This window comes from Arachis stenosperma, chromosome 10, assembly GCF_014773155.1.
Source record: "Arachis stenosperma cultivar V10309 chromosome 10, arast.V10309.gnm1.PFL2, whole genome shotgun sequence".
In the NCBI taxonomy this organism is placed as follows: domain Eukaryota; kingdom Viridiplantae; phylum Streptophyta; class Magnoliopsida; order Fabales; family Fabaceae; genus Arachis; species Arachis stenosperma.
The window spans coordinates 56,721,398-56,789,526 of NC_080386.1; the positions used below are offsets into that span (position 1 = coordinate 56,721,398).

Consider the following 68,129-nt stretch of genomic DNA (forward strand, 5'->3'; position numbering starts at 1 on the left):
AATTTCCTTGTTCTTTATTTTCCTGTTTTTCGAAAATTATGCTTATGTTTATCTATGTTTGTGTCTCATGATCATTAGTGTCTTAGTGTCTATGCCTTAAAGTTATGAATGTCCTATGAATCCATCACCTTTCTTAAATGAAAAATGTTCTTAATTGAAAAAGAGAAGAATTTCATGAATTTTGAATTTTATAACAGATTAATTATTTTGATGTGGTGGCAATACTTTTGTTTTCTGAATGTATGCTTAAACAGTGCATATGTCTTTTGAATTTGTTGTTCATGAATGGTTGGCTCTTGAAAGAATGATGAAAAAGGAGACATGTTACTGAGGATCTGAAAAATCATAAAAATGATTCTTGAAGTAAGAAAAAGCAGTGAATATTCAAAAAAAAAAAAAGAGAAAAGAGAAAACGAAAAAAAAGAGAGAGAAAAAAAGAAAAAAAACAATGAAGTTGTGATCCAAGGCAAAAAGAGTGTGCTTAAGAACCCTGGACACCTCTAATTGGGGACTCTAGCAAAGCTGAGTCACAATTTGAAAAGGTTCACCCAATTATGTGTCTGTGGCATGTATGTATCCAGTGGTAATACTGGAAGACAGAGTGCTTTGGGCCACGGCCAAGACTCATAAAGTAGCTGTGTTCAAGAATCATCATACTTAACTAGGAGAATCAATGACACTATCTGGATTCTGAGTTCCTATAGAAGCCAATCATTCTGAATTTCAAAGGATAGAGTGAGATGCCAAAACTATTCAGAGGCAAAAAGCTAAAAGCCCCGCTCATCTAATTAATACTGATCTTCATAGATGTTTTTGGAACTCATTGCATATTCTCTTCTTTTTATCTTATTTGGTTTTCAGTTGCTTGGGGACAAGCAACAATTTAAGTTATGTGTTGTGATGAGCGAATAATTTGTACGCTTTTTGGCATTGTTTTTAGTATGTTTCTAGTAGGATTTAGTTAGTTTTGAGTATATTTTTATTAGTTTTTAGTTAAAATTCACTTTTCTGGACTTTACTATGAGTTTGTGTGTTTTTCTGTGATTTCAGGTATTTTATGGCTGAAATTGAGGGACCTGAGCAAAAATCTGATTTAGAGGCTGAAAAGAACTGCAGATGCTGTTGGATTCTGACCTCCCTTCACTCGAAGTGGATTTTCTGGAGCTACAGAAGCCCAATTGGCGTGCTCTCAACGGCGTTGGAAAGTAGACATCCTGGGCTTTCCAGCAATGTCCATACTTTACCCGAGATTTGATGGCCGAAATCGGCATTCCAAATCAACTCAAAACTGCCCGGCGTTAAACGCCGGAACTGGCACAAGAATGGGAGTTAAACGCCCAAACTGGCACAAAAGCTGGCGTTTAACTCCAAGAAAAGTCTCTAAACGAAAATGCTTCAATGCTCAGCCCAAGCACACACCAAGTGGGCCCGGAAGTGGATTTTTATGTCATTTACTCATTTCTGTAAACCCTAGGCTACTAGTTCTCTACAAATAGGACCTTGTACTATTGTATTTTCATCTTTGGACATATAGTTCTTAGATCAGATCTTTAGATCTTTGAATCTTTTGATCACGTTTTGGGGGCTGGCCTCACGGCCATGCCTAGACCTTGTTCTTACGTATTTTCAACGGTGGAGTTTCTACACACCATAGATTAAGGTGTGGAGCTCTGCTGTACCTCGAGTATTAATGCAATTACTATTATTCTTCTATTCAATTCAGCTTATTCTTGTTCTAAGATATTCATTTGCACTCAAGAACTTGATGAATGTGATGATTATGTGACGCTCATCATCATTCTCACTTATGAACGCGTGCCTGACAACCACTCCCGTTCTACAAGCAAACAAGGCTTGAATGTTTATCTCTTGGATTCCTTAATCATAATGTTCGTGGTATAAGCTAGAATTGATGGCGGCATTCAAGAGAATCCGGAAGGTCTAAACCTTGTCTGTGGTATTCTGAGTAGGATTCAATGATTGAATGACTGTGACGAGCTTCAAACTCCTGAAGGCTGGGCGTTAGTGACAGACGCAAAAGAATCACTGGATTCTATTCCAACCTGATTGAGAACCGACAGATGATTAGCCGTGCCATGACAGGGTGCGTTGAACATTTTTACTGAGAGGACGAGACTGTAGCCACTGACAACGGTGATGCCCAACATACAGCTTGCCATGGAAAGGAGTAAGAAGGATTGGATGAAGACAGTAGGAAAGCAGAGAGACGGAAGGGACAAAGCATCTCCATACGCTTATCTGAAATTCTCACCAATGAATTACATAAGTATCTCTATCTTTACTTTACGCTTTATTCATATATCATTCATAACCATTTGAATCTGCCTGACTGAGATTTACAAGGTGACCATAGCTTGCTTCATACCAACAATCTCCGTGGGATCGACCCTTACTCGCGTAAGGTTTATTACTTGGACGACCCAGTGCACTTGCTGGTTAGTTGTGTGAAGTTGTGAAATTATGTTTAGACCATGGTATTGAGCACCAAGTTTTTGGAGCCATTACCGGGGACTATTTGTGTTGTGAACAGTAGAGATCACAATTTCGTGCACCATAGAGCACTCTCAAGAAAATGGACAGGCTGAGGTTGCGAATAAGGTAATTCTGAAGGGATTAAAGAAACAGTTAGACGACGCTCTGAGGTCATAAGCTAACAAGTTGTGGTCAGTGATATGGTCCTACCATTCTATAACTCAATCCTCTACTAGAGAAACGCCATTCAGACTTACTTATGGAGAGAAAACAGTAATCCCAATGAAAATTGGATAGCCTAGCCTAAGTAAAATTCTCGGGAGCTCAAAAATTCATGAGGGCTTATACCTATTTGATGAGGTAAGGGCGGCGGCCAACTTAGCCGAACATGTATTGAAGCAAAGGGTCGCCAAAAGGTATAATACCGTGGTCAGATCCAGGAACTTCCAAACAGGAGACCTGGTGTTGAAGCAAGCTAATGTCGAGACCTCGGTATGCCAGGGAAAGTTAGCTCCGACTTGGAAAGGTCATTTAGGGTTAAAGAGAATCTGGGCAAATGAGCATACAAATCCGAGAACTTGGAATGTTGTTCACTTAAAAATTTATTATTCTTAGGAGCATCTTATGATTAAAGGCACTTTTTTCCTATGCACTTAGTTTTTTTAATGAGGCCTTATTATTTTAGAATTTTGTACTTGACTTCATCAATAATACAATGTGATCTGATTTTTGATTGATTGTCATTTAATTGCATTCGTTATGTCATTATTTTCCTTTTGAATGTTAACATGATTAAATGGTGAAGCCGGATAAACGGCCAAATAAATAATAAAATGCATTCTCTAACAAGCAGCAATGATCAAGCATGTTAAATGCTAGTATGAGAAAAACGGTAAAAGTGTAATCACGAAATTTAAAAGGCAATAAAGGTTATAATGACATCCATCAAAGGTAATACGAATTGCCTAGTTCAAAACACTTAGAAAATTCAAAAAAAAATATTATAGAATTTCTACAATCTTCCCATCCACCATTTTCTTGAAAGTATTGACTGTGGAGACGTCCAAGTCGGGAGCTAAGAGTTTGATTTGGTCAAGGATGTTTTGCTCGGCATCAAATACCCCGTCCACAGCCACACGCTCAGCTCGTTTAACTGATGTGTCGAGGATTTCAATCTGTGTCATGAGCTTGGAAATTTGCTTCTTTAAATGCTCCACCTTCAAATCTAAGGAAGACTTTGCCTCTTTTAAGTTTGTCACTTCACCTCGAAGGGTGGTCTGCTCCTCTTGAAGGACAGCAAGTGAGGCATTCAGGGTCTTAACTTGAGAGTTAGCATTGGTAATTTCTTTATCCTTCGTTGCAAACTCGGCACGAAGGTTTGAGATCTCTACCTTGACGTCTCGGACATAGGCAGTTGTATGAAGGAGCATCCTCTAAACTCGAGGCAAGGTGTCCTCTAAGGGCATATTGGCAAGTCTCAATCTGGTGTCCTTAATCAAAAGAAATGAATCCACAAAGTAGAGACCCCTAAAATTCCTTCTCCACATGCAACAAAATGAAGTCGGAGATAGAACATCCAAAGGCTACTTACCTTTGTTCTTCAGTCTCTACTTTTCTCGAGAGTTGGTGGGATAATCCTCTTCCAAATTATGGACCTCGGGACTTTGCCTTTCTCTACTTCCTTCAAAACTCGGAGGAGGGGGCAAATTGCTCATTGTGGCTGATGAAGATACTCTATCATCACTAGGGTTGATCGGAAGGTTGGATTGAGTTCGTAACCTCTTCTTCATAGTAGCAATAGCTAAAATTCCTCCAGCTATGGTAACTGTAAAAAGAACAGATTTTTTTAAATTCATAAGGTTCTGAGAAAAGGAGAGAATTCAAAATATAAAATTAGGAAGTCAAAAGCTGAAATTCTAAAGGATTTACTAATGACATTTCGAGTAGCATGCTCGTCAACTCTAATGTCTCTCAAGCTTAGGAGGCGCTCGTTCCACAGACCCATGAGCATGTTAATGCTCACGAGTTTGGAAGCATTGACACCTTGAACTCGGATCTTTGAGGATGAAACATTAAAATTCCAGTAAAGGTTAAACTTTTTTTCATCTCCTAAAGTCATAAAAAAAGGTGTTGTACCCTCTACCCTTTCAATTTTGAAGAATTTTTCCTTAAAACCATGGTAAGATTCTTCAAAAGGATTAAAAACTCTTCTATTCGGGTTACCTTAAAAAGAGATAAATCCACGACCTTGGGAATTAAAAGGCATGGTAAGAGTGAAAAAATAAAAGAAAACTCTAATGGAGAGCTCTAGATTTAAAAAAGAGAACAAAAGTTCAAAACAGCAGATGATAGCCCAACTATTGGGATGAAGTTGTGAAGGAGCACATCCAATGTGCTTTAAAACGTTCATTTGAAAGCCGAAAAATGGAAGTCAGACTCCAAGTCGGGAAAATAAAGTTTCGTACATCCATAACCTGTCCAGGACATTTCCAATTTTTAGCATGTTCATTTATATGGCATAAACGATCGTTAGGACCCAGAACTGACAACACGTATAAATTACCTAAGTTGGTGTTAAAAATGATCTCGAACTTCTCATAAGTGATCTAGTTTCTCTTGGGTTCCGGAAGAAGGAGTCGACCTTAATTCTTCAAAAACCCAAGAATTAATATCTACCTCGAGCTCACTGCCTGGATTGATTGGAGGCACAAGGGCAGGTCGGGGTCTTGGGCATTTGGAAGTGCTAGCATGCTTGCGAATTGTGACAACTCTTTTCTTCGACATCTCGGAGAACCTACAGAGGTACTACCACTATGTTACAAAGATTCAAAATCCACCCAGGAAACTTAAATAATATCCATCAAACTTTGAAAAACCCAGAAAAGGTGCAAGAAAAATAAAAAAATTGGGCAAAATAAAACCTAAGTCAACACTACCAGAATTAGAAAAAACTAATATAGTGGTACTCCTACTATGCTAACCTAATCAAGACTGCGAATGTGAAATGAGGACTAGAATCATGGAAGAAATACATGGGACAATGAAGAAAAATGAAGGTTGCAGAAACATCTCAAGCAAAATGCACATACCAACATATTACAGGAAAAAAAAGAAAAGAAAAGAAGAGAGAAGTTGAAAAACCTTACGTGATTTGTTGAATAATCTGCTTGATGGTGGTTGCAGAAAACTGGCCTTCTTTCATTGGAATGGAAGCAGTGAAGAAGGAACGAGAAGGAAGATGAGGGAAACCTCAGGTTTGGAGAGAGAAAATGTTTTGATGAAATTTTAAAATAGAAGTTAAAGTGAGTTATTAAATTGTGAAGTAATATGATATTGACTGCTGGATAGAGAAGTTGTAGTTAATGGTCCTGACGGTTCGTAAACCGAAGCGACTTAGAACCGAAACCAAAGAAAGTGAAAAGTTTCTCAAAAGATTTTTTGGCGCTTTAAATGCGCCAAAGTAAAAATTATTTAAAGCATTGATTTACTAAACCCGAGTACTCTTGACAAGGTCGTTAAAGTCAAGAAACTCGAATTGGGACACTATTTTAGACATAATACCTAGGACCACCGATAAATGAGTGTATCATGTTACTAATTAGATGATATATGACATCAATGCTAATCCAAGTCATAAACTCATAAAACTGGCAAATCATGGTATTACAAGCAGTACATGCTCAGGAAATGGTTATCTTGAAAAAAGAGAATAAAAGAAAATTGAGAACTCAAAGGTAAATTCTAACAAACACTAACACCTGTAAATACCACTGATTTAAGCATCGGAGTATCTTGTAAGTAGTTCTTCCGGCTTGGTTTTGACGTCGCTCAATTTAGGATTTTCAATCTCCTAATTTTATAAGCTCGTAACCACACTAAAAGGTACGAACGTGTTTGATCCTCTTTAATCAAATCCAGAAACAACCCAAGCCGAGGAGAAGCCTATCCAAACTCTGACTAATAAAGAGAATAATACATGCATTGGCAAGAAACTGAAGAGGTGGAGGAAGGTACTCCACACGAACCACCACCAATGAGCAACAAAGATGGGTAACAAATAGTTTTGGAGACAATTAAAGAAGTAGAAGATGAAGAAGAAGAGAAGCAAAAAGAAAGGAAGAAGAAGAAGTTTTATGGTTTATAAATTGGGGTTGGGACTAACTTGGATAATTATCAAGGTTTTGAAAACTAGACCGGTCATCGAATCACTATAGTCATTGGTTCACTGGTCTAACTGGTATGCGAAATTGTGATCACTACTTTTCACAACTCAAATAATCCCTAGTAATGGCCCCAAAGACTTGGTGCTCAATACCATGGCATAAACACAACTTCGCACAACTAACCAGCAAGTGCACTGGGTCGTCCAAGTAATAAACCTTACGCGAGTAAGGGTCGATCCCACAGAGATTGTTGGTATGAAGCAAGCTATGGTCACCTTGTAAATCTTAGTCAGGCAGACTCAAATGGTTATGGATGATATATGAATAAAACATAAAGATAAAGATAGAGATACTTATGTATTTCATTGGTGAGAACTTCAGATAAGCGTATGAAGATGCTTTGTCCCTTCCGTCTCTCTGCTTTCCTACTGTCTTCATCCAATCCTTCTTACTCCTTTCCATGGCAAGCTGTATGCAAGGATTTCACCGTTGTCAGTGGCTACCTCCCATCCTCTCAGTGGAAATGTTCAACGCACCCTGTCACGGCACGGCTATCCAGTTGTCGGTTCTCGATCATGTCGGAATAGAATCCAGTGATTCTTTTGCGTTTGTCACTAATGCCCCACAATCGCGAGTTTGAAGCACGTCACAGTCATTCAATCATTGAATCCTACTCAGAATACCACAGACAAGGTTTAGACCTTCCGGATTCTCTTGAATGCCGCCATCAATTCTAGCTTATACCATGAAGACTCTGATCTCACGGAATGGCTGGCTCGGTTGTCAGGCGAGCGCTCGGTTGTCAGGCGATCAACCATGCGTCGTGTATCAGGAATCCAAGAGATATTCACCCAATCTAAGGTAGAACGGAGGTGGTTGTCAGTCACACGTTCATAGGTGAGAATGATGATGAGTGTCACGGATCATCACATTCATCAAGTTGAAGAACAAGTGATATCTTGGAATAAGAACAAGCTGAATTGAATGGAAGAACAATAGTAATTGCATTAATACTCGAGGTACAGCAGAGCTCCACACCTTAATCTATGGTGTGTAGAAACTCCACCGTTGAAAATACATAAGAACAAGGTCTAGGCATAGCCGTGAGGCCAGCCTCTCAAAGAGGGTTCAATCATAAAAACATGATCAAAAGATGAAAATACAATAGTAAAAGGTCCTATTTATAGGGAACTAGTAGCTTAAGAATTACAAAGATGAGTAAAAGACATAAAAATCCACTTCTGGGCCCACTTGGTGTGTGCTTGGGCTGAGCATTGAAGCATTTTCGTGTAGAGACTCTTCTTGGAGTTAAACGCCAGCTTTTATGCCAGTTTGGGCGTTTAACTCCCACTTTGGTGCCAGTTCCGGCGTTTAACGCTGGGAATTCTGAAGGTGAATTTGAACGCCGGTTTGAGCCATCAAATCTTGGGCAAAATATGGACTATCATATATTGCTGGAAAGCCTAGGATGTCTATTTTCCAACGCCGTTGAGAGCGCACCAATTGGGCTTCTATAGCTCCAGAAAATCCACTTCGAGTGCAGGGAGGTCAGAATCCAACAGCATCTGCAGTCCTTTTCAGTCTCTGAATTAGATTTTTGCTCAGGTCCCTCAATTTCAGCCAGAAAATACCTGAAATCACAGAAAAACACACAAACTCATAGTAAAGTCCAAAAAAGTGAATTTTAACTAAAAACTAATAAAAATATACTAAAAACTAACTAAATCCTACTAAAAGTATACTAAAAACAATGCCAAAAAGCGTATAAATTATCCGCTCATCACAACACCAAACTTAAATTGTTGCTTGTCCCCAAGCAACTGAAAATCAAATAAGATAAAAAGAAGAGAATATGCAATGAATTCCAAAAACATCTATGAAGATCAGTATTAATTAGATGAGCGGGGCTTTTAGCTTTTTGCCTCTGAACAGTTTTGGCATCTCACTCTATCCTTTGAAATTCAGAATGATTGGCCTCTTTAGGAACTCAGAATCCAGATAGTGTTATTGATTCTCCTAGTTAAGTATGATGATTCTTGAACACAGCTACTTTATGAGTCTTGGCCGTGGCCCAAAGCACTCTGTCTTCCAGTATTACCACCGGATACATACATGCCACAGACACATAATTGGGTGAACCTTTTCAGATTGTGACTCAGCTTTGCTAGAGTCCCCAATTAGAGGTGTCCAGGGTTCTTAAGCACACTCTTTTTGCCTTGGATCACAACTTTTTTTCTTTCTTTTTCTTTCTTTTTCTCTTTCTCCCTTTTTTTTCGTTTTTTTTTCTTTTTTTTTTCGCTTCTCTCTTTTTTTTGTATTCACTGCTTTTTCTTACTTCAAGAATCATTTTTATGATTTTTCAGATCCTCAGTAACATGTCTCCTTTTTCATCATTCTTTCAAGAGCCAACAATTTTAACATTCATGAACAACAAATTCAAAAGACATATGCACTGTTCAAGCATACATTCAGAAAACAAAAGTGTTGCCACCACATCAAAATAATTAATCTATTATAAAATTCAAAATTCATGCAATTCTTCTCTTTTTCAATTAAGAACATTGTTTATTTAAGAGAGTTGATGGATTCATAGGACATTCATAACTTTAAGGCATAGATACTAAGACACTAATGATCATAAGACACAAACATGGATAAACATAAGCATGAAAATTCGAAAAACAAGAAAATAAAGAACAAAGAGATTATAGAACGGGTCCACCTCAGTGATGGCGGCTTGTTCTTCCTCTTGAAGGTCTTATGGAGTGCTTGAGCTCCTCAATGTCTCTTCCTTGTCTTTGTTGCTCCTCTCTCATAATTCTTTGATCTTCTCTAATTTCATGGAGGAGGATGGAATGTTCTTGGTGCTCCACCCTTAGTTGTCCCATGTTGGAACTCAATTCTCCTAGGGAGGTGTTGATTTGCTCCCAATAGTTTTGTGGAGGAAGGTACATCCCTTGAGGCATCTCAGGGACTTCATGATGAGTGGGGTCTCTTGTTTGCTCCATCCTTTTCTTAGTGATGGGCTTGTCCTCATCAATGAGGATGTCTCCTTCTATGTCCACTTCAACTGAATAACAGAGGTGAAAAATGAGATGAGGAAAGGCTAACATTGCCAAGGTAGAGGACTTGTCCGCCACCTTATAAAGTTCTTGGGCTATAACCTCATGAACTTCTACTTCTTCTCCAATCATGATACTATGAATCATGATGGCCCGGTCTATAGTAACTTCAGACCGGTTGCTAGTGGGAATGATTGAGCGTTGGATAAACTTCAACCATCCTCTAGCTATGGGCTTGAGGTCATGCCTTCTCAATTGAACCGGCTTCCCTCTTGAATCTCTCTTCCATTGGGCGCCCTCTTCACAGATGTTTATGAGGACTTGGTCCAACCTTTGATCAAAGTTGACCCTTCTAGTGTGAGGATGTTCATCTCCTTGCATCATGGGCAAGTTGAATGCCAACCTTACATTTTCAGGACTAAAATCTAAGTATTTCCCCCGAACCATTGTAAGCCAATTCTTTGGGTCCGGGTTCACACTTTGATCATGGTTCTTGGTGATCCATGCATTGGCATAGAACTCTTGAACCATTAAGATTCTGACTTGTTGAATGGGGTTGGTAAGAACTTCCCAACCTCTTCTTCGAATCTCATGTCGGATCTCCGGATATTCACTCTTTTTGAGTTTGAAAGGGACCTCGGGGATCACCTTCTTCAAGGCCACAACTTCATAGAAGTGGTCTTGATGCACCCTTGAGATGAATCTCTCTATCTCACATGACTCGGAGGTGAAAGCTTTTGCCTTCCCTTTCCTCTTTCTAGAGGTTTCTCCGGCCTTGGATGCCATAAATGGTTATGGAAAAACAAAAAGCAATGCTTTTGCCACACCAAACTTAAAAGGTTTGCTCGTCCTCGAGCAAAAGAAGAAAGAAGAGAGTAGAAGAAGAAGAAATAGAGGAGATGGAGGTGGCTTTGTGGTTCGGCCAAAGGGTAGAAGTAGTGTTTAGGTTGTGTGAAAATGAGGGAGTGAAGATGTGTTTATATAGGGGTGGAGAGAGGGGTAGGGTTCGGTCATGTAGGGGTGGGTTTGGGAGGGAAAGTGGTTTGAATTTGAATGGTGAGGTAGGTGGGGTTTTATGAAGGATGGATGTAAGTGGTGAAGAGAATAGTGGGATTTGATAGGTGAGGGGTTTTTGGGGAAGAGTGGTAGAGGTGATTGGTGAATGGGTGAAGAAGAAGAGAGAGGGTGGTGGGGTAGGTGGGGATCCTGTAGGGTCCACAGATCCTGAGGTGTCAAGGAAAAGTCATCCCTGCACCAAGTGGCGTGTAAAAATGCACTTCATGCTAATTCTGGCGTTAAACGCCGGGCTGGTGCCCATTTCTGGCGTTTAACGCCAGCTTCTTGCCCTTTTCTGGAGTTTAACGCCAGTCTGGTGCCCCTTTCTGGCGTTAAACGCCCAGAATGGTGCTAGACTGGGCGTTAAACGCCCAACTGCTACCCTTACTGGCGTTTAAACGCCAGCAAGACCTTCCTCCAGGGTGTGTTATTTTTCTTTCTGTTTTTCATTCTGTTTTTGCTTTTTCAATTGATTTTGTGACTTCTCATGATCATCAACCTACAGAAAACATAAAATAACAAAGGAAAATTAGATAAAATATAACATTGGGTTGTCTCCCAACAAGCGCTTCTTTATTGTCAGTAGCTTAACAGTGGGCTCTCATGGAGCCTTACAGATACTCAGAGCAATGTTGGAACCTCCCAACACCAAACTTAGAGTTTGAATGTGGGGGTTCAACACCAAACTTAGAGTTTGGTTGTGGCCTCCCAACACCAAACTTAGAGTTTGACTGTGGGGGCTCTGTTTGGCTCTGTTTTGAGAGAAGCTCTTCATGCTTTCTCTCCATGGTGGCAGAGGGATATCCTTGAGCCTTAAACACAAAGGATTCTTCGTTCACTTGAATGATCAATTCTTCTCTGTCCACATCAATCACAGCCTTTGCTGTGGCTAGGAAGGGTCTGCCAAGGATGATGGATTCATCCATGCACTTCCCAATCTCTAGGACTATGAAATCAGCAGGGATGTAATGGTCTTCAATCTTCACCAAAACATCCTCTACAAGTCCATAAGCTTGTTTTCTTGAATTGTCTGCCATCTCTAGTGAGATTCTTGCAGCTTGTACCTCAAAGATCCCTAGCTTCTCCATTACAGAGAGAGGCATGAGGTTTACACTTGACCCTAAGTCACACAGAGCCTTCTTGAAGGTCATGGTGCCTATGGTACAAGGTATTGAAAACTTCCCAGGATCTTGTCTCTTTTGAGGTAATTTCTGCCTAGACAAGCCATCCAGTTCTTTGGTGAGCAAAGGGGGTTCATCTTCCCAAGTCTCATTACCAAATAACTTGTCATTTAGCTTCATGATTGCTCCAAGGTATTTAGCAACTTGCTCTTCAGTGACATACTCATCCTCTTCAGAGGAAGAATACTCATCAGAGCTCATGAATGGCAGAAGTAAATCCAATGGAATCTCTATGGTCTCAGTGTGAGCCTCAGATTCCCATGGTTCCTTATTAGGGAACTCATTGGAGGCCAGTGGACGTCCATTGAGGTCTTCCTCAGTGGCGTTCACTGCCTCTCCTTCCTCTCCAAATTCGGCCATGTTGATGGCCTTGCACTCTCCTTTTGGATTTTCTTCTGTATTGCTTAGAAGAGTACTAGGAGGGAGTTCAGTAATTTTCTTGCTCAACTGTCCCACTTGTGCTTCCAAGTTTCTAATGGAGGACTTTGTTTCAGTCATGAAACTTTGAGTGGTTTTGATCAGATCAGAGACCATGGTTGCTAAGTCAGAGTGGCCCTGCTTAGAACTCTCTGTCTGTTGCTGAGAAGATGATGGAAAAGGCTTGCCATTGCTAAACCTGTTTCTTCCACCATTATTGTTGTTGAAACCTTGTTGAGGTCTCTGTTGATCCTTCCATGAAAGATTTGGATGATTTCTCCATGAAGAATTATAGGTGTTTCCATAGGGTTCTCCCATGTAATTCACCTCTTCCATTGAAGGGTTCTCAGGATCATAAGCTTCTTCTTCAGATGAAGCATCCTTAGTACTGCTTGGTGCATTTTGCATTCCAGACAGACTTTGAGAAATCAAATTGACTTGTTGAGTCAATATCTTGTTCTGAGCCAGAATGGCATTCAGAGTATCAATCTCAAGAACTCCTTTCTTCTTATTTGTTCCATTGTTCACAGGATTCCTTTCAGAAGTGTACATGAATTGGTTATTTGTAACCATTTCAATTAGTTCTTGAGCTTCTGCAGGCGTCTTCTTCAGATGAAGAGATCCTCCAGCAGAGCTATCCAAAGACATCTTGGATAGTTCAGAGAGACCATAATAGAAAATACATATGATGCTCCATTCAGAAAGCATGTCAGAAAGACATTTTCTGATCAATTGTTTGTATCTTTCCCAAGCTTCATAGAGGGATTCTCCTTCCTTCTGTCTGAAGGTTTGGACTTCCACTCTAAGCTTACTCAATTTTTGAGGTGGAAAGAACTTTGCCAAGAAGGCATTGACTAGCTTTTCCCAAGAGTTCAGGCTTTCTTTAGGTTGTGAATCCAACATATTCTAGCTCTGTCTCTTACAGCAAAAGGGAATAGCATAAGTCTGTAGACCTCAGGGTCAACCCCATTAGTCTTGACAGTGTCACAGATTTGCAAGAATTCAGCTAAAAACTGATGAGGATCTTCCAATGGAAGTCCATGGAACTTGCAATTCTGTTGCATTAGAGAAACTAATTGAGGCTTAAGCTCAAAGTTGTTTGCTCCAATGGCAGGGATAGAGATGCTTCTCCCATAGAAGTCGGGAGTAGGTGCAGTAAAGTCACCCAGCACCTTCTTTGCATTGTTGGCATTGTTGTTATTTTCGGCTGCCATGGGTTCTTCTTCTTTGAAGATTTCTGTTAGGTCCTCTACAGAGAGTTGTGCCTTAGCTTCTCTTAGCTTTCGCTTCAAGGTCCTTTCAGGTTCAGGGTCAGCCTCAACAAGAATGCTTTTGTCTTTGCTCCTGCTCATATAAAAGAGAAGAGAACAAGAAAATATGGAATCCTCTATGTCACAGTATAGAGATTCCTTGAGGTGTCAGAGGAACAGAAAAATAGAAGGAAGAGGTAGAAGAATTCGAACTTAGTGAGATAGAGTTCGAATTGTGCATTGAGGAGGAGTGTTACTCCATAAATAGAAGGATGTGAGAAGAGAGGAAGAGTTTTTTTTTTCGAAAATTAAGTAAAAGATTTAAAAACATTTTGAAAAACACTAATTGATTTTCGAAAACCAAGAATGGAAAAGAAATCAAGTGATTTTTTGAAAAAGATTTGAAATTAGAAATCAAAAAGATATGATTGAAAAGATATGATTTGAAAAATAATTTAAAAAGATTTGATTTTAAAAATTAATGACTTGCCTAACAAGAAAAGATATGATTCAAACATTAAACCTTTCTCAACAGAAAAGGCAACATACTTGAAATGTTCAATCAAATCATTAATTGTTTAGCAAGTATCTTTGAAAAAGGAAAGAAATTGATTTTGAAAACATTTGATTACTTGGAAAAAAATTGCATTAAAAACAAAATTTTCCCTCTTGTGCCATCCTGGCGTTAAACGCCCAGAATGGTGCACATTCTGGCGTTTAACGCCCAAAGCTCTACCCTTTTGGGCGTTAAACGCCCAACCAGGCACCCTGGCTGGCGTTTAAACGCCAGTCTGCCCTTTTTCACTGGGCGTTTTGAACGCCCAGCTTTTTCTGTGTAATTCTTCTGCTGCATGTACTGAATCTTCAGTTCCCTGTACTATTGACTTGAAAATAGAACCAAGATAAAATAAACAATGCATGCAAGACACCAAACTTAAAATGAGACACTGGACTCAAACAAGAAACATAAAAATATTTTTGGTTTTTATGATTTTGTAATTTTTTTTGGATTTTTCGAAAATTATATGGAAAAAGAAAATAAAGGTATCAAAATTCTTAATGAGAATTCCAGGAATCATGCAATGTTAGTCTAAAGCTTTAGTCTAAAGGAATTAGACATGGATAGCCAAGCTTCAGCAGGACATTGCATTCAAGAGCTAAATTGATGAGAATCAATCAGCTTTGGTGATGATAAGAACATCACCTTGAAACACTAGAATTCATTCTTAAGAACTCTAAAAAATACCTAATCTAAGCAACAAGATGAACTGTCAGTTGTCCATACTCGAAACAATCCCCGGCAATGGCGCCAAAAACTTGGTATGCGAAATTGTGATCACTACTTTTCACAACTCAAATAATCCCTAGTAATGGCCCCAAAGACTTGGTGCTCAATACCATGGCATAAACACAACTTCACACAACTAACCAGCAAGTGCACTGGGTCGTCCAAGTAATAAACCTTATGCGAGTAAGGGTCGATCCCACGGAGATTGTTGGTATGAAGCAAGCTATGGTCACCTTGTAAATCTTAGTCAGGCAGACTCAAATGGTTATGGATGATATATGAATAAAACATAAAGATAAAGATAGAGATACTTATGTATTTCATTGGTGAGAACTTCAGATAAGCGTATGAAGATGCTTTGTCCCTTCCGTCTCTCTGCTTTCCTACTGTCTTCATCCAATCCTTCTTACTCCTTTCCATGGCAAGCTGTATGCAAGGATTTCACCGTTGTCAGTGGCTACCTCCCATCCTCTCAGTGGAAATGTTCAACGCACCCTGTCACGGCACGGCTATCCAGCTGTCGGTTCTCGATCATGTCGGAATAGAATCCAGTGATTCTTTTGCGTCTGTCACTAACGCCCCACAATCGCGAGTTTGAAGCACGTCACAGTCATTCAATCATTGAATCCTACTCAGAATACCACAGACAAGGTTTAGACCTTCCGGATTCTCTTGAATGCCGCCATCAATTCTAGCTTATACCACGAAGACTCTGATCTCACGAAATGGCTGGCTCGGTTGTCAGGCGAGCGCTCGGTTGTCAGGCGATCAACCATGCGTCGTGTATCAGGAATCCAAGAGATATTCACCCAATCTAAGGTAGAATAGAGGTGGTTGTCAGTCACACGTTCATAGGTGAGAATGATGATGAGTGTCACGGATCATCACATTCATCAAGTTGAAGAACAAGTGATATCTTGGAATAAGAACAAGCTGAATTGAATAGAAGAACAATAGTAATTGCATTAATACTCGAGGTACAGCAGAGCTCCACACCTTAATCTATGGTGTGTAGAAACTCCACCGTTGAAAATACATAAGAACAAGGTCTAGGCATAGCCGTGAGGCCAGCCTCCCAAAGAGGGTTCAATCATAAAAACATGATCAAAAGATGAAAATACAATAGTAAAAGGTCCTATTTATAGGGAACTAGTAACTTAAGAATTACAAAGATGAGTAAAAGACATAAAAATCCACTTCTGGGCCCACTTGGTGTGTGCTTGGGCTGAGCATTGAAGCATTTTCGTGTAGAGACTCTTCTTGGAGTTAAACGCCAGCTTTTATGCCAGTTTGGGCGTTTAACTCCCACTTTGGTGCCAGTTCCGGCGTTTAACGCTGGGAATTCTGAAGGTGAATTTGAACGCCGGTTTGAGCCATCAAATCTTGGGCAAAATATGGACCATCATATATTGCTGGAAAGCCCAAGATGTCTATTTTCCAACGCCGTTGAGAGCGCGCCAATTGGGCGTCTATAGCTCCAGAAAATCCACTTCGAGTGCAGGGAGGTCAGAATCCAACAGCATCTGCAGTCCTTTTCAGTCTCTGAATCAGATTTTTGCTCAGGTCCCTCAATTTCAACCAGAAAATACCTGAAATCACAGAAAAACACACAAACTCATAGTAAAGTCCAGAAAAGTAAATTTTAACTAAAAACTAATAAAAATATACTAAAAACTAACTAAATCCTACTAAAAGTATACTAAAAACAATGCCAAAAAGCGTATAAATTATCCGCTCATCACTAACCTGTTCAACTGTAGTCCATTCGAAAAAACTGTTTTATAATAAAATAATAAATAAATTATAAATAAACACTCTAAAATATAATTATAGTCTAATATAAACTATAAAATATCTTCTAAATTTAAAACAATACATGAAATGTCATCAACCAAAGTCTTAAAATTTTACAAAAAGTACAAGCTTAAATCCAAATATGAAATGCCAACATAAAAGTGTCATCAATCATCAAAATCTGCAAAAATTTGCTGCAAATTTGCATATGAAATGATATGAAATGAAACATATATGAAGTGAAAGTAAAAGCTCAATTTAGTTCTCCAAAGATTTTAGCACCATCAAGTTGGTCCTTTATACTCTACACATTTTTCACATCAATCTGGTCTCTCTATTTAAAATGGTATCAATTCAATCCTTCAGTCTAATCTATATTTAAATACTAGTTGGTCCTTAAATTGATGATTATTTTATTCTACAAAAAACTAACTCAATGTTAAAAATCTTGAAAGAAATTAATTTGATATCCTACATGTTTTAAACCAATTTGAAAATTTACTCTATCAGTTAACATATATAAAGGGATAAACAAGATGAACTAGAAAAGAATTCTATAGAAGTTGATAGAGTTCCAGTAGAATAGAAAAGTGTAATTACAGAGAAGAAAAAATTCTAAATTGTGTGAATTATTATTATTGTTCTGCTTGACTTTATTAAAGTTACAATATTTATACTAATGCATTAATACACTAGGAAGAGTTGGTTAAACAAGAATGGAGCAAGATTCTGAATAGAAGAGTGAGACAAATATCCTAACTAACTGATTGATTTTTTCTCTCTTTATCTAACTCAGCATTATCACTAACAGAAGCATACCGGTTTTTGGTTCTATAGGAAAGGGAACAAAAACCATTTTTTCTGGCTCCTGGGAAGGATAGTTGACAAAATCATATAGTTTCTCTGCCAATGTAGTGTACAAACACAAAAGTTAAAGCACTTACAAGGCAGGGGTTATATGCCACAAACATTTAATCAATAATCAATAATCAATAAATTAAAATAATAAAATCACAACACAAAACAACAGCATAACAAAATCAGAGCTAATCAATAGTGAAATAATCGTTCAACAAAAATTTAAAACATAACCACAAAACTTCCAAAGATTGAAACAGAGCATTAAAAAAAAGCGAAGAACAAGTGAGCACAGAGCCACAGACCTTCGAAGACGATGCCACCAGACTATTAATTGATGGACGATGTTGACCAGTAGGTATTCAAAACCGATCCTAGCCGAACAAAAGTGACCAACCGAACTGAAAAAATAAAAAACCGAAAGAATTTTATTTATTTTTTCTGCGGTTCGATTTGGTTTTGATTCTAACACTGAAAACATAACCGAAACGGTCACCTAAACAACCTAACAAAACCACTAGCCCAACCCCATTACCCCGCCCCCAAATCAGATAACCTTTCCCTAACCCTAACCTAGTGCGTTCAAAGGAACCCCTCCTACTCTCCCAGCAGCGTCGAACCCAAGTCCTCCCAGCAGCACCGAACCCACCCCTCCTAGCCCCTCCTAGCAGCACTGAACCCAGCCTCTCCCAGCATCATTGAACTCCCTCCCTCCTAGCACCTCTTACCAGTGCCGAACAGCACCCTTGCAGAAACTCTATACTTGGCTTATCTTCTATCTTTCTGGTGCACGAATTTGCAATCCGTACAACTAACCAGCAAGTGCACTAGGTCGTCCAAGTAATACCTTACGTGAGTAAGGGTCGATCCCACGGAGATTATTGGTTTGAAGCAAGCTATGTTTATTTTATTAATCTTAGTCAGGATGCCAACAAGGTTATTTGGATTTAATTGTAAGAAGTAAAAGTGTTTGGAATAAGTAATTGTTACTTTATTAATGGAGAATATGTTGGAGTTTTGGAGATGCTTTGTCCTCTGAATTTCTGCAATGTAATATTCAACTCAATTGTTTGTAAAGTTCCATCCATGGCAAGCTGTATGTAGGGTGTCACCATTGTCAGTGGCTACTTCCCATCCTCTCAGTGAAAACGGTCCAGATGCTCTGTCACAGCACGGCTAATCAGCTGTTGGTTCTCGATCATATTGGAATAGGATCCATTGATCCTTTTGCGTTTGTCATCACGCCCAGCAATCGCGAGTTTGAAGCGCGTCACAGCCATTCAATCCTTGAATCCTACTCGGAATACCACAGACAAGGTTTAGACTTTCCGGATCCTCAAGAGTGGCCGCCATCAGTTCTAGCTTATACCATGAAGATTCTGATTAAGGAAGCTAAGAGATGCTCATTCAATCTGATGTAAAACGGAGGTGTTTATCAGGCACACGTTCATGGATTGAGGAAGGTGATGAGTGTCACGGATCATCACCTCCTTCACAATTAAGCGCGAATGAACATCTTAGATAGGAACACACACACGTTTGAATGGAGAAATAGAAACAATTGCATTAATTCATTGAGACGCTGCAGAGCTCCTCACCCCCAACAATGGAGTTTAGAGACTCATGCCGTCAAAGTGTATAAAATTCAGATCTGAAAATGTCATGAGATGCAAATATGTCTCTAAAAGTTGTTTAAATAGTAAACTAATAACCTAGGTTTACAGAAAATGAGTAAACTACGATAGATAGTGCAGAAATCCACTTCTAGGGCCCACTTGGTGTGTGCTGGGGCTGAGACTTAAGCTTCTCACGTGCCTGGCTGTTTTGGGCGTTCAACGCCAAGTTGTAACCTGTTTCTGGCGTTGAACTCCAACTTGTAACTTGTTTCTGGCGCTGGACGCCAGCTGCAACATGGAACTGGCGTTAAATGCCAGTTTACATCGTCTATCTTCGTGCAAAGTATGGACTATTATATATTGCTGGAAAGCCCTGGATGTCTACTTTCCAACCCAATTGAGAGCGCGTCAATTGGACTCTTTTAGCTTCAAAAAATCCATTCCGAGTGCAGGGAGGTCAGGATCCAACAGCATCAGTAGTCCTTTTTCAGCCTAACTCAGATTTTTGCTCAGCTCCCTCAATTTCAGCCAGAAAATACCTGAAATCATAGAAAAACACACAAACTCATAGTAAAGTCCAGAAATATGATTTTTGCCTAAAAACTAATAATATTCTACTAAAAACTAATTTAAACATGCTAAAATCTACATAAAATTACCCCCCAAAAAGCGTATAAAATATCCCCTCATCACAACACCAAACTTAAACTGTTGCTTGTTCTCAAGCAACTAGATAAATAAAATAGGATGAAAAGAAATTAAGAAGTAATAATATCTCAGAGTTTTAAATGGAGCTCAGATTCTTATTAGATGAGCGGGGCTTGTACCTTTTTGTTTCTGAATAGTTTTGGCATCTCCCTTTATCCTTTGAAATTCAGAATGAAATGCATCCATAGGAACTCAGAATTCAGATAGTATTATTGATTCTCCTAGTGTAGTATGTTGATTCTTGAACACAGTTACTTTATGAGACTTGGCCGTGGCCCTAAGCACTTTGTTTTCCAGTATTACCACCGGATACATAAATGCCACAGACACATGACTGGGTGAACCTTTTCAGATTGTGACTCAGCTTTGCTAAAGTCCCCAGTTAGAGGTGTCCAGAGCTCTTAAGCACACTCTTTTTGCTTTGGATCACAACTTTAACCACTCAGTCTCAAGTTTTTCACTTGGACCTGCATGCCACAAGCACATGGTTAAGGACAGCTTGATTTAGCCGCTTAGGCCTGGAATTACTTCCTTGGACCCTCCTATCCACTGATGCTCAAAGCCTTGGATCCTTTTCACCCTTGCCTTTTGGTTTTAAAGGCTATTGGCTTTTGTTCCTTTTCTTGATCCAATGATTCCTTGTAATTTTTTTTTCACTGCTTTTTCTTGCTTCAAGAATCAAATTCATGATTTTTTAGATCATCAATAATATTTTTCATGTTTCTCATTCTTTCAGGAGTCAACATTCGTCAAATTCAGGATAAAATGTGCACTGTTCAAGCATTCATTCAGAGAACAAAAAGTATTGCCAGCACATATAATTAATTATAATTTTTATTATTAAGAACTCAAAAAATATAAATTACTTCTTTATTCTAAAAATCTACTATTTTATTCATATCTGATGATGATGAGAAAAATAAATTATAACTTAATTGGAAATGAAACCAGAATAGACATGCTAATTACTACTACTACTACTATATATCTTCTAAGGTAAATTTCTATAATAACACTATCACAAAGTTAAAGCTAAAATTAGAACTCAACAACCTGTGTTTTGGAAAGTAGATGTTGCTCTGATCTGTGGGGTGCTTGGTCCTTCAAGGATTAATTTCTGGCGCTTCAGCTCCCTTAAATCACGCCCTTGCTCTTCTTGTTCCTTGAGCAGTTTGCAAAGCATGCTACTTTGATTGTTCTGTTCTTCCTTTATTTGGTTCATAGCTTCTTGCAATTTGGAAATAGATGCCTCAAGATGTTCCCAATATTCGAATTGAGGAAGTTCTGGGAGGATTTCTTGTGCCCTCCTCTTGATTGGATCATCCTGCAGCTGTTGTCTTTCCATTGATATTTTAGTGATTGGCCTCTCAACTGAGATATACTTAGTTATTCCCATCTTCATACCGGCATCTCTACAGAGCATAGAAATTAAGCTTGGATAGGCCAATCTAGCATCCTTGGAGTTCTTGTTTGCTATTTTGTATAGTTCACACGAGATCAGTTGATGGACTTCTACTTCTTTTCCCAACATGATGCAGTGAATCATCACTGCTCTTTTAATAGTAACTTCAGAACGGTTGCTGGTGGGCAATATAGAACACCCTATGAAGTCCAGCCAGCCTCTGGCAGCTGGTTTGAGATCTTCTCTTTTGAGTTAATTTGGGGTGCCAGTGGTGCTGGTGGTCCACCTGGATTCAGGAATGCATATATCCTCTAGAATCTTGTCCAGGCCTTTGTTTACCCTCATCATTCTCCTATTAAAGGAGTCTGGGTCATCTTTCAGTTGAGGAAGCTTAAAGATCTCCCTGATTTTGTCAGGATGGGTATGAACAATCTTTCCTCTGACTAAGGTCCGATGGTCATAGAGGGCAGCTCCAATTATTCTTTGCCTGTCTATCTGCCATAGATTAGCATACAACTCCTGAACCATGTTCCTTCCCACTTTCGTTTCAGGATTAGCTATGATTTCCCAGTTCCTGTTTCGAATTTATTCTTGGATCTCTGGATATTCATCTTCTTTTAGATCAAACTTGACTTCCGGGATCACTGATCTTAGACTCATTATTTTGTAGTAATGGTCTGAATGTTCTTTAGTTAAGAACTTTCCTTGATTCCAAAGTGGCTTTGGAGTATTCTCTTTCTTGCCTCTTGGGTTGGGTTGTTTTCCTTTAGGGGCCATGATCAAAGTGGGTATATTTTTGTGATCACGGATAAGTACACCAAACTTAGAGGTTTGCTTGTCCTCAAGCAAAAGAAAAGAGAGGAGAGGGATAGGAGGAGTGCAAGTGTGGAATGGTGGATGATGAGAGGGGGGCCAAAAGTGGATATAAAAGGAGGGGGTGGGTTTTCGAAAATAAGAAAAAGATATAAGATAAAAGATAAATATGATAAGAAAAGGATATAATTTAAAAAGATATGAATGATATTTAAAAATAAATTTGAAATTTATAATTTGAAAAAGATTTTAAAAGATAATTAAGTTTAAAAAAAAATCGGAAAAAGAGTTGGATTGGATTGGAAAAGGTTTATGTTTATGAATTAAGATACATTTGATATTTTTGAAAAAGGGATTCTAGAAATTAGGGTTTTTAGAAATTAGGATTAAAATTTTTGGAATTAAAGGAAGATATTTTGAAACATGTTTTATGCAAGAAATCATGAATTGAAACATAAAAATTAGAAAATTTGTGAAGAAAAACGAATTTTTACCTCCTCCCCACCATCCTGGCGTTAAACGCCCAACTGCTGCATGTTTTGGGCGTTTAACGCCCAATTGTTGCTTCTCCTGGGCGTTCAACGCCCAGCTGTTGCTTCTTTCTGGCGTTGAACGCCAGGAAGTCCTTTGTCACTAGGCATTTTTCTGGACGCCCAGGACGCTGTCAATCTGGCGTTAAACGCCCAGAAGGTGCTTCTTTCTGGCGTTCAACGCCCAGAAGATGCTCCTTTCTGGTGTTTGACGCCCAAATGGCTACCCTTACTGGCGTTGAACGCCCAGTGGGTGCTTCTTTTGGGCGTTCAACGCCCAAAATGTTCTTTACTGGCTTTTTTTTCGCCGGTGAACTTCCAATTTCTCTTATAACTTTGTGAATTCAAGCCATTGCTATTTTACCTTGAAGATACTTTGACATATACCTGTAAAAATCAATTAATTAACAAAAACAAATAAAATTAAATTTTGTGAATGGCTGGGTTGCCTCCCAGCAAGCGCTTCTTTAATGTCATTAGCTGGACTATTACTGAGCTTTAATCAAGTCTCAGTTTTGAGCATTCTTGCTCAAAATTGCTTTCAAGATAATGTTTAACTCTCTGTCCATTAACAATGAACTTTTTGTTAGAGCCATTATCCTGAAGCTCTACATATCCATATGGTGATACACTTGTAATTACATATGGACCTCTCCACCCGGATTTTAATTTTCCGGGGAATAATTTGAGCCTAGAATTAAATAGCAGAACTTTTCTGCCCCGATTCAAAGACTTTGGATGACAATTTCTTATCATGCCATCTTTTTGCTTTCTCTTTGTAAATTTTTGCATACTCGAAAGCATTGAGTCTAAATTCCTCTAGCTCATTTAACTGAAGCAATCGTTTTTCTCCAGCTAACTTGGCATCAAGGTTCAGGAATCTGGTTGCCCAGTACGCCTTATGTTCCAGTTCCACTGGCAAGTGACATGCCTTTCCATACACAAGCTGGTATGGAGAGGTCCCTATAGGGGTCTTGAATGCTGTTCTATATGCACACAGAGCATCATCCAAGCTTCTTGCCCAATCCCTTCTACGGTTAATTACAGTCCGTTCCAAGATTCTTTTGAGTTCTCTATTTGAGACTTCAGCTTGCCCATTAGTCTGTGGGTGATATGGAGTGGCCACCCTGTGGCTAACTCCATAATGAACCAAAGCAGAATAGAGCTGTTTATTGCAGAAATGAGTGCCCCCATCACTGATTAGTACTCTAGGGGTACCAAATCTGCTGAAGATGTGTTTTTGGAGGAATTTTAACACAGTCTTAGTGTCATTAGTGGGTGTCGCAACAGCTTTCACCCATTTGGATACATAATCCACTGCCACCAGAATATAAGTGTTTGAGTATGATGGTGGGAAAGGTCCCATGAAGTCAATACCCCATACATCAAACAACTCAATCTCTAAGATCCCTTGTTGAGGCATGGCATAACTGTGAGGCAGATTACCAGATCTTTGGCAACTGTCACAATTAAGTACAAACACTCGGGAATCTTTATAGAGGGTAGGCCAGTAGAAGCCGCATTGGAGGACTCTTGTGGCTGTTCGCTCACTTCCAAAATGTCCTCCATACTGGGATCCATGGCAATGCCATAGGATCTTCTGCGCTTCTTCTTTAGGCACACATCTACGGATTACTCCGTCTGCACATCTCTTAAAGAGATACGACTCATCCCAAAGATAATACTTTGCATCCATGATCAGCTTCTTTGATTGCTGCCTACTGTATTCTTTGGGTATGAATCTCACTGCCTTGTAGTTTGCAATGTCTGCAAACCATGGCACTTCCTGGATGGCAAAGAGTTGCTCATCCGAAAAGTTTTCGGAGATCTCAGTGAGAGGGAGGGACGCCCCTTCTACTGGTTCTATTCGGGACAGGTGATCTGCTACCTGATTCTCTGTCCTTTTTCTGTCTCTTATTTCTATATCAAACTCTTGCAGAAGTAACACCCATCTTATGAGTCTGGGTTTTGAATCCTGCTTTGTGAATAGATATTTAAGAGCAGCATGGTCAGTGTACACAATCACTTTTGATCCTACTAAATAGGATCTAAACTTGTCAATGGCATAAACCACTGCAAGTAGCTCTTTTTCTGTGGTTGTGTAGTTCTTCTGTGCGTCATTTAGAACACGACTGGCATAGTAAATGACGTGCAGGAGCTTGTCATGCCTTTGTCCCAACACTGCACCAATGGCATGGTCACTGGCATCACACATTAGTTCAAATGGCAATGTCCAGTTTGGTGCAGAGATTATTGGTGCTGTGACCAATTTAGCTTTCAGAGTTTTAAATGCCTGCAGACACTCTTTATCAAAGATAAATGGCGTGTCAGCAGCTAGCAGGTTGCTCAGAGGTTTGGCAATTTTTGAAAAATCCTTTATAAACCTCCTATAGAATCCTGCATGCCCCAAAAAGCTTCTGATTGCCTTAACATTGGCAGGTGGTGGTAATTTTTCAATTACCTCTACCTTAGCTTGATCCACCTCTATTCCCTTGTTCGAAATTTTGTGCCCAAGGATAATTCCTTCAGTCACCACGAAGTGACATTTCTCCCAGTTTAAAACTAGGTTGGTCTCTTGGCATCGCTTTAGAACAAGTGCTAGATGGTCAAGGCAGGAGCTGAATGAGTCTCCAAATACTGAAAAGTCATCCATGAAGACTTCCAGAAATTTTTCCACCATATCAGAGAAAATTGATAGCATGCACCTTTGAAAGGTTGCAGGTGCATTGCACAAGCCAAATGGCATCCTTCTGTATTCAAATACTCCAGATGGGCATGTGAATGCCGTTTTCTCTTGATCCTGGGGATCTACTGCAATTTGATTATAACCTGAATATCCATCCAGGAAGCAGTAGTATTCATGACCTGCTAGTCTTTCTAGCATCTGGTCTATGAATGGTAAAGGAAAATGATCCTTTCTGGTGGCTGTATTGAGCCTTCTATAATCAATACACATACGCCACCCTGTAACTGTTCTTGTAGGAACCAGTTCATTTTTTCATTATGAACCACTATCATGCCTCCCTTCTTAGGGACGACTTGGACAGGGCTTACCCAGGGGCTGTCAGAAATAGGATAAATAATCCCAGCCTCTAGTAATTTAGTGACCTCCTTCTGCACCACTTCCTTCATGGCTGGATTCAACCGCCTTTGTGGTTGGACCACTGGCTTGGCATCACCCTCTAATAGGATCTTGTGCATGCATCTGGCTGGGCTAATGCCCTTAAGATCACTGATGGACCACCCAAGAGCTGTCTTGTGTGTCCTTAGCACTTGAATTAGTGCTTTCTCTTCCTGTGGCTCTAAGGTAGAGCTTATGATTACAGGAAAGGTATCACCTTCTCCCAGAAATGCATATTTCAAGGATGGTGATAATGGTTTGAGCTCGGGTTTGGGAGGTTTCTCCTCTTCCTGAGGGATTTTCATAGGTTCTATTATTCTCTCTGATTCCTCCAAATCAGGCTGAACATCTTTAAAGATGTCCTCTAACTCTGATTCGAGACTCTCAGTCATATTGACCTCTCTTACCAGAGAGTCAATAAGATCAACACTCATGCAGTCATTTGGGGTGTCTGGATGTTGCATGGCTTTGACAACATTCAATTTGAACTCCTCCTCATTGACTCTTAGGGTTACTTCCCCTTTTTGGACGTCAATGAGGGTTCGGCTAGTTGCTAGGAAAGGTCTTCCTAGAATGAGAGTTGCACTCTTGTGCTCCTCCATTTCCAGCACCACAAAGTCAGTAGGAAAGGCAAATGGCCCAACTTGACAATCATGTCTTCAATCACGCCTGATGGGTATTTAATGGAGCCATCAGCAAGTTGAAGATATATCCGGGTTGGTTTGACTTCTTCAGTCAAACCAAGCTTTGTGATAATAGATGCAGGTATTAGGTTGATATTTGCCCCAAGGTCACATAGAGCTTGCTTGGTGCAATTATCCTCTAATGTGTATGGTATCATGAAGCTCCCGGGATCTTTAAGCTTCTCATGTAAGCTTTTCAGAATGACTGTACTGCATTCTTCAGTGAGGTAAACTTTTTCAGTCTCCCTTCAATCTTTCTTATGACTTAAGATCTCTTTCATGAACTTAGCATAAGAGGGTATTTGCTCAAGTGCTTCTGCAAACGGAATCTTTATTTCAAGAGTCTTGAGATAGTCTGCAAAGCGGGCAAATTGCTTATCCTATTCCGCTTGGCGGAGTTTTTGAGGATAAGGCATTTTGGCTTTATATTCCTCAACCTTAGTTGCTGCAGGTTTATTACCTACAAAAGTGGGTTGGGAAGCCTTTTTAGAAGGGTTGTTATCAGCACTTGTATGTGACTGATCCCCCACTGGTGTTTGAATGCCAGGGGTGGAAGCTGGAGTGGCGTTAGACTCCAACTCCTTATCTGTTACTGGCGTCTGAACGCCAGAACTGTACTCCCTTTGGGCGTTCAATGCCGGATTCATGCTTGTTTCTGGCGTTGAACGCCAGGAATGAGAATGGTCTGGGCGTTCAGCGCCAGCATTATTCCTCTCTGGGCTCTGATTGTCCTCAGAGGGATGTTGAGTAGCCATTTGTTCATTTCTTGGCTTCCTGCTGCTTTGAAGTGAGGTATTTAATGTTTTCCCACTTCTTAGTTGAACTGCTTGGCATTCTTCTGTTATTTGTTTTGACAGTTGCTTTTCTGTTTGCTTTAACTGTACTTTCATATTCCTGTTAGCCATTCTTGTTTCCTGTAGTATTTCCTTGAATTTGGCTAGCTGCTGAGTTAGAAAGTCTAATTGCTGATTGAATTCATTAGCCTGATCTACAGGACTGAGTTCAGCAGTTACTGTTTTAGCTTCTTCTTTCATGGAAGATTCACTGCTTAGGTACAGATCCTGATTTCTGGCAACTGTATCAATGAGTTCTTGGGCTTCTTCAATTGTTTTTCTCATATGTATAGATCCACCAGCTGAGTGATCTAGAGAAATCTGAGCTTTTTCTGTAAGCCCATAGTAAAAGATGTCTAATTGCACCCACTCTGAAAATATTTCAGAGGGGCATTTTCTCAATATCTCTCTGTATCTCTCCCAAGCATCATAAAGGGATTCATTATCTCCTTGTTTGAAGCCTTGGATGCTCAGCCTTAGCTGTGTCATCCGTTTTGGAGGAAAATAGTGATTCAGAAATTTTTCTGACAGCTGTTTCCATGTCTTTATGCTGTTCTTAGGTTGGTTATTTAACCACCTCTTAGCTTGATCTTTTACAGCAAATGAAAACAGTAATAATCTGTAGACATCCTGATCTACTTCCTTATCATGCACTGTGTCAGTAATTTGTAAAAATTGTGCCAGAAACTCTGTAGGTTCTTCATGTGGAAGACCGGAATACTGGCAGCTTTGCTACACCATGATAATGAGCTGAGGATTCAACTCAAAGCTACTGACTCCAATGGAGGGTATACAGATACTACTCCCATATGAAGCAGTAGTGGGGTTAGCATATGACCCTAGAGTCCTCCTGGACTATTCATTTCCACTTAGTTCCATGATGGAGCAAGGAAGATGGTATAGATGTTGATATTGTTTATTTTATTTAAATTTTTTTTATATAAAGAAAATTGATTTTAGAAATAATAAAATAAAATAAAATAAAAATCGAAATAAAAATAAATAAATAAAGAAAGAAAATTAAAAATTAAAAATTTGAAAACTTTTATGAAGATTTTCGAAAATTTGAGGAGAGAGAAAGTGGTTAGGATATTTTTGAAAAAGATATTTTTTTTTTGAATTTTGAATTTTATGATGAAAGAGAAAAACACACAAAAGACACAAGACTTAAAATTTTTAGATCTAATGCTCCTTATTTTCGAAAATTTTGGAGGGAAAACACCAAGGAAAACCAAACTTAAAAATTTTAAGATCAAAACACAAGAAAGACTCAAGAACACCTTGAAGATTCACAAGAACACCAAGAACAAAAGAAAGAACACCAAACTTAAAATTTTTAGGAAACCAAGATAAATTTTCGAAAATTAAAGAAAGATCAACAAAAAAACACCAAACTTAAAGTTTGGCACAAGATTAAATCAAGAAAGATTATTTTTGAAAGAGATTTTAAAAAGGAGATACCCAATTGCCAAGAACATAAGCCAACGCTCTAACCAACTGAGCTAAAAATGTAACGTATTTTAAAGATGTATTATTTTTATAGATAAGAATAAATTTTTTTGAAAACTAATGTTTTGAAAAAGCACAAGAAAAACAAGAAAAGACACAGAACAATTTTGAAGATCAAGGAAGAACAAAGAACACTAATACGAAAATTTTAAAGAAAAATATAAAATATGCAATTGACACCAAACTTAGAACAAGACACTAAACTCACGAAAAAAATTAGAAATTGATAAAGAAAAATAATATTTTTGAAAAAAATTTTGAAAAGGGAATAAAGGACTCAGAATTTAATGACTCTATAACAACAAAAATAAATTATTCCTAATCTAAGCAACAAAATAAACCTTTAGTTGTTCAAACTCGAATAATCTCCGGCAACGGCGCCAAAAACTTGGTGCACAAATTTGCAATCCGTACAACTAACCAGCAAGTGCACTGGGTCATCCAAGTAATACCTTACGTGAGTAAGGGTCGATCCCACGGAGATTATTGGTTTGAAGCAAGCTATGTTTATTTTATTAATCTTAGTCAGGATGTCAACAAGGTTATTTGGATTTAATTGTAAGAAGTAAAAGTGTTTGGAATAAGTAATTGTTACTTTATTAATGGAGAATATGTTGGAGTTTTGGAGATGCTTTGTCCTCTGAATTTCTGCAATGTAATATTCAACTCAATTATTTGTAAAGTTCCATCCATGGCAAGCTGTATGTAGGGTGTCACCATTGTCAGCGGCTACTTCCCATCCTCTCAGTGAAAACGGTCCAGATGCTCTGTCACAGCACGGCTAATCAGCTGTTGGTTCTCGATCATGTTGGAATAGGATCCATTGATCCTTTTGCGTTTGTCATCACGCCCAGCAATCGCGAGTTTGAAGCGCGTCGCAGCCATTCAATCCTTGAATCCTACTCGGAATACCACAGACAAGGTTTAGACTTTCCGGATCCTCAAGAGTGGCCGCCATCAGTTCTAGCTTATACCACGAAGATTCTGATTAAGGAAGCTAAGAGATGCTCATTCAATCTGATGTAAAACGGAGGTGTTTGTCAGGCACACGTTCATGGATTGAGGAAGGTGATGAGTGTCACGGATCATCACCTCCTTCACAATTAAGCGCGAATGAACATCTTAGATAGGAACACACACACGTTTGAATGGAGAAATAGAAACAATTGCATTAATTCATTGAGACGCTGCAGAGCTCCTCACCCCCAACAATGGAGTTTAGAGACTCATGCCGTCAAAGTGTATAAAATTCAGATCTGAAAATGTCATGAGATGCAAAATATGTCTCTAAAAGTTGTTTAAATAGTAAACTAATAACCTAGGTTTACAGAAAATGAGTAAACTACGATAGATAGTGCAGAAATCCACTTCTAGGCCCCACTTGGTGTGTACTGGGGTTGAGACTTAAGCTTCTCACGTGCCTGGCTGTTTTGGGCGTTCAACGCCAGGTTGTATCCTGTTTCTGGCATTGAACTCCAACTTGTAACTTGTTTCTGGCGCTGGACGCCAGACTGCAACATGGAACTGGCGTTGAACGCCAGTTTACGTCGTCTATCTTCGCGCAAAGTATGGACTATTATATATTGCTGGAAAGCACTGGATGTCTACTTTCCAACCCAATTGAGAGCGCATCAATTGGACTCCTGTAGCTCCAAAAAATCTATTCCGAGTGCAGAGAGGTCAGGATCCAATAGCATCAGCAGTCCTTTTTCAGCCTAACTCAGATTTTTGCTCAGCTCCCTCAATTTCAGCCAGAAAATACCTGAAATCACAGAAAAACACACAAACTCATAGTAAAGTCCAGAAATATAATTTTTGCCTAAAAACTAATAATATTCTACTAAAAACTAATTAAAACATGCTAAAATCTACATAAAATTACCCCAAAAAAGCGTATAAAATATCCGCTCATCACTTTCCATTCTATTCTCTTCGTTGGGACTGTCAAAGAGAGATTTTTTGCTCTTAAAATGATGTCATCCTTATCAATTGGATTTCACACTCTGAACTCTAATATGGTATAAAGAAAAAGAAGAAGAAGAAGAAAGAAGAAAGAAAGAAGAAGCATGTTTGGTTTTCTCGCCATTGAAATCTCAAATTGCCATAACTTCTCTCAGTATTCGCATAATAGCATCTGTTGTAGCTTCAGTTGAGTGTATCAATGGCTATGAGTGGTTTGATTTCGAACCACAACTTTGCTATTTCTTTTATTGTCTTAGTGACTTCAAATTAATTAATTAATTACTTTTTTTTAGAATTGAACAAAAAAATCCATTTTTTTGGGTGGTTGCTTGTATTTTATGAATTATCCAATTATCTAATATCTAGTTTTGTTGTTTTGTCTTTTTTATGTTTGTTAAAATGAATGCATATGTGTATGTTAGATTCTTTGCATTAGAGTGGTAATAACTACTAGAGTCTACAACCAAATGCTTATATGAGAGGATGGTTATTTTGTTTGAATTTAATCTGCTTGATTATTCTATTGTTTTGAGTAATTTGTTTTAACAAATTTTGTTAGCAAGAGGAGCAACGTGTTCTGTGGGAACCTATTGATATGTCAGAAAAAAATACTATTAATCATGAAACTATAGAGTATGGAGTAACTAGGAAGTTTCATAGGTTTATTTAACTTTGAATTTACTTTGAGCATAATTTATTAGCTATATACTATGTGAAAATTTTTGTAATTAAAGTTTATTTTGTATGGATTTCGATGGAATTTTCGCTCCTCTTTAAAGGCTATATGCTTGGATATTGAAACTAATTTAATCTCTATTGTTTGGTATTGGCAGAAAATGTATATAGATCTGGAAAGAATCTACCACTTCAGGAAAGGGGGATTTCTGGACTATCTCATTTTTCAAGATGCTAACCCAGGATATATTTTCAAACTAACTCCCCTTTGGAGTATCTCATTTTTCTACTGATGCTATATTATTATTGTTCTTATTATGTAACTGCTTTTTGATTTCAGGTTGATTTGCTTAAAGAAGTTTCATTGTTTTGTTAGTGATGACACCAAAATGTGGCTATTTGTCGCTGAAAATTTATTTTTATTTTTTATTGTGTTGACTATTAATTTTTAAACTTCTTTAATTGTCGTATTTATGTTCTATAATTTCAATGTTTTGACTTTGTAAAATAGTATGGCAAATTTTTATTTGAATTGATTAAAAAAACTGAATCAAACCAAACCAATTTTAATTGGTTAGATTTAGTTTGAATGGCCTCGATAAAAAATCGAACCAAATCGAATCGCAGTTTAAATAATCAATTAGATCGGATGATTTTTTTTTCTAAAAAAATCGAACCAAACCGTATCTTGAACACCCCTATTGACCAGACGACAGCGAGAAAATGGACACAAACAGATGGGCCAAGCTCGCGGAAGAAGAGAGTAGGGTTTGGAGACTTGGGGGTAGTGGCTACGTAGACGGACGGCAACAATGGCTCGACGGACAGACGACAAAAATGGCTCGACAGACAAACAGCAGCAGTAGCTCAAAGAAAAGTTAGGGTTGAAAAAAGAGGAGTGATTTAGACTTTAAAACTCTAGACTTCTGGTCGAACAAGTGAGAATAAAGTAAAGTGAAACAAGCTAAAACGACATCATTCCTTTAAACTGACCAATTTCTAGTCCAATCTAATCGGTTAATTCTTAGTCGGTCCAACAATTTTCTACCGATTTTATTATCAATAATTTTATATGTCTAATCGAATCGTTAATACCATTGTTAGCAGAACCGGACCGGACTGGCCGGTTCAACCGGAAAACCGGTGAACCGGACCCTATACCGGTTCGGTCCGGTATTTGGACCGTACAAAGAGTTAAACCGGTGTGAACCGGTCAAACTCGGTGAAACTGGTCCGACCGAACCGTTTGGGAGTGAAAATTTTTTAAAATGTTTGAGGTGGGGTTCGAACCCCTACCCTCAAGGGAACTAAAAGACTCCACAACCACCAAGCTAGCGTGCTTTCCATTAAAATAAATGCAAATTATATTACATATAGATATCTTTTATCAAATAGTTTACTTTTATTTAATTTATTTTAATTGTAATTATAAACTCACTCATTTTTAAATTAATTATATTTTTATTTAACAATAATTATAAACTTATTTATTTTTTTATAACTATATAATATCTATTAATATTATTTTTTAATAAATATTTGTAGTATATAATAGTATAATAGATATAAACTAATTAATAAATGATTAAAATTTAAAAATAATAGTTATTTTAATATAAAAACAAAATTAAAATATTTGTGATAGAGTAAAAATAACAAAATATTTATTATTCATGTTCCATATTGTTTTAAAATAACTTTATATTTTTAAAATGTTAGTAAAAATATGTATTTTAAATTTTAATTTTAAACTTTTGACTATTTTTTATTTTTTATTTATATAAGACCGGGTTAAACGGTTTAACTAGTAACTCACCGATTAAACCAGTGACCCAATGACCCAGTAATCTAACCGGTTCGATCACCGATTCGGTTCTGACAACTATGGTTAATACCATTAGTTTACAGTGGAACTGGTCCGAATAGCCGATTCGATTCAATTTTTATACATGAGAATTATCCACCGCTAGCCAACTAACTGTTATAATTGATAGCGGTTGTACAACATCAGCAGTCCACTTATTCATTCACGTGAGAAATAAACTAAAACACTTGCATCTAGCCCAAAATTTAATATTAATATAGAGGATCCAATTAGTGTAATTAGAATCTCGATGCAAGAGTCCAATATGGAGAAACACACCAAATTTAGTCCTCTTCTCTTACTTCAAGAATGACAGTCCATGTGAAGAGGGACTTTACTTATCTAATAAAATTTCAACATGCGGCAAATTAATAAAAAAAAAATATATTATGTATATATTAATAAGTTATACGTTACATATATATTAACGTTGATGATATATATTATACTTTACATATATATTAATAAAAATGGAAAGGACCGTTGCATATGTATTATATATAATACATATATTAATAAAAATATATGATCGTTATTATATTATGTTATTATTAATAAATTATTTTTTAATTTATAAATTTTAATAATATTATTATAAAATAATATTTATATTAATTTTAATTATTTTTATTAATTAATTAAATAAGATCATAATAAAATCTAAATTTAATTTATTTTAATAAAAAAATATTTTAAAGTTTTATTTATTATTTATAATTAAAAAATTAATATAATTATTTTTTTATAACAAGTAGATCATAAGTACTAATTTTACAGGAAAAAGAAAGAAGAAGAAAAGCGGCAGTGGCAGAGCATTTTAAAAATAAATAGTAGAGAAATAAATAATAAAATAATAATAATGCGAATGTCGTCTTAAGCTAGCTAACTGCCCATATGTATTGCTTAAATGGTTAATAGAAAAAGCTGGATAGCCCATGCCACCACCAATCAATTCCATCCTCCGTCAACCACCTCCGCCACTCCCACTCATGTCGTCTCTCACGACGCGCCACGTGGCAGTCATCGGAGCTGGTGCCGCCGGCCTAATTGCGGCTCGCGAGCTCCGACGAGAAGGGCACCACGTGGTGGTGTTCGAGCGAGGCGAGCAAGTTGGCGGGACCTGGGTGTACACTCCGGAGAGCGAATCGGACCCGCTAGGCGTGGACCCGAAGCGCAGGGTGGTGCACTCGAGCCTGTACGATTCGCTCCGAACGAACCTGCCTCGGGAGTGCATGGGGGTTCGGGATTACCCGTTCGAGAAGAGAGAGGGGAAAGACAGGGACCCGAGAAGGTTCCCGGGTCACAGGGAGGTGCTGATGTACCTGCAGGATTTCGCTGCCGATTTCGGGATCGGAGAAGTTGTGAGGCTGCAGACGGAGGTGGTGATCGCTGGGTTGGGAGAGGAAGGGAAGTGGAGGGTGAGATCCAGGCCGTCCAATCACAACAGAATGAGATCTGATGATTGCGATTGTGTGGATGAGATTTACGACGCCGTTGTTGTTTGCAATGGCCACTACGTTCAGCCTCGCATCGCTGACAATATCCCTGGTTTGTTTTCTGTTTTTAGTTACTGTCCCCACCTTCTTTCCTTGTTTTTATATGCGCCTTTCACTTTTCAATAATTATTAAAGTATTTATTTAAAACAATTTTAAATTTTAATAATTTTATTTCAATTTATAATTTGTGTTTTAACAATTTTATTACTTATTAAAGTGTTTAGAACTTAGGAGGGATTTGTCTATTATTTCATTTTTCTTTGGTACATCATTATTTATTTCCTTTCTCGAATTCGCGAAATAATAATGCTTTTTCTAGGGCCTACATGATTTGTAATGGCTAATGTCAAATCTGCCCTGAGAAAGTACGGGCTATACTCGAAGAGTTGGCCCAAAACCAAACTGACAAAATAGTTATTAGATTGCCCCTCTTTTGGGCTCTTTTTTAAAGAAAAAACAAGTTTCATACATACACATAATTTCTTAATTTGTGAAGGAAAATTATTTCCAAGATATATCTCCTTTAGCTATTCAAGCGACCCCGAAAATTAGGGGTATACGCAAATCAGATCGGAAATATTTGAAAATTCAATTCGATCCGCATAATTTTCATCGGATCGGATATGATATCTGTCTTTTTTAGTGTCAGATTCGATTCGTACATTTGTGGATTGGATCGAATATCGGATATTTCCGCATAATTGACTATTCTCTTTTTAATTATATTTCTATGTAAAAGAAATTCAATAAAAATGTTTCTTTTACACTTTTAAACCTATTTATTCCTAAATATTTATAATCAATTTTTTTCTAAATAACAAAAATAAAATAAAATAATATATGAATAATAACTACTAATTAAAATATACAAACAATTAAATATAATACCAAATATATATATTTACTTTTTTAATTATTATTATGCGGATCTGCGGATTCGCAGATTGGATATGCAGATGTAGAACTGATATCTGTGATCCAATCAGACTGCGGATCGGATCGTACTCGCAATTTTCGGATCGGATGCAGATATTTACTGCAAATTTGCGGATACGATCCGATCCATGACCACCTCTACCGAAAATCTTAAGGGAGGAAACGTCAACCAGTAATTGATAGTTAACAAGAGAATGAGATGAAATTCATTATTTATGCTCGTATTTTGTTTCGTTCCATGTTTTAATTTAAAATCTTTGCAGGGATTACTGCATGGCGGGGGAAGCAAATGCACAGCCACAATTATAGGACACCTGAGCCTTTTCAAGATCAAGTATGTGCCTGCTTCCTTTGCTTTTTGACTGTGTGCAAAAGCATTTTTTGGCCTGTACTATACTGCTAATACTCTCTAGCTCCATTAAAATATCATAATACTTTTTGAGATTCAAGGCTTAAATTCTTTGGTTCTTGGAAATATATTGTTGCTCTACGTTTGATATTTTTTAGCATATCTGATTTTTCCATTTCAACTCGGGCAGGTGATTGTTCTAATAGGTGGTGCAGCAAGTGCTGTTGATATCTCTCGAGACATTGCTACCGTCGCTAAAGAAGTTCACATTGTAGATAGGTCACTCAACGAAAATGCAATTGGCAAGCTACCCGGCCATGATAACATGTGGCTTCATTCTATGGTAAAACTTATCATCCATGGTGAGAATTGGATGGCTATTATGATTACTAGTATCCATAATTCTATTTGACAACTTTTCTCTTGAATGGTTTATCTTACGTGCTAGTATTTGTTGCACATGCAGATTGACAGTGTTCATCAAGATGGCCGTGTGGTTTTCAAAGATGGAGACACAGTTGGTGCGGAAATCATAATACATTGCACAGGGTATTCTCAGCATACTCCATTCAATTTTATTCAAGACCCTGCAATTGGAGAAGAGAATGAATAAATGTTGATGATTGATGACCATTTTTGTTCGTTTATCAGGTACAAATATGATTTCCCATTCCTTGAAACAAACGGGGAAGTGAGTGTAGATGACAACCGTGTAGGACCATTGTACAAGCATGTTTTTCCACCGGCATTGGCCCCATGGCTTTCATTTGTTGGGTTGCCTTGGAAGGTTGTTCCCTTCCCCATGTTCGAACTGCAGACCAAATGGATAGCAGGAGCTTTGTCAAATCGCCTTGCACTTCCTTCCAAAGAAGAAATGACTCAAGATACTGAAGCATTCTACTCTTCACTTGAAGCTTCTGGCACTCCTAAGCGTTACACTCATAATATGGCCAATTACCAGGTGCTTCCTAAAGTTAAAACTTAAAAGTGATGAATCTTTTTTAGCTTGTCTTATGACTGTGGTTATCTAAAATCATATACTCCCTTCCCCAATTCATAGTAACTGTTTGTTTTAATTTCTGCTGCATTTATAATTCAATGCACTCGTATCCAGTTCTATTTTAATGATAATGATTAAATACATCAAAACGAAAATATTCTCAACCAGAAAGAATCTATATCAACAATACTTATATTGTGTGTTTGGGATTATATATGGTGATGACAGTGGGACTACGATAACTGGATTGCTGATCAGTGTGGGATTCCTGGTATTGAAGAATGGAGGGTGGAAATGTACAAGTTTGCATCTAAGAACAAGAGGCTGCGACCTGAGTCATACCGTGACGAATGGAATGATGATGAATTGGTTCTAGAAGCTCAACGAGATTTTTCTAAGTATTTGAACTGAATGACAAGGCAATTGAGAAGTCTCAAGCTCAGCTATATTGCCATCTGCTCTGATCTCAATGCCGAGTTATACAATTACAACAAAGTTGAGTAAATTAGCACTTGAAAGTAATAACTTAGTTAGACGAAAAAATAAATAGTTGTTTCATTCACTAATAAAATTGATGATGTTCAGATTACTTGTTTCTATAAATGTTTTCTTTTCAATTGATGGTAATTCGCTTTGGCAATGCTTCAATCACGATTGAATTTGATGAAACAAGTACAGTGTTTTGTCAACCCTAAATTTAACACTCCAATTATATATGGATGTATTAGCTCTAAATAATTTGGTTCTTGACGTACCTTGGAGCCATACCGGTCTAAATTTAAAACCAATCAACTACAAAAAATACTGTTGTGCGAAGACAACAAATAAGACTATCTTTTCAATTTTTCTCAGATGAGTTCTTCCTAACTTTCTTAATTGATCATTCTTTTGTGTAGAGACCGCTATATTTCTCTAGTATCCTCTCTTTCTCTTGATGTAAGCCCAACATCTCGTATACATTTTCTATTTTCTGAATGATGGTTTTATCTCGAGGTTTACGATCAAAAGCTTCAAATTTCTTGAAAAGCTCTTGATGAAAGAACACAAAATTATAATGCAAATGTTAATGCGTCAATCCAAAATAAAATATCAGTGACGGTCCAATGACACTGTTTTATCGATTTAATCAAATCGAGTGTGGTTTGATATCTAATGGTTTGGGAGCGAAATCTACTCCTTTGTGAGTACCAATTTTTAAAAGTGCATCAAAGATTCTTTCGATCGACAAAATAAGAAAATCTCAAAGATAAATAAAATAAACTTTGAAAATAAATTGACTGGAATTGAAATTAATTGCATTGAATTCAAATAAAATAGTAAAATGCCTTCGATTAGATCAAAGGAATTTTGAAGTTGAAAGTAAGATACTGAAACTTCAAATTAAACAAGAAAGATAAAAAGTTCACCTGAAAAGTAAATTTGCAGATAAAATAAAGATTACAAGAAATATAAATGGAATTTAAAGATGTGGAAGGAACCCTACAGAAAAGTAACTCGAACGTAGACTCAAAAAGTCGCGAAAATATGAGTGTGCTTGAGTGTTTTCTAAAGAAAAGTTTCAACCCTTTTTTCATCAATCTTTTATCTATTTATAAAAGTCTTTGACCAATCAGATTTAAGAGTAACTTCCATGCATAATAATCTTTGAGTAACCGTTCCCGTTCTTTCTGTACAATCATGTGTAACTGCAAAAAATCAACTTCAAATAACCTTTATTTCTCGACTAAGTACATCGACTGGCTCCTGTTTCTCATTCCTCGACAAATCTTTCTCGATACAACCTTCATTCTTTGAAATAGAAATCCATTACATTTTGAACTCGGTATTTCTCGAAATAAAATATTTTCGATCAACAAATTGCCCTCTTAGGATTAATGTGTTTTTCGATATCTTTAAAGAATGAAACACTTAATCCTATCTAATTTAACTTTGCCACTATAATTAATAAATTCGTTTTACTAATTTTCATTTATTTGTGCCAACTATGGCACGTTCCCTACTACACACCGTTTTTCTCTCTTCCACTTCACCTTCTCAAAGAAGTTTTTAATTTCAAATTTTGAAAAACGAAATACAAAATGACAGTGCCCCTCCTTTATTTTCACTTAATGAAATTTCATCGTTACTCAACGTCAACCTTTCGTCTCCTTAAATTTCACCTTTCTTTTCAAAAACTTTTTACCACCTGTTTCTGAATTTTTCTGTGCAAATTCTCCCCTTTAAAACCAAATCAATCATTAGGAATTTTTTTACACTCCCATCAATGGCTTCTTCTTCTGTTCCAAGAACTTTATCTGCTCAAGACAAAGACCAACACACCGCAACCGAAGTCTTTGAACAACATGATTTCCAGATATTAAATCAATTAAATGATATTATCATTGAAGATTCCAAAAGTCTGTCTACTGACAAAAGGATTCTCATCTCTGTCATTGCCGAAGATAAGACTTTCTAAAGAAGAAGATTCGCTTATCAAACGGGACCTTTTCATTGCTCTCTTCATCGATCACAAGAAATTCTTCAGAAACAACCCTAAAATCACCTCCCGAAACGCCGACTTTCTTGCATGGTATCAACACCTCGAACCAGCAAAAGGTAATGCTTGGAGAGCACAGGGCATCTATGACCTTCTTCGTCTCTCTCACTTCACACTCACCACACATCACTGGATGATTGGGACTTCACTGTGTTTCTGGAACAAGACCACCAATAATTTTCACCTCCCTTGTGAAATCTCACACTATTTGATGTTACCGCCATTACTGGACTCCCGGTAAACTATCCCGAGGCAACATTCTACACAAAGCCAACTAAATCCTATAAGATAGTTCAAAAGAACTCTTACAGTGATTTTATTAATTACCACATGGGTTATGGAAATAATCTTGTGACTCAGGAGAAAAGTGTAGCTTTTTTATACTACTGGCTAATGCTATCATTTTTTGCTCGAGAAATATTCAAATGCAAAAATTCTTCCTCCCATTGACTGCCTTACTCCATGAAGGTCACAAATTTAACTTGGCCAAGTTAGATTTGAAAATTTTGTATGATGAACTGGGGCACTTGGTTGACTATCTCCGAAATAGATCTTCAATCAGTGTGGGTGATCCCCTCTGCCGTTTTTAAAAATTTTATGAAACAAGATGAGGGCAACACTTCGAAAAAACAGCACATCGAAGGTTTTCGATTAGTCCACTTTCAGCCAAACTTCAAGGATGCCACTTCGACTGAAGACCTTTTTTGGGCTATATTCTCAATACTCCATTCATGCAAAAGCTTTCAGAATGAAGAACTGACATTTACCCCCTTCTTACGTCGAGGTTGTGAACTGGCTTGGTTCGAACGTCTCCTTTTCCCTACTGATGATGAAGACAACGATGTAGCCAATGCGACTTGAGCCAATTTCCTTGCTATTCAGGTATTTCCAATAGGAATACCTCAATACAAGAAAGAGCAATTTAAAGTAACCCTCCATGCTCGTCATTACGTTGCAAGACAAATGGGTTTCTCCCAAGCTCTTCCATCACCTGTTCCTCGGAAAGACAGTGCTCTTTGTCATTTCGAATTCAAATCGAGGAAAGATATCAAAAAATGTCTCGATGTCAACCATACACATCAAGGCAACTATTCTCATTTGTCTTATGTTCGTAGTGCCTTCGTCACTAAATCTTTCATCGAGTGGTGGAATAATTACTATTCTTGATATAATCGTACCTTGGATGAAATCAAAGAATTTGCGATTAAAACTCTCTAAGTGGCTGAGGCCTCACCCAAAAAAGCTCCAAAAAGGAAAATCAAAGCTTCTGTACAACCCAAACAACCACGACAAAAGATTCAGAAAACTTCAACCAAAACCTCCAAACTTGTAAAGGTAAACACTTGGTTGACTCTTCCTATCAAACTTTTATCATCATATATATCTTAACAAACTTTACATTAAATTATTCAATCTTTAATTCAGAAGCAATCATCAAGTGAAAGCACTTCTAATGGGAGGGATGCTCAATCCATTCCTTCCTCACCGATTGCACAAATCGATCCAAAAAAACAAGGACATCAACACGGATCAGGATCTCAGGAACCTCACTCCTTGGTTCAAGCAATCACTATTATGGCCAACCCCATCCAAATTATTCCATCATTGATCGTTGGAAAACAAAATTTGGTGGATATGAGCCAAGAAAAATCTCCTCAAGCTGTGAACAATTCCACTCCTTCTTCTCCCATTAATGCTAACCTTATTATCAACTTTCCGATTTCACAAACCCTCAACTCACCTATTCGAGAAACCAGAGAAACCATACCTTCTCCTCAACATCCTTCAAGTCCAATAGAACCAACCAAACCATCTTCTCACAAGGCCCTAAACTTTAAAGAAATTCCAGCGACTGAATCTGATCTTCCAGATACTGACTTGGCTAAACTTGTAGTCGTTTTGACCAAAATTACCCAAGAAGAAGAAATTCCTATTTCAAGTCTGATCAAAGAGAATTTGGCAGCTCCAACTCTCCCTGCAAATCTTATCTCTACACTCTCAAACAATTAATTTATGTTCTTAGGCTACTAACTCATACTGCTGATGAGTGGGTTGCACAATCCTATTGAAATAGCATTTTATCTAACATTCTAAGTTCTTCTCTTGAATTTCAGGTTCCACCTCAATTCTCCTCGATAGTGAGAAAATTCACGAGGGTTTCCAAAAATCTCTCCATCTCTCAAGACAAATTAAAAAAAGCGAAAGAAAGAGTGACCAAAATCGAAATGGAGTCTAAAGAATTTGGTGTTGTCCACCAGTCAATACAAAAATCATACAAGAAATTTGATCTGAGGGTCGCCCAAGCTGCCAGGACCCAAACTTATTTTGACAATCGAAAAGAACTCGCCAGAATTCAACGAAGGAAAACTGAGTTAGCAGAGCCTTATGCTATGGCACAGCAAAAGTAACAAGAAATTTTTGTAGACCTTTGCAAGGTGGTAAACAAACAAGAAGAAATCAGAAGAAGATATGATAGAGCACAAAACGAAGAACACGGTGAAGTTGAAATTTATTCTGCCTAGTATAACACTCTTACTTCTAACACCTCATGATCGTACTAAAAGTTCAGGCGTTACTTACCTCTAATTCTTTAATTTGATACTATATTTATTTAATATTGAGCCTTCGCGAAAATAAACCAAATCTTTAATTATAAAATCAAAAATTCTTTACTTTAAAATCACATAGTCACAAAGATGCATATTCACATAATAATAAATACATAAACTTATCCAAAACTTCTTAATATACAGGTCCTGCCCCTCTAAAATTTAAAATGACAAATAACGAGGGGTAAAATAAAATTTAAGACTAAATCAAATACAGAGAATGAAAACATATATATACATAAAGCTCCGTAGTTCGATCACGACTTCGTGCCAAAGCTTCCTAATGAACCTGTCACTGAAAAGAAATTCTATAGGGGAGCGATAACATCGTCCTTGAAAGGGTTCTCAGTAGAGGGTTTAAGAATTTTTATAAGAAGATACGTTTAAAGAGAAGAATTGATTTCAAGACAGTAATTATCGTTTGTCCTATAAATCTTTTAAAAACCAACGGCTAACCATCCAAAACCTTTTTAAAGAAATAATATTTAATTTTTTTAGAAATGTAAAACCTTTCTTTTTTTATAAGAAAAATCTTAATAAGTTTCCTAGACTATATGAATGACCAACTTGCTCCAAGTATAGGTTCATTAAGTCTATGCTGAACTAGTTTGATTTTTCATACTTTACTAAACCAATCACAACCCCACCTCAAGCAACTCAACTAAATCAGCAATCAAATAATCACATCAGGAAAATAATCCTCAGCTTCACCACCACCAGTATGAGGAATCTCTTAGTTGTACACACATACAATACAAATAAGAAAAACACAAATAGGATGCTAATACAGGAAGTACGTCAAATAGCAGATAAGCATAGTTAAACAGATACGCAAACCAAAACAATACACACCTAAAAAAAATATACAAATGCATATGATGTATGTCTGTCCTATGGCTAATGAGCTCATTTGTCGATTATACAGCCAACCCAACATGTCCTAGTAGCTAATCATTGGACAGTCCCTCTGTGCGCGCATCTCCAAGCCAAAAAATAATATCCATGGAATCAAACTCCAAGCTCAATAATATACTTGATAGTCCTGTATGATTTATCTTTATTGCAACATCCCTATTATTTATCTTTAGTTAGTACTATGAATATTAGCAATAGAAATTATGTTCGTATTGTATCTGTTGTATTTAATATATACGTTTATCTACTTGGTTTATAATTTTTAGTAATGGTTAAACACAATTAATGGTTTAACCGGAATTAATATGCGAGAGTAAATATTATGGGAATTGCACAGACCACGGTTACTGTTACCATGCCGTGTGACCCTGGGTCTCCCCCCACCGGGCATCCTATTGCCTTATATAAGGGAAGCTAGATTTGGGCATGCAGTAGAGTTGGGAGATTTCATGTTTGACAATTCTTTGATCTCTGCATTTATCAAATGGTGGAGACTTGAAATCCACACGTTCCACTTTCCATAGGGGTGAGGTTAGCATTACGCTTCAGGATGTTGCCTACCACATTGGTATGTGCACTGATGGAGAGCCGATCGGGAGTTGTACCTGAGACTTTTAGCAATGGCATGAACACACTCCACATGGGAGTGGGTTAAGAATTTATTTGGCGCCAAGCCACTTCTACAACCAGAGGGAGGGAAGCATGTTTTTGGGGTAAGGATGACCTGGCTGAGAGACAGGATTGCACACTTTCCAACAAGGGCAGCTTTGGATATACTCCGTCAGTATGCCCAGTGCTACTTGATTATGCTTATCGGGAGGGTTCTATTCATGAACAAGTCTGCTACCAGCAATTCAAGTTCTAGCGTAGTGCCACACGAAAACTCCATGGACAACCGTTGGTAAATTGCTTGAAACAACAATGGTATTTAAGCCTATGCGACTCCAAAATTCTGTACTTTGCATTCCGTCGAATATTGTAGTTCTTCACTGCCATCAGAACTGCTTTACGATTCCTGAACATATAGTTAACTCGAAATTCCACCCCACCATTCGTATTGTAATCATCCCCATCACCGGCATTCAAGAGATTGTCCGGATGCATTGGGTCCAAGTTCAAAGTCTGATAATGACTAGAAACATCTAACAATCGAAGAATGGCCAAAAGGGGAGGTAGGAGAAACCTACCAACATCGGTGGGAGTCTCCGACACATATTCATCAACAGAAGCTGTATCGTTAGAAGACCCGGACCCAGTGAAGAGAGAACTTTTGTGTGGTCTAGAATTTATAATAAATTTCCGTTGCAAGTATAGCTTCTAAACCAACAAAAGTCCCTTCTTACAAACGTTTTGGTTGTCACAAGTAACAAACCCCTTTAAAATTAATAACCGAAGTATTTAAATCTTGGATCGTCTTCTCAAGGAATTGTAGGGAGGTATGTTCTTATTATTGGTTATGCAAAGGTATATTTTGGGGTTTTCAAAAGGTTGAACAAGTAATGTAAAATAACAAGTCGTCAAAATAATAACTAGTAAAGCTCTTGGCAAGGTATGAGAACTGAAAGTCCTATCCCAGTTATCCTTATCAATTGTGATGAGAATTTGATTTTTCTCTCACTAAGTCAACCTCTAACTATGAAGGTAAGTTAAGTGGATGAATTAATTTTAATTCCTCGAGTCCTAGTCTTTCCTTGGGAAAGGCTAGAGTTAGTGGAACTCGAATTAATTCTTGAAGAATTCTAATTTTCAGTCAACAATGAGTTTGATAACTCAAGAGTCACCCAATTAATCAACCAGAGCCAAAAGGTAGAAAAATCTAAATTATTTATATCATAAATAAAAGAAACAAATCATAGATCTGAAAATACCTCAAATTATATTAACCAAAGAAAATCATAACATGAATGATCATTAAACAAATAAAAAAGAAAATAAATAAATAAGAACATTGAATCTGAGATGAAAAAGAAATATTCCTAATTTCTAAAAATCCTAATCCTAATCCTAAGAGAGAGGAGAGAACCTCTCTCTCTCTTTAAAAACTACATCTAAAATTATAAAAAAGTGTATTATGAATCTGATCTGAATTATCCCCTTTATTCCTCCACTTTGCAGCCTTTAATCTGGGTTTTCTGGGCTTGAAACTGCGCCGGAAATAGCCCAGGATTCGCTGGAAACGAATTCTGCCATGTTGATTTTTGCAGATGTGACGTGTCCGCGTGGAGCACGCGTTCGCGTCGCCTAACTGTACGGCACTATAGTGAATTATATATCAAATCGAAGCCCCAGACGTTAGCTTTCCAACGCAAATAGAACCGCATCATTTGGATCTCTGTAGCTCATGTTATGATCGTTTTAGTGCGAGAGGGTCAGGCTGACAGCTTTGCAGTTCCTTCAACTTCTTGTATTCCTTCCACTTTTGCATGCTTCCTTTCCATCCTCTAAGCCATTCCTGTCCTGTAATCCCTGAAATCACTTAACACACGTATCAAGGCATCTAATGGTAATAAGAGAAGATTAAATAAAAGAAAATAAAAGTCAAAGAAGTATGTTTTCAATCATAGCACAAATTCTGGGAAGGAATTGTAAAACATACAAATTATATGAATAAATGTATGAAAGATTGATAAAATCCACTCAATTAAGTATAAGATAAATCATAAAATAGTGGTTTATCACCCAGCAACATAAGTTGAATCGCCCTCACTGTCGTCCTCGTTGGCACTATCATTAGGCTAGGCGTAGTGGATCGATGTGGCCTTGAGCAGGACAACTTCAGGACTCGAAGGAGATGGCCTACCACCAACAACCACGTCACAGACCACAGCATATAACTCCATTACATGTTGCGGCATTAGCCGTGCATGTACGTCGAACATTACCCTCACACACTGATCCTTATCAATCTAAAATAACCAGTTGGTAAATCCACCATTCGGAAGCGCGTGCAAAAATCTATATTCAACACACCCAATTTCTTTGGTACCTATTCCCCCATATTGCTCAGCATAACCGTCTTTAGCGCATGTAGCGTATCAACCCGGTTAGTGCGCAACATGACAGTTTTATTAAACTTAAAAATTACTCCTTCATCACCGTATTTAACTATTCCATTGAGATAAACCGCAGCAAAAAAAAATTGATTATTCTCCATTAGACCAAAACGGAAAGAAGAGAAAAAAGATTGATTTGTGAATTGTGAGTGGTGGTTATGGGATAGCCTCTATAAATAAAGTTATTCTCCAACATATCTTAGGTGCAGAGACACCTAAACCATAATACACATATCTCAGGTGCTAAGACCTAAATTACAGCATTGACTATATTTCGAATGCTGAAGGGAGAATTAGGTAATTGTGTTTATCTCGGGTACTGAGACCCCATTCTGATTTTTCGTATATCTCAAGTACTCAGTACCCGACCTCTCTCCTAACACATATCCCGAATGCACCTAGGATATGTCTCAGTGTCGTCCGGTCACAGTACGAAACCTCAGACCTCGAAATATAATCAATTTTGGGTTGACCTCTTAGCATTCGAGATGTATCTCATAATAAATTTTTATAAATATCTCATCATTTATACATTTTGGTAATTTATATATTTATTTAATTTAAATAAAAAATCCAACAAATAGTCATTGGAAGTAATAGAATTTTTGTAAAGTGTCAACTTAATTTTAATGTATGTAAAAGCTTCAAATGCTGCATCTTGAAAGTATACTATTTATATATATAGTAGATTGCCAAAATTCTAATTCATGTTTATAGGTTTGTAATTTGTTAAAAAGTATCTCTTATTCTCTTGTAGAATTATCTAATCAATAATTATTTTTTTTTCGTATAACACTTTGAAAAAGTGTGTAAATAAACAAAAAATAAAATAGCTCCTATTTTGTGTTTAAAAAAAGATGTGAATAATTTATTGCGCTGCATATTTCAAAGGATATTTAACATACCCAATATGCACATGGAATCATGAATTCCAATAAAAAAACATTTAGTTTCATAGAAAAGACTAAAATAAATGGTATGTAAGATTCGAATAGTTGTGAAATCAGATATTTAAATTAGAAAAAAAGCTATCAACTCTACTACACAATTAGGAGGAGATTCTTATTAAAATTTTCGACAGATAAAGTAAGTTACAAATTAAGAGTTAAGTTTTTTCATTTAAGCATGAGTTATTGCTGTGGCTTGTAAGAGGAGCTACTCCTGCAGTTGTACATTGTTTCTTCAATTTATTTGTTGCTGGTGGTTTCCATAAATAGAATAATCAGCACCTAACATTTATTCTAAAAGAAACATCCAAAAAATTAATAAAAAAATTATTCAAAAACATCCAAAAAATCAGTTAAAGCTTCTAGTTATAAAAGCATTTAACATGAAAATCTAATATAAACAACCAAAACTTTCTTTTTAGTCTTTTCTATTCATTCATTAATTTCACTAAATTAGTTATTATCAATTCACTCACATAAGTCAAACAATTTTTTTCAACAAAATATAAATCCGAAAAGCTATAAAAAAAAAACATCCAGTAAAAAAATTCTTGAACCAAAAAGAAAAGCACATCAAATAAAATCAGAAAACCAAACTAGATGTTAGGATATAATCATGAATTTCTCAATGCTTTTGTAACAAATGCAAGAAGAGCATCTTAAACTATATAATCATATATATCCTTAAAAAAATTTATAGTTTTTCATTAGTCTCTGATTTTCACATGATATATAGAAAGATTTTATTTGTGCATCATGTTTAAATAATTTAATTCAATACTAATTTCAATTCAAATAAAATTAAACTATATTTAATCTAATTTTTTTTCCTAACTCCCAAACCAGGTAAAAAAGAAACTAATGTAGCATGTGTAAGCAGAATTCAGCAAATCAAACAAAAGACCAATAATATAAATTTTTTGAATAGGAGAGATTTATCATATAACTAAAAAATCATCCAATCTATAATAATAAAAAAATATCCAATCTCTAATGAAAGAACCATACAAATGTCCAATTAGATAATCATCTCATAGTTACCAATAAATTGAGTCAAAATTTCAATAAATCTGTCCAAAATATCACTTTTTGATACTATAATTTTAAATGATCACATTCAAACCCAAGTTCAATTTGAAAAGAAATAAACTTATTTATAACTAACTTTTTTTTTTCAACTCCCAATCCACAAAGAAGAGCATTTGGTAACGTATATAAGACAAATCCAGCAAAGCACACAGAATCAGTAACATGAAAAATTAAGTTCAAATTATACACTCAAACATCTAAAATTACTTAACAAAAATATCCAGTAATTCAGCAAAATCAAAGAACATTTCATATGAACACCAATCCTAGTATCTGAACCCTAAACAGATCAGACACATTCTCTCTTTAATTAAACCCTAACCATCTACTAACTTGTTGGAGACCAATGGAGTGAATGAAGAGTAGCAGCGCGCAACAGTGGAGGAGCAGACGTGGCGGCGCTGTGTGGAGGACGTAGCCAGTCGAAACTTGGAGGTGGGTGCTCACAACATTGCAAGCTTAGAAAGACGATGAGTCCGCGCCGGTGAAGTTGACCCAAGTCCAAACCAGTGGCGGAAGGAATGAGAAGCATTGTTGACCACGATGGCGTCTTAGAATGAGGTGGTGCCATTGTCTAGTTGGGAGACGAAGATGACGACGCGCTGCTGTTTGCTGCAATTTGAGCGATGGGATAGAGATGGAGAAGTGAGGAATGGTAGTGGTAATGTAATTAGGGCAAATTGGGATAGGTGAAATGTAATTAGGATAAATGAGGGTAATTGGAGGATATTTTTTTATAGTGAGCTTTGGGGTCCGTCCGATGGGAGTTGGCAGGAGTTGGTTGGACCCCTTGTTGCTTACTTAGCGGAATTGTATATATATAAAATAATTAGTAAAATGATTAATAATATTGTATCATATTTAATTTTTTTACTTTAATTTATGTTATGTATGTGATTATGGTGATATAAATTTTAAGATTTAATTTTATTTGTTGGATTTTAATAATTATAGAGGCAGGACAGGTACCTGCAGGGATAGGTTAGGGTATAACTTTTTACTACTCGCGGTAGGAGTAGGGCGAGTTCTATACGAATTATTGTAGGGTGGTCAAGTAGGACAAAAACCCACCCCATTGCCACCCCTAAAAAACAGAATCATCGAGCCGCAGTAGGGGGATTAATGAGAGTCCTTCAACAAGCGGTGGCGAGGCATGCTATGGCAGCAAATGACATGGCGCAATCCTTCATTCTCCATTACGATGAGCAGAAAGCAACAGTAGGAGGCAGCAGAGTCTTCAAGTTGAGAAAGTAGATTAGAAGCATATAGCGAGTAAATGTTTATAATGTTCCCTGAAATTCACGCAATTACCTGAAATGGTCTCTGAGATCCAGATCTCCCCATAATGATCCTCCAGATAGAACTTTAGACACCATAGTAGTCTCTTTGTCATTTTCAGCGCTGAATTAGCTACCGTAATGCTGATGTAGCCATCTTTTTGCCACGCTGAACAATAAGACCCAAAGTGTGACCTAAGATCCGAAATCATAACCCTAAGCAACTCCTTCTTCATTTCCACACTCATCGCACTCCAGTAAGATTCCATCCATTTCCTCCTCTCAGTAGTAGACCTGTTCTTCGAATTCCTATCACTACAACAATATAGATTATTTTTTAGGGTTATATGTGTAAAAAAAGAATTAAAATTTGTCAAAAAAATAATTTTTGACACTATTTTAACTATGAAAATATGTTAATAAAAATTTTGTCAAAAATAGTATTTTTAACATATAAGTAATTGTGAAGAAAGTTTAAATCTTATTTTGATAAATATTGGTTGTCAAAAATAATTTGTTAAAAAAATTTGAGAATATATTTTCTGTGATACTTATTAACCGTCAGAAATACTATTTATTTTGATACTTATTAACTAGAAAATATTCTCAACCAAACTTTTTAACAAAGAATGAGATGAGATTTTGAAACTGAAGAATAAATTGAGATTTTGAAGATAAAGAATGAATAGTATAAAAAATAAATTGAGATTTTGAAAATAAAAAATGAGTAGTATGATTCCAAACTGAGAGCAGTGCGATGTCAAAATTGACAGAGTTCAGAGAAAAGAGAAATAGTAAAGTAAATTGAAAACAAATGAGTGCCAAAATTGAGAAGTAATTTTCTATGGTTAAATTATTCATAAAAAAATATAAAAAATTTGATATTTATGATATTTGTCAAAAATATATATTAATTTTGACAATTAATTATAGTGTTAAAAAATAAGATATTAAAATAGCTCTTTTTTTTTGTAGTGTATGTCTCTTCTTACTTTGTGACCAGACCATGAAGATGAATTTACCCCTTCTCATTTTTATCTATTTCGTTCGAAAATTGGGGCGACTCAGACTTTTGCTGCAACAACTTCGCAGTAACAACTCTCATTTTAATTGTGGATAATAGAGTTCATTCACCAATAATAAAAGAAATAGAGTAATACATTACATAATTCACTTAGGTACATAATAGATTAATAGTTATAGATTAAATATAATCAAATATATTTTAATCCGTGCATACAAGAGAATGACACCACGTTCATAAATTCAGGTATAACATGTATGTTTACTTGTTGGGGGTTACTAGTGTACAGATGCAATTCTGTACAGATTTACAGATTTTTGTCTTTTAGTGGCTTTAAAGCGTGTCATAAAAAAGTGTTGTTTAAATAGAAAATGTTGCTTTTGAATCGTTACTTTGGCTCTGATACCAATTTTTGCAATTGTGATAAAAAATTTTTGCAATTGTGATCAAAATTTGAAATACTGTATTTAAAAATTTTGTTTTGCTCATATTTAATAACAAATTTTTGAAATATCTTTCTTGCAATTTTTGAAATATCTTTCTTTGGTTGGGTTTGTATTATTATATTCTTCTATTTCTTCTAGCAATTTTTCTATTTCTCTTGTTATACAATCTATACAATTTTTTACAAAATTGTTCTACTTCTTCTCTATTTCTTGTGTAAATATTACTATTCTGTAATCTTATTTCATAATATCTTTTTTGATTTTTCTGAAAATCTAAATCATTTTTTAAATCTTGTAGTGTTTGATTTGCTATACCAGGCATTTAGATTATGGGATTTTGTATGGGTGATAAAGGCTCTTGTAAATTTTGTTCGGATTCAATTTGAACAATTTGTAAAGATTCAGGTTGCATTACTTGAATATTTTGAACATGTATTCTTGATTCTAAAGCTTGTAATGCAATCATGCTTTGAATATGAAGATAATGTAATCTTCGACTATGAAAAATACGTTTATTCTTAATACTTTCTTTTAGATTTTTAACTGTTTTCTTGGTCCTTACATGTTGTAAAAGTTTTCTTGTTTTAATTATTTTTTTAGTTATCTTTTTAATTTCTACTTCCAATTCTGAAGATTCAATTGTTAGTTTTCTTATTTTCATGGCTATAGCCAAAACCCTTGTTTTCATATTTCTTTTAGTATTTTTTAAGGAAATAAGTCTTTTTTGGAAAACTTTCATATTGAAATTTCAGCATCTTCTGCCATAGATTCATGATTATTTTCTAAAGATTCTATTATTTTTTCTAATTCTTCGACTTCTTTTTTCAGATTATTATAAGATAATACTAAAGCTTCGAAAGCTCTTTGATTTATTTCAGAAAACCTTAAGTATTTCAAGTGATTTTCTCTTTCAACGAGTTCTTGTTTCTTATTTTGATAAGATACATATATTTCTTCTTTATTTATCGTCATAACTTATTATTCAGAGTTTCATTCAACTTTTCAATTCTTTTTGTTAACTCTTTTATTTCAGAATCTTTTTCTTCAGTTTTTAAATGAGATAAACTTAGAGGACTATTGATTTTAGATTCTCTTATTCGAAAACTAGAAGAACATGATTTTCTTGATGGATCCCTTAATAATAAAACTGGTTTTTCAATAGGTTTGCGACTTGGTGTTTCAGTTTTGACAACCTTTTGGAATAAATCATCAATATAAATTCCTTCTTTGTTTTTAAATTCTATACTATGATGACTATTGGTTAATGCATAGTTTATTGCATATGTAATTGAAAAAGGTTCGTCGTTTTGTTCCATCAAACTTTGTCTATGAAATTTATAAGCTAAGCTTATGGATCTATCAAAATTCTTTGTTGATAAGGGGATAGCATATCCAATATGGGTATTAAATTTAACATTTACATTTGCCAAATTTCCATAAATAATTCCAATTATTTGATCTGTGGGATCAATAATTCTTTTATCACAGATTGCTAAACTTATTGGTGAATTAATTCCTTTCATATATGTTGATTTTACTAAAACTTGGATAGTACTAATATGAATCCATCCAATCTTAGATCTTTTTTGTTGATCTTTAATTTTCTTTATTTGTTCATTTATTTGTTCTTCATCTATTAGAGCTATTTCAAGTTCTCCATTAGCAGATTCTATTTTTACAGGTGCTTCAAACTGCATTTTTCCATAATATATTATGTTCTTTCTATTAAAAATTTCTTTTAAAAAGCTTTGTTTAAAATTCTCATTTGCTTTGAGATCTAGTTCTGATTTTAAAATAACTTGTTTTTCATTATCAAGTAAAGCAGTTATTTTATAATAATCAGATTCTTCAGTTATTTCCAAATTTTCTAAGTAATTCATAATAAAAAGATTGAGATGAAGATGTACCTTTCTGGAGATGAACTTTTATTTAACGTTTATCTTACAATAGGTGTTTTTCTCCAGAGGGGAGATTTTACAAATTAACTCCAGAGGGGAGTATCTTAGAATTATTTTTCTAATGGATCAGACTCCAGAATCGCCTCAGCTACTTCCTCTTTGCCCTCCTGGCCTGTGAGTACTCTAAGCTTCCTGCTTTCTGATTTCTGATCCTATAACAAATGACTTAACACTCTATTTATAATGGTTGGGTCTGATGGACAAATTCCATCCTTACCCTTCTTGTGACGTTATTGCATGCGTCACTGAGCACTTAGTTTGCACCAACTACATTATTGGTGCTTTTGTGACGTAAGCTCTTACGTCATTCAACAATAATGTTGATGGATGACTCAGATGTCTCATCCTCTTCTTTTCTCACGTGGGTGGGGTCTTCAGCATTGTTGCTTTCTTCAGACATTTCTGAGGTGCATAGCTGGCACCTATGGTCTTCTTTGTCTTTTAGTAAATGGCATAGATTCCTTCTTATCCCGTCAGGAAGCTTTTCCAGTAATCCAGAAAAGTTGTAAAATGCTGATTCGAAATCTACTAGGAGTCTCATTTCTCTTGATTCAATTTGGTTTTTCTTACTAGAAACAATTAGAGTGTTTCTGCTTTTATAGTTTATTCTTGTTCTGGATTCTTTGTTTATTTTTTGGGCTCTCTCGAAGACTCTTGCCAATGTACTGGCCAATCTTCCTTCGTCACTATAAATTGATAGATCTTGAACTTGTTCTATTGGTTGAAAGTCTCCGGGGAAGATTGACATGAAAACTACTTGAAATGCTGGGATTAGACATTCTCCTTCTTCATTGAAGATTGGTTGACTACTTGTGAATTTTAGGGATATATCCCTTGGTTCTCTTGCATCAATCATACTTTTAAACTTTTTCACTGCATCTATGAAACCTGCAGGAAATTCTTTAATGATATTTAAATTGTCAAAAATTAGGATTGTATCAATTAATCCGTATTGGAAAAATTGATATGTATCAGAGGGTGAAGCCTCTGGGAAGATTACCAGCTTTGTTAGCTGTTCTTTGTTTATGGGATAATATCCCAATGTTGCTCTTTTTTCTAGAGTCCAGTTTAGAATCAGATTAAGGGTTTCTCTACAGTTTGATCTGCAGACCCTTTTCTTGTCATTTATTTCGGCCTTTGTGGGAATATTTTTTAGCATTCCTGTTCGAACTTGGACTGGAGTCCTTTGGGCTTGGACTGGAGCTTTGTCAGCTCTTTTTAGAATTTGCTCTGGGTGGAGCACTTCATATTCTCTGAGGGATTCTTTTGCTTCATCTATTGTCAAGAATCCTCCTTTGTGAATAGTTTTGGGCTGATGGGTGAATGGGGCTGCTTTTGCCCAATCATCATAAACTCCTTTCATTGGGCCATTGTAAATAACATAATATTTTTTGTCCTGAGTCGATTTTTTAATTATTTCTGCCAAAGTTTTATTTTCAGAAATTTTTTCAATTTTTGGTTGGTCCACCACGCTTAGCTGGCTGAACTCTGATGGTGTTGTCAGCATTGGTATTGGAGCAGGTAATGTTGACTGCTGGGTTACCTTCATGGCTTCCATGGCCTTCTTAATGGATTGAATTTGAGCTCTTAGCTGCTGACAGTGATTGCATCTTTCAAGCTCTTGTTCAAGCTTCTGGATTTCTTGATTCATTGTGTTGACAATGAACTCCATTCTCTTGTCAATGTATCTGCAATAATATTTTTATTTCCCTTAATGTACTCGATTTTTATCGGATATTGTAATAAAAACATTTGCCATCTTACCAGACGACCCTGATTATAATCAGATTGTAAATTATATCTAATAAAACCTGTTAAATAACTTGAGTCTGTTCGTAATGTAAATTCCTTTGGAAGTAGATCAATCCTCCATTTCTTAATAGTTTTTATTGCTGCTAGAGTTTCTTTTTCATGGGTAGTATACCTCTGTTCTGTTGGTGTAAACGTTCCAGAAATATATCTGCATAGTAGTTCCTTTGAGGAATGTTTAGAATCTAGTGATTCTTTTTCTTTGTTCAAGCTTTTTTCAGCTTTTTTAGCTTTTAGACAGCCTGACCAGGTTTTGTCTGAAGCATCTGTTTCTACTATTAAATAGTCATCTTCTTCTGGAATATAAAGTTCTGGAAGATTTTTACAAAGTTCTTTAATTTTTTGAATCTGCAGGCTATCTTTTTCTTCTCATTTCCAAATCTTTTTTATACTTATTTTTGAAAATAAGTTTTTAGTATAATCTGTTATATTTTTTAAAAATCCTTGTTCAGAAATATAATTTATGCATCCTAAAAATCTTTGTAATTGTTTTCTATCTTCCATTTTATCAGGAAATAAATCTACTTTTTCTAATACATTTGGTTGAAGTTTTAACTTCCCTTCAGTAGATAGAATTAATCCAAGAAATTCTATTTCTTGTTTTGCTATCTTAGCTTTCTTTTTACTAAGGACTAAACCTTTTTCCTTACATCTTTCTAAAACAATTAGTAATTTTTGAAGATGATCTTCTTTATCTTGTTTTGTAAAAATTAGTATATCATCAATGTAAACTAGAACAAAATCATTTAAATCTTTTAAATTTTCTTCCATAAACCTCTGATAAATACCTGGAGCTTGTTTTAGTCCAAATGGTAAGACATTCCATTCGTAGAGTAATACTCCTGTTGATTCTTTTGTTGGACAAGTAAAAGCAGTTAATTTCTTTGTTTCTTCGTCTAAACGAAGTTACCAATATCCTGATTTTGCATCGAGCGATGAAAACCAAGTTGCTCCTTTGATTTTTTCTAGAATGGAATCCTTTCTTGGGAGCTTATGAGCATCACCTATAGTTGCTTCATTCATTTTTTTGTAATTAATAACCATTCTTCGTTTTCCTCTTTTAATTTCGTTATTGTTTTCAACATAGAAAGCTGGGGCCGCATGAGGGCTTTTACTTAGTCTTATAATTCCTTTATCCAAAAGATCCTTACATTCAGATGAAAATTCTTCCTTGTCTCTAGCTGAATAGGGAATTCTATTTGGAACATTTATTTCTCTTGTAGGATCCTTTAATTTAATACTTATTAATTCTTTGTTTGTATTTTTAATATCTAAAGGATTTTCAGCACATACTTCATTTAAAAGTTCTTCTATTTTACTTTCAAGGTCATTTTTTGGAATTTTTATCTGGAAGTATAAGTTCAAATAGCATTCTTCTAAAATTGAAAATATTTTGAATTTTAAAATTTCATTTATAGTAGTAGTCGGGATTTTTATTAGTTTTGCCTTTTGATTTAGAGAAGAATCATATGGGGCTTTTAGAACTATATATGTTAATTCTTGGATAAAAGGGTGATATAGTTTTAGGAAATTATTCCCTATAATAAAATCTATTCCAGATTCTAATTTATATATAGATGGAATAATGAATCTGTAATTCTGAATGAAGATTTCAACCATTTCTGCTTTTAAATTGACTTTGTGTATGGATTTATCGGCTATTCTAATTCTTAGTGGATTTTCTAACTTTTTCCAGTTAAGTTTTATATTTGAACTTGCAAAACATTTTGTTGCCCCTGTATCTATGAAGGCATTAATAAACTTTTCTGTAATTTTTACAGTAATAAATGTAGCGCTATTACTCACTTCCTGAGTTTGTTTCTGAGTCTGTTTCTGAGACATATTCAAAAATATATTTTAGTTCATTATCAGATTCTTCTAAAGGTTCCATAAAACAAGTTTTTGCAACTTCCAGTTGTTTAGTTAGGTCTTTTTTATCCTTCTTTTTTGGACATTCATTTGCATAATGTCCTTCTTCTTGACAATACCAACATTTGCAGTTTTCTTTTTTATTTGGGCAATAGTTCTTTTGTTTTTTATTGATACTTCTTTCCCTAAAATATTTCTTTTTTCTCCAATTTGGATAATATTTTCTTTTTCTAAAGTAATATTTTCTTTTTCTTTGAATATTTTTGTAAGGATGGTATTTTCGAATATTTTTATTAGAACTATATTTTTGAGGAATTTCCTCATTGTCTTGACAACAAATTCTAATTATATTATTAAATCTTTTCTGAGTAGCTTCTTGCATACAGCGTTCTTTTATTTCCTCTCTTATAGCAAATGTTGCTCCACCGAAATTATTTTCAATTGTTTTATTATTTATTTCTCTTATAAATCTTCCCATAATAATTTCATTAACAGGATATGGAAGTTTTGTAATATACATGCTAAGATAATGTTTTTTATCTTCTTCTTTTAGTTTATAATAATATATTCTGTATTCACAAATATAGGATTCTATATAACAAAGATCGAATATCTGAATATTGGCCAAATGATTTTTTGCTTCTAAATACTCTTTTTCAGAAATTTCATTTCTATGATCTATGACATTTTTTCCAAAGAATTCTTTATATAAAATTCTCATTATGTGTGCTATTTTATCATAAGCTGTTGTCTTTTCATCTAATTCTTCTATTATTTTATTATCTACTGATAACATATAATTTCTTATAGTTCCTTTTGTGTGGAAACCTATGAAATTCCAGATATCAATCCAGATAATTCATTTAATTTTGGGTTTGTATAAGCTTCTAATAAAAAGGAGTTCATCCAATCTTCGAAAATTTCTTTTTCGTTCCTTTTGCAATCTAGATCAAGCATTCTTTCCCCTTCTAGTTCTTGAATTTTTGGAATATATTTAGATGGTATTTTAGTATATTTTGAATTTTTGCTTATAAACCCTTTTTTGAAAGCATAATTTTCAAAACCTGTTTCCCATTTAAATTGGGTTTGATTACTATTCCCAGATGTTCCAGCTTCATCCTTTACTTGTACTGGATGTACTGGTTCTTCATCACTTGAATAGTCTAAAACATATTCTTCTCTTTCAGAAATTTCTGGCTCTTCTTTAATCTGAAAACCTTGTTCCATAAGATTGTCTTCTTGAGCCATTTTTAATTGTTTAAAAAGCATTGTAACTTCTTCTAATTTTTCATCAATATTCATAATTTTAGAGGTGGTCTAATCTTTAGATTTGTTGTATCGATTTTATTTTGGACTTCTTCTTTCTTAGGAATTTCTTTATGGAAATGTTTATCAAGTATCTGTTCAATTTTATTTATTATATTAGGCTCTTCTTTTTCTTTATTTTTCTGAAATTTTATAGAAACTAATATCTCTTCAAGCATATCTATTATAGAATTTAATTGTGGATTAAAAGTATGATGAAGATGGGGATAATTATCTCCATGATAACATTTTTTAGAAACTCCGTGTGAAATATAAGTTTTTTCAGGTTTTTGAATTCCTTCAATAAAACTTAAAGTAAAATTAAGATTTTGAGAAAAATCATTTTGTATTGATTTTAAAAATTCAGTATCATTACAATTAACATTAGTTAAAATCATTAGCTTTTGATCTATTAATTGTGATAAATTAGATATTTCTTTTCTTAAATCTTCTAATCTACTAAGATTTTCCATTAGATGACGCTTTTCTTTGTTACACTTTTAAAAATGTGGCTTTATGATAAAAAGTGTGATTTAAGCAAAAATCTTTAAAATCTGTATGGTTTTTGTCTTCTAGTGATCTGTACCTTAAAATTCTCCTTACTTGTTTGGTGGTTTTGTACGCCATCATCGTATCTAGGTATCTTTATGGCCCTTTCCATTTATAGTTATTAACCTCTCTCCATGAAATGATATATTGGATTCTAGATTATTTTACACCCGAAGATATGGCAGATGTACGTTGGGCTTTGTTTCCTGTTTACTTTGTGTTAGTAAAAAAAATTATTATATTCCTTAATTGAAAGAGAAATCCCAACGTGTGTTCAGATCAGGTGCAAGTGAGCACGATCCTCAAGAGATTATACATGTAGCACAAAGCCTAGCACGTGAAAATGATGAGTATGTCAACAAATTAAAGGCCATAAACTTGATTCTTCAGGAACCAAAAATAACCTGAAAACTTGATGAATTTCTCCAAGTCTCGGATTGGCCAATTGTATATTAGACAATAAACTTGACTAAAAAAATTATAAAATAGAGTGCGTTTGATTTGTATTTTTATTTTTTATTTTTATTTTTAGTATTTTTTATTTTTTAATTTTTTAAAAAAAATAAAAATAGTTAAAAAATGAAAATAAAAAACAGAATTAATTTTATTATTTTTATTTTTTTACAAAATTTAAAAAATAAAAAATACTAAAAAAAGAAAATAGAAATGCAAATTAAATATAATATAAATTGCAATACTATCACCCTAGTAAACATAGGAGACAAAATTGATCGGTTATAAGAACAAGAAAAAGTATATGGAACCAACTAATAATTAGCCAAGAATAGAATAACATAATTAATTATAATTAGTTTTATTAATTTATAATTTAATTTATTTGTTAAATTATTGTTGATCACGTTCAAAACATGAGGGAAGATACGTTAGTGTTAGGAGAGAATCACGGAAGAGATGCTTTGATCATTCATTAGTTGATTCTATATAATTAATTATGTTTTATTAATGCGTAACACATGAAACATAGAAATCATATCCAAAACCATCTAATTTACAAGAAAAAGAAACATCCATATATCTATTAGTAGCAACATCCGATTAAAGTTACCGGTGTCTCTAATTTATCAGTTGGCTGATTCTTGGCTTATATAAAGTTGTTCTTTAGCATTGTTTGCTAAGAACAATACTTAGCTTTCAAAATCCCAACTCGTTGCAAGCTTTTGCATGCTACACGTCTACTGAAAATTTATAGCATTCACAACATTTTAAATATTGACTGATTATATTAGCCTATTAGGTACTATTTTTTTCATTTTGGAGCAATTAATTTGACTTAAAAGTTTATTTCTTATGAAACTATTTAACTCAATTTACTATTAGTGAAAGCCGAAAACAAAAATATTTGGTGAACAAGTGCTTTTTTAGTATACCAACACATATAAGTTAAGAAAAAAAAGATAGACACAAATGCGTAATTATATTTAGGTTTGTCTAAATATATCTTAAAAAAATTATTTTTATTTAAATATAATTAAACAAAAAAAACATACTTATTTGATGAGTATAGTATTTGAAATATACATAAATGCAATGATTTTTTTATATAAATTAAAAATGTTATTTTTAAAAAGAAAATAAAAACTATTATTTATTAAGATATAATTTTTTTTGGGACATTACATATAATAACTCATCTAAAGAATAGACATTCATACTATGATTAAGTGATTCGTTCCTTAATCATATAATTTGTCTAATAATTAAGTGCGTACTCGGCAAACTACATGATTGAGGAGCCAAACTAACACGGTTTATATATCTATTCATTTAACGAATTACCAAAAATATGTATTTTAATAAATAATGTTTTTTGTTTTTTTAAATAATAATTTTTTTATTTATATAAGGAAAAAAACCCAAATACAACTACTCAATTAAAATATGTGTACGTACATTTTTTTTATTGAAATGAGGCTAAAAAATTCAGAAGAAATTAAATATAAATTAAACGGAATAAAAAAATTCTTTATTCATTATCAGTTAATATACTCTCTATGAGAAATGTTCCAAAATAAAATCTTAGATCTAATTCTAGACTTTTCTGTACTAGACCATCAAAACATATCTATTACTTTCTCAGTATTCTTCATAGGCATTAATCTAATTATCTAACTGATATTTCATATTAAATTAAATACAAGATAATCATTTTTTTTTCTATTCCAAACCCATGCTCGTGGGGCCCATTCCTTTGTCAGCTGGAATGATAGGCCACGTGACACCACGCAGGAGATCATCGGAGTTCTAGTGTTCATAATTTGTTAAGGGATTCTTGACATACAGAATAAATAAAAATGTTGAGTAACTTAACTGCATTTATTTTTATATAAAATTAATTAATAGTTAAAAATTATTAATTTTATATAAAAATAATTATATATAATTTTATTAATTTATTATTTTACACTTAAATTTTTCTACTTTGTTAAATATAATTATTTATATAAATTTATCTAGATAAATAATTCTCTGACATGTTGGTAGATTATCACGATTTTGGCTAATACAATTTTCTTTTTCAAAATTATTTTATATATACTAAAATCAGCTAGACGAGCTAATCGAATTCTTTGTTTTCGTTTATTGCCATAATTTCTTTCAAGAGACAGCAACATTTGAAAGAAAGAAGTGATGGATAGGCACATAATGAAGGAAAAACAAAGAGCTACTAAGGTAAGAATAACTAAGAAGAGAAGAATTTATCTATCATGTACTCCATAGATCTAGATTAAGATTATAAATTGAGAAATTTTTTATTAAAAATACAAAAAATTTAAATTTTTAATATGTTTATTTTATATTTATTAAATAAAAAATTTAAAATTTTTTATTAATAATAAATTTATCATGTATCTTAAAAACACATATTAACTAAACTCATAAGAGAAAAAGCAAATTAAACGAAGGCAATCACTTATATAAAACTGTGTTTGTATAAAAATGATAAATAAAAACAATTAGATAAATAATTTGACATAGTTTTTATTTATTATTTTCATATAAAGACAAGTTAACATGAGTAAAGTCAATAATGATCGGAGATACAAAGAATTTGTGTGTACATGTATGATTCGGCCAGAGCGTGATGGATCCGTGTCAGTGTGTGCAATGCGATGAACAAAACAGGGGTGGAGACCAGAGAGAATTTGGGCACCGACGAATGCCAGCTCTTATAGAAAGTGACTCTAGCCCAATATGTGTTGCTCCTTCTGGGCTCATTCTGACACATCACCCTCTTCGTAACTCTCATTACACGTGTTATCATACTACCTCTTCTTTTTCGTCTCATCATCATCATTTTATTTTATTTTCTTACGTGAAAACTATATATTCCTTTCAAATATACTTGCATTTTTTCTTACTTGAAAACTATGTATTTCTCTCTCTCACACTCCAACAAGTGGATGATTAATTTGTTACATATATTTAAATTTTATAAAAATTTGTTATTAATTAATAAATTATTATATATATAAAATAAAATTTAAATTTTTTATTTTTATTTAAATAAATAAATTAACTTACTACTCAAGCAGCTCAAATTCATTAAATGTACCTACATATTTAATTTCATATCTTCCATGAGTCCATCCCAATCATTCAATGCGACCTGCACCGTTTTTAAAAAAAAAAGTTTAAACTTTAAACTTTTGACATTGTAAAAATATTTTAACCGCTCATAAGTTTATTTATGTAATTTATATTATGTTAATTCTAATCACGTGGTCTAGTTCCTTGTTTTCTAAAATAATGACAAAAATGTGTGTCTGATATTCATTAGTTTTTTTTTTCAGCTTAAAAATAAAATAAATAGTTATTACATAATGAATAAAATCAGTAGATATTATTAAATTATTTAACAGTAATCAACTGTACGTAAATCTTTGATTATCTTATTACATATACATAATTAATAATCATGACAATAAAAAAAATTTCGAAGACAAAATACTAATAAGATTATGTGAATATAAAAAATTAATTATTTGTATAAAATATATATTAAAATAAAAATATATATTAAAAATAAATTAACTAACGTATATATATAAATACATACTAATTAATTTAATCATTTTGTTGTAAATATAATATTTTGAAATTCATAAATAATAATAGAAAGAAAAGATATGTGAATGAATGTAATTTAATAGTAGAATAAATTGTTATACAAAAATCATGGTATAAGAGATTATAATGTGAATACTAAACTATCTTGATAGACGGCTCCTTATTTTCGAACATATAAATATTTAAAGCCTTTTAATGATGGTCTTCTTTTTTTTCGAAGGTGGTTTTTTTTACCTTTTTTATTCCTTTGTCCTAACAAATTTTACAAATTATAATAACAGCTGTATATCAAGTTGTTTATTTTACGCTTTGATTCTCACCATCTTCTCTTCTTCTTCCTTATTTTTCTTTAGTTTCATGCTTATTATCAACGTTGTTTTTGCAGCGTTCTAATACAGAAAAGGTCATTTCTTATGATTCTCCATGCTTGACAAACACAGATGATGAGGTGAGTTTTTAATCTTCTCCATAATAATCACTTACATAACACATACATAACCATGTTTACAAATTAATGTTGTGTGCTAAATCAATTTTTTGATCAAGTTATCATCCTATTGTATTTGATGACCAATAATATATATGTATGTGTTGATGAATGTCTTTCTCTCTTTCAATTTTTGTATTTAAATTTCTCTATTTCGTGTGTTCTATTGTTATCCTAAAAAATGAGGAGCATTTTATTTATCAACAAATAATATAATCAAGATGCAAAAGAATGCAACATTATTATTTTAAATTGATTCAATTCAACTATTGATTTTTAATCCTTTTTATGATGTTTTTTTTTCTTACTATTGGTTCATTCAATTCTTCTTCTTTTCTCTTATCTTCTTTTGACAACATATCACAACGCATATATACTCCTGTATGTTTTATTTTACTTCACATTATTTCATTGGATTTATTAAATACTACACATATATACATATATATATATTAACAATGATTCAAGCACAACTATTTTACCAATAATAATGAGATTTGTTTATTTATTATCAAGGATTTTGATTTTGGCAATGATTTGACAATCCCATTTGTCTATTTCATTTAAGAAGGGTGTTCACATTTATTATCATGTCTAGAAATCAAAATAAAGTAAGAACAATAATACACAATTTGCACAAATATTTTCCTAGAGATCATATGGAACTATTTATTTCACTTTCTTAAAGAAAATAGTGGAGTTTTGGCAAACATGGCTAGGCCTAGGTCTACCTAAATCCGAGGGGCCTGGAGGGGCGAAATTGACCTTAACTTGTTGAGAGAGATGGCTGCCTACAATGTAAAGTGTATCTTTTTTTCCAATAAAAAGTTGATGGTGACCTTAAACAATTGTTTATTTCATTTCCCTCCTCTGCCTAACTGTTCTTTCTTTGTCTTTTGTGGTGGGATTATTATAATAACCTGTGCTTATTATTATAACTTGTATTAATCAATATCTATATATATTGGAATGTGAAGGTCGTGCTTTAGAGCTACAAGTGACAAGTTGCATAGCTCCCTCCGTTATTTTCTTCCCTACTCCATTGTAAACTCAGGTAGGTCCATCACAAAGGTTTCAATCTCCCTTCAACTAGGGGAATAAGAGTGCACGAATTCACATACATATTGCTTTTCTTTTTAACTCACCACTTGTTAGTATTTTATGTTTTCATCTCTTCCTTGATTGGTGGTTGTAATAACTTAACAGTGATAATAATGTATTGTGTTCCTGCACGTTCACTTACTTTTTTCAGCAATATAATCATGATTCATGAGTGCATAAAAAAATGATCATTTCTGTAATTGTAGTAAGTTGTAGATAAGCTCGAATAACCTGCAATATTAAAGTAATAATTAAAGTGTGTTCAGCACTGCTGAAACAATGTAAAATCATCTAGCTAGCCCATATATCCGTACGGATCATTAGATCTTATCTTATGTTTAGGCTGTTCTTATCTTAATTCTGCCTAATTGAAAGGAAAAAAAGAGTTGAGGAGAGAAAAATTTAAAGCATAATCATGCATAATTGAGTGGTTAGGTTCTGTTATTGTCAAAAGATTCTTCCCATTTATATGTTGAATTTTTTAAGACCAATGAAAATGTTGAGGCTTGACCTACACACATGTTTTTGGTCTCTAAATGCAAGTTCCAGGTTCTATCTACTCCAGTTTTCAGACATTGACATGTTCTGTCTACTTATTGTATTGGATTAACATACATGTGATATCTGAAGTTTGACCCAGGCCAACTATATATATATAATATATAGTAGAATAAGAAAGAAGATCTATTTGCCAGGCTGGATTGTCTCCATAGAAGTGGAATTTCGTTAGAATCACTCACTGAACCACTCTCTCTAATTCTGTGACCAATGCAAGTTTAACTGATTGCTTGCCTGCTCCTCTTGACATTCATCATTAATTTTGATATCAGTCCTTTAATTTATCTTATGCATGGATCTAAACTTTGTTCTCACTTTTATCATCTCTACATGTATATATTCATTTCCTGTGATGCATGCAGAAGCAGCACTATACTCACCATACTCTCTTCTAAGAGTAACTAGCTATTAGTCCATCATTAGATATATATATACACACTAAAGATCCCTCTTGGCAAACAAATAATGCAATACATGACAAGGTAATTTTTAACTTTCTTTTAGTCTTGCGATTCTACTATATACTTGTCTATTGCATGCATTCTTATTTGGATTTTCTGCGATCAAAGTTTCAGGAAAATTCTTGCTTGATGGACTGCAAACCAAGTATCAGTGACAAGAAAACACTGAAGCGGTGGTTTTTCATAGACAAGAGGGTTGGCTAAATAAAAAACAAGCAGCCACAGGAAAAAAGAAAAAGAATAATAAAAATATCAGAAGCTAATATCATCATCATCATCATCATCATCATCATCATCATCACTTGTTGTTTGTGAATATATTTTATTTTATATAAATAATGGGGCCAATGGACTTGAATTCGAGCCATGTTTCTCCTGTTCTTACGGATTCTGTACCTGTGAACAAATCAAGACTAGGAATCCATTCTAGTCTGCTAACATATTCCCAGCAAGATTCATCTTCACCGCACTCCGCAGGACCCGCCACGGCGGGGAAGCTGCCGAGAACGGGTTCAAGAAAGAGTGCTGCAGGGAGCATTGATGATGTCCGGTTCAATGGGTGGTTGGACGCCATGAAGGCATCTTCCCCTCCCAGGAAGAAGCTTCTTAAAGGATCCATGATTAATGCTCTGCTTCCTTCCAATATTGAATATGACAACGAAGACTACCATATATTGACCGTGAGTATACATAGCTACTCAGACTTTAAATTAATTTTCTTATTGCTTTACTTTCTTAGCTTCCTTGTTTGTTTTGCGTGCAGGTTGATTACCCTTCTGCACTAGAATGTTTCGAGAAAATCATAGAGCGTGCCAAGAATAACAAGGTTGCAGTGTTTCTAGATTACGATGGCACTCTTTCTCCAATTGTAGATGACCCTGACTGTGCCTTTATGTCCGAACCTGTATGTATTAAATAACACATAACCTTGTTACATGTATTATTTTCGTGTATTAAAAATGATTAACAAAAAATGATCAGATGCGTGAGACTGTGAGGAGCGTGGCAAGGTGTTTCCCCACAGCAATTATCAGTGGAAGAAGTCGTGACCAGGTAAAGCGTCTTGTTTGTTTAATTGCAAAATTGCAATGAAGCGTTTTTATATGTGGGAGTGTATGTGTGTGTATTGCAGGTGTATGATTTGGTTAAACTAACAGAACTGTACTATGCGGGTAGTCATGGAATGGACATAATTGGGCCTTTTCGCCATAATGTGTCCAATAAACTTCCAAATTGTGTCAATTCTACTGACCATCAGGTCACTATGCATCCCTCCTCGCTCCTCATTATGCTTCTATTGTCTTGTCCTTTTCTAACCAACCACTTTTTGTGGCAGGGAAATCAGATAACTCTCTTTCAACCTGCTACACAATTCCTCCCTATCATTGACGAGGTCTATATGCAATCACTTTTTTCTCTCTAATCAATTATTAAAATCAAAATCTTAACTAATTTGGAGGCGTTTTGTTTTTTCATGCTGCAGGTTTTTAGAACCCTCGTTGAGATTACTAAAGATATAAGCGGTGCAAAAGTTGAAAACCACAAGTTTTGTGTTTCTGTACATTATCGTAACGTACAAGAGAACGTAAGATTTTAGTAATTAATATAGGCAAAAACTCAAATATAGTGAAGTTGATAGTTGAGAATTGTTAGATACGACTCTTAACTATTAACTTCACATAAAGACAATTAAAGACAATTGTATGAGTTTTCGTCCTATAATTTTGTTACCCCACCCATCATTTGTTCATTCATGTAATAATAATTAAATGGCATGACTGCAGAATTGGACAATTATAGGACAACGTGTCCATGATATCTTGAAAAATTTCCCTGGTTTGCGTTCAACTCATGGACGGAAGGTAATATATACATAGATAGATAATTGTTCTTACCAGGTAACTACTTATATGGAGTTGTGAAGATGATAATTTTACTGAATTGTCATTTGACTGTTTTTAATTCGTAAAGTTGTATTTTGATGGTACGCTTAATGAATTTTACTTGAATTTTCGTACGCTGCAGGTTTTAGAGGTTCGTCCAGTGATTGACTGGAACAAAGGGAAAGCGGTTGAATTTTTAATGGAATCTCTTGGTATGATTGATAACAACCTCTGCTTTAATCTGTGTGTGTTGTGAGATAATTGTAGATTATTATTAGAGGGTTAAATTATATTGCTTTGTTTGCAGATTTAAATGATAATGATGATGTACTTCCTATCTACATTGGAGATGATAAAACCGATGAAGATGCTTTTAAGGTATTACATTTTCTTTTCTTACATTATATTATATGAAGAGTAGTGTAAATTTTGACGAATTGAGAAGTTGGTGTATATCTAGATTCTGCGTGAAAGCAATCGTGGTTGTGGGATTTTAGTGTCTTCAGTGAAAAAAGAAAGCAATGCCTCATACTCTCTAAGAGACCCCAATGAGGTCATGGAATTTCTTCAACTCCTGGTTAGGTGGAAAGAGAGAGAAGAAACCAACCATTTCAACAAGCAAATTAAAGTCAAAGTATAGTATCCATTTGTCTTTTCCTTTCTTTTTTTGGGCGATGAAAATAGATTTTATTTTGGCCTTGGTATCGCATCGATTTTGTTGATATGGTGATATATATTCCATTCCCCCTTGTTAATTCTTAAATAAGTTGTGCGGGCTATTCATTTTAAGCTGTAAATTATTTCAATTGTTGTTATTATAATAAGAGAAATGCAGTTTGAGAGCACTCTATCTCTTATTTTATTTTATGTTTTCGAGATTGATTGGAGTGTAAATACTGAATAATTGAAGATCTTATTGTGCTTCTAGAAATGAGAAAAATGCAACGGAATGAATTGTGTGGAAGCTGTGCCAACTGTTAGTTTAATTCCTATCAGAGAATTTTTTTAGAGTGCTTCCAAAAGGCAAATTTCTTGTAATGTGACACTCAACAAAACAAGTACTCAAATTGTATATATTTATCTCAGAGCAACAGCAGGAAACTC

At 35.1% G+C, this 68,129-nt stretch overlaps 2 protein-coding genes across 3 annotated transcripts; both read left to right on the forward strand.

Annotated features, from left to right (window-relative positions):
- Positions 1-34,147: 34,147 nt before the first annotated feature.
- LOC130954344 (flavin-containing monooxygenase FMO GS-OX-like 4) lies at positions 34,148-37,649 on the forward strand. Its single transcript, XM_057881085.1, has 6 exons — positions 34,148-34,826; positions 35,975-36,045; positions 36,251-36,403; positions 36,527-36,609; positions 36,712-37,021; positions 37,289-37,649. Exons 1-6 carry the CDS (start codon positions 34,214-34,216, stop codon positions 37,469-37,471), a joined length of 1,413 nt encoding a protein of 470 aa, XP_057737068.1. The 5' UTR covers positions 34,148-34,213; the 3' UTR covers positions 37,472-37,649.
- A 25,242-nt stretch (positions 37,650-62,891) lies between these two features.
- LOC130955921 (probable trehalose-phosphate phosphatase F) lies at positions 62,892-67,856 on the forward strand. Of its 2 annotated transcripts, XM_057882922.1 has the most exons (13): positions 62,892-62,983; positions 64,000-64,076; positions 65,044-65,163; positions 65,251-65,822; positions 65,906-66,046; positions 66,124-66,195; positions 66,275-66,400; positions 66,479-66,535; positions 66,626-66,727; positions 66,927-67,004; positions 67,168-67,237; positions 67,333-67,403; positions 67,486-67,856. In XM_057882922.1, exons 4-13 carry the CDS (start codon positions 65,481-65,483, stop codon positions 67,663-67,665), a joined length of 1,239 nt encoding a protein of 412 aa, XP_057738905.1. In that variant the 5' UTR covers positions 62,892-62,983; positions 64,000-64,076; positions 65,044-65,163; positions 65,251-65,480; the 3' UTR covers positions 67,666-67,856. The 2 variants fall into 2 exon arrangements, with proteins under 2 accessions (XP_057738905.1, XP_057738904.1); XM_057882921.1 differs by lacking the exons at positions 62,892-62,983; positions 64,000-64,076 and having other exon boundaries at positions 64,505-65,163; positions 65,257-65,822.
- Positions 67,857-68,129: the final 273 nt, after the last annotated feature.

Excerpts from the sequence above, each read along its gene's own strand:
- LOC130954344 (XM_057881085.1), top strand. The coding sequence starts at position 34,214 with ATGCCACCACCAATCAATTCCATCCTCCGTCAACCACCTCCGCCACTC. Across the intron at positions 36,046-36,250 it reads CTGAGCCTTTTCAAGATCAA|GTGATTGTTCTAATAGGTGG; the intron begins GTATGTGCCTGC and ends CAACTCGGGCAG. Across the intron at positions 36,404-36,526 it reads ACATGTGGCTTCATTCTATG|ATTGACAGTGTTCATCAAGA; the intron begins GTAAAACTTATC and ends TTGCACATGCAG.
- LOC130955921 (XM_057882922.1), top strand. The coding sequence starts at position 65,481 with ATGGGGCCAATGGACTTGAATTCGAGCCATGTTTCTCCTGTTCTTACG. Across the intron at positions 65,823-65,905 it reads AAGACTACCATATATTGACC|GTTGATTACCCTTCTGCACT; the intron begins GTGAGTATACAT and ends TTTTGCGTGCAG. Across the intron at positions 66,728-66,926 it reads ATCGTAACGTACAAGAGAAC|AATTGGACAATTATAGGACA; the intron begins GTAAGATTTTAG and ends GCATGACTGCAG.